Consider the following 72,089-nt stretch of genomic DNA (forward strand, 5'->3'; position numbering starts at 1 on the left):
CAATCCAGAGCACCACCTCTCCCCAAGCTGTGACAACTAAAAATGTCTCTAGACATCTCCAATATTTCCTGGGAGACAAAACAGCAAGCTGTTGAGAACCACTGTCCAAAGGGAAAATGACAAAATTCTCAAGAAGAAAAATCAGTTAACTGGAGTTTAAGGAGTGCTGGTTTGGGACCAAGTTAAAGGTGAGGCTGAAGCCAAATACAAGAATTTCATATCTAGCTAAGATCTCTAAAAATAAAAGGTAGAATTAGGATAAGTTATGACAGAAAAAACTGAGAAACTTAATGAAGCTAGATGTTATGCTTGGATAGGTAACTTTCATATAAGTTGTGTTTGTTGTAAAAGTTTTTCTATATTATGTTTGTGCATCAATTGATATATTTTAGTCAATGTAGAAGACAGATTTCTTTTTTTTTTTTTAATTTTATTTTTGAAAAAGAGAGAGAGAGAGAGCACAGGGGAGGAGCAGAGATTCCAAAGTGGGCTCCACACTGACAGTCCCTGATGTGGGCCTCGAACTCACAAACTGCAAGATCATGACCTGAGCTGAAACTGAATGCTCAACCGACCAAGCCACCCAGGCACCCAAGAAGACAGATTTCTTATGACTGACATCTCCTTTGACTGGTGAATACCCATGCTGAAACTATTATTAAATATTTTAATACTTGCCTTGCACACATATGTATATATGTGAATGTGTGTATCTTTTTTACATTATGTCTTAATCTAGAATTCAATGACGAAATCCCCTTACTGAAACTGAGTATCCTCTTATCAATGAAAATTAGGGGACATATTTTTAAGAAGAGTGATCCAAATGAAGAAGCCTAGTAAAGAGTAACTGAACTAACCCACATACACTCGCGGGGAGTAGCAAATTTTATAATTTTGTACATATTCTATGAAACGATGATGGACAATTCAAGTATGAAACGATGATGGACAATTCAAATTGCAAAAGAGAATATATAATAGAATCCTTTTTAAAGTTTTTCTGTAGGAAAAAAATATCTGTAACGTACACAAAACTTCTTCTCAGGGGATGAGATATGGAGGTCTTTCCACAGTGACTAGAGTTTAACACTGGGAAGTGATGTAAGACACCTGCCTCAAAATTACCCCACCCTTGAGATGTGGGAACTAGGATGTTTATACTGAAACTCCCATGAGTCATTGCTTGCGGTTTACTCCTGGAGTTGGGAGGTATTCATTCTCCAGCAGTGGTAACGCTGGTCTGTCATGCACATGATAGAGTTAGTTTCTGTGGTTCTGAAGAACACCCTCAGGCACATAAAAGCTGATACTGGCATATGGAAGTGAGCTGAGCACACTGAAATAGCTATACCATAGGATGTGGTAGGCATAGACAGTGTCTGTTACAGTTGCACACAAATATTAAAAGTAAATAAAACCAATTTTTATTGTTATTTAGCTTTGACTTTCTTATTGCAGATGTATTATCATCAGAGGCACAGAAAAATTATCTTTATCAAGCTTAACAATAAAAACTTATAAAATTACTGATTGACTCAGGAACCTGTCAGGAACACTTGAGAGGCTTATTAAAAATTAGCCTCAATTAAATAAAATTATTTTAAATGATCAAGGCACTGGTGGGATTTTGAAATGGATGCAAACTTAAAAATAAAATGAAATATTGATTTCTTTTGTGGTGATTAATGACACTAGAGATATGTCATTAGATGTTTAGTGAAGAGGGACAATTTTCCTTGAGCATTTTTTCCTTTAGTTCAGCTTTAGTTGACCAGATTTCATTTTGTTTTTAAAAAATCATTTCAAGTAATTTTCAATTCATCTCTGTCAAACTTCTGGAAATTGGGCATGGAGGAGGCAGGCAATCTTCTTAAAGGATTCTACACAAAATAATGACTATGGGAGTAAAAATATACTTAAACAGACATTTCTCTCTTGCTCACCTTCCTCAAGCCACTAAATCAGAATTCTGCAAGGCTAAAGTTTTAGGGCTCTTCTGTTCTCACTGCCTTATTGGAGAGGAAGTATTTGACATTAACTTCCCCCTGCAATGCAAGTTGCAATGCTCTCTAGCTAGTGGATGTTGGGACAGAGGCTTGACTATAGGAGAGCCCGAGAAGAAATGGCCTTGGGGATGGGACAAGCAGGCAGCCCCTTCCTTTCTCTGCCTCTCTGCTTAGGTTTCTCCTGAGCCTCCATCCTTCCACCTCCTTTGCCTAACTGGGTATGCCAAGCTTCCTCACCTCTTCCATTCGTATAAATGCTACTAGAGTCAGTACTTTAGTAGGTCTGAGGAAATGAGTTTTTATTTCTATCATCTCACTGGAGAGCACTTACTGCCCCTAAAGTAATAAATACCCCTTATCCCTTCTACATGTATGCCTCTCTACTTCATCTATTTATGCCTGATATAGTGGAAAGAGGACTGGTCCCCAGATTACTGTACTTAGTTCTTATCCTAACTTTTTCAGTGAAATTGAGAAAATAATGACCCTGGGTCTCAGTTTTCTAACTTGAATAGTAAAGAAGGGTTAAACAAGATGATATGTTTAAGTCTAAAAATGTCTCCAATCTTCAAAAAAGATATATTTGTGTTAGCCCAAAGAAGGTGTTTTGAGAGTTTTAATTTGAGAGATATGAAGGAGTGAAAAGGAGCCTCTTGGTGAAGCCCTCCCTATCCTTCACAACATCCCCTACCTCTATAATATGCCTAAGGAGTAATCAGAACTAATCCCATCATGTACCTTTTCCAAGTTTATGGCAGTTTCCACAAGTCACTCAAGATTTCCAGGTCATTGTTGATCACCTAGCCTCATCTCTACAAAGTTCTGTATTTTGCTGAATATAATCCTATGTCCTGCCCCTCCCCATCTTCCAAAGTCCCCTTGTCTTCAGAGTGCATCATCAGTAATATTCCCCAAGTCCCCACTTCATCTCTAAACAGTTCACTCATTGTCTACTGTTCACTCAATAAATATATATTGAATGAATGAGTGAATGAATGAATTTAACTGAATGAGGTCTCAAACTCAGAGGACCCTTGCCCTACTAAGGTCATACAGAATCTCAGAACTGAACAAAATGCAGCCAGCACACCAATGCCACATTGTTTGAATTGTGGCCCTATTACACACTCTAAACTTTAAGATTTAGTTAGGAATTAGTGTCATAAACAGTGCTGCGAACATGCCATAGGATGATGAAATGCAGACAGAATCTTCCAGGTACCCTATGTTACCCTATGAAGTTCACCAAACATCTTGACTAGATCCAACCTGGCTGGATTCCTTTGTTGACATGGTAATCATGAAGTTTGTGCATGTGATAGAGCTTAATTTCCCAAAGCACAACTTTCCACTACGTAATTAGTGAGTTTCATTAACAAATCAAATGAATAATCAGCCTACCTCTATTTGAGCCAATCTGAACTAAGAGAAGGCAGAGCAACATTGATATCTTTGAAGCAGTCAGCAGATAGGCCAAATCTGAGCCCAAGTCCTTGACAAGTTGAAAGCTGTCACATCAACCAAATAAAAGAGGTAAACTGTTGCCTGCCAGATTGGCTTCAGAAGCTTTTGATCAAGGCTATCGTGGGTTCATCTGAAAGACCTTAGTCCTCTACACAGGGTCTCACAAGGTTACAATTAAGGTATAGGCAAGGCTGTGTTCTAAAATGGAGGCTTGACTAGCAGAAAAAATGCTTTCAGATTAATTCAGGTTGTTAGAAGAATGTAGTTCCTTGCGGTTGTATAACTGAAGTCCCTGCTCTCTTGCTGGCTATTGGCCAAGGGTCTCTCTCAGCTCTTGGGGGCTGCCTACAGTTTCTTGCCACATGGCCCACTCTGTAGACCCTCTCATGACATGAAAACTTACTTCTTCAAAGCCAAAAACAAAAACAAAAGAAGACTCTTCCTTCAATCTGCCAAAGATGAACCTTATTTAATGCAACCTAATCCTTTTTTTTTTCTTTAATTTTTTTTTTCAACGTTTATTTATTTTTGGGACAGAGAAAGACAGAGCATGAACGGGGGAGGGGCAGAGAGAGAGGGAGACACAGAATCGGAAACAGGCTCCAGGCTCTGAGCCATCAGCTCAGAGCCTGACGCGGGGCTCGAACTCACGGACCGCGAGATCGTGACCTGGCTGAAGTCGGACGCTTAACCGACTGCGCCACCCAGGCGCCCCAATGCAACCTAATCTTAACTGTTGGCTAGATTACCATATTCTGTTGACTAGAAGCAGGTCCTGTGACCTGCTTCACATACAAGAAAAGGGGATTAAATAGAGACATGACTAGAAGGAGAAAAAAATATTGGTATTGGAGATCACCTAAGGTCTGCCAGCCATAGTTACCACTAAACTTTTTGTCAGCAGACTAATGCCCTTGAATAAATGGAAGAACATATTTAAGATACTAAAGAAAAAAAGATGTAATCCAAGAATTTTTAACTAGCAAAATTTAACTTTCAAAATAAAAAATAAAACCATTATCAATATGTAAGAACTAAGAGGATATTGATCTCATGTGCTCATTCTGAGATATCTCAGAAAAAAATATTTAGACAACCCAAATTGGTAGAGTAGAACTATGATGATGATTAAATATACACTTACTTATAGAGTTAAGACTAAGTGAGGATTGGGGTGCCTGGGTGGCTCAGTGAGTTGAGCATCTGGTTCTCGATTTCGGCTCAAATCATGATCCCAGGGTCATGGGTCAACCCCAACATCAGGCTCTACACTGAGCGTGAAGCCTGCTTAAGATTTTCTCTCTCTCTCTCTCTTTCTCCCTCTGCTCCTCTCTCCCACTCCTACTCTCAATCAAATTAAAAAAAAAAATTATAAATACTAAGTGAGGGTTAAAATAGAAGGACTAGACTTCTGGTTTCCAGTCCAGCATGTAAGGAGCTTGAAAGTCATCATTCTGTTCTAGCCACAGGTAAAATACTGAACAAAGTGAAAAGTAAAAACAACCTTTTTCTCATATCCATCAAAGAAGTGATGTCACAGGGAAAACTGATGTCCCCAAAATTGAAGCACAAAACGGGAGATACAGAGTCACACTTACCAGAGCAGAAACCCTCAAGCAGGAACCTCTGTGGGAACCAGCACCAGGGAGGAAACTGGAACTGGAAGTGATGAGTTGCTGGGGGCTCAGAATACACACATCTGAGATCTAAAAACTGTAGGGGTTTCCAGTCATAGAGGGCACCAGGTGTTGTGAGTTTTGCCTCTAGAAGCTCGACCAGGTTCTTACTGTGAATGTAAGAGAAAAATCCCCTTACACTTTTAACAGTGGGCAGGTAAAATGAACCATTTTGAAATACTCTAGAGCATTCTGTTCTTCTTAATATGGTCTGTCCTCAGGAGAAACTATTTTATCATTCCCTAAACTATTAGGGCTTTATCAAACACTAACCCAACTAAGAAAAGGATAATACCCATACTAGCTCACTCTAGCTAATCCCGTCCCATGCAAAAAGGAGAAAAAAATTGAGAAACAGGAACAGGCTCAAAAAAGACAGAGACCTGGGGTGCCTGGGTGGCTCAGTCAGTTGAGTGTCTGACTTCGGCTCAGGTCATGATCTCATGGTTAATGGGTTCAAGCCCACATTGGGCTCCGTGCCAACAGCTCAGAGCTTGGAGCCTGCTTCAGATTCTGTCTCCCTCTCTTTCTGCCCCTCCCCTGTTCACACTTTGCCTCTCTCTCAAAAATAAATAAATATTTTTTAAAATTAAAAAAAAAGAGAGACCTAATCACACGACTATAGAACATTTTCCCTTCCCCCACATGTAACCACCACATTACTAAAGGCCTATTTACAGCAGTTCCTTTTACCCAGTGTATCATGTATGGCTATCAAGAAAGAATTACAGATATACTAAAAAGAAAATAAACACAATCTGAACAGACAGAGCAAGCATCACAACCAGACTCATCTAGCAGGGATGACTGGAATTATTAGACTGAGAATTTAAAACAATTATAATTAATATGCTCAGAGTTCTAATAAATAAGTAAAAAGAATGCAATAATTAATGGACAATGTAAGCAGAGAGATGAAGATTCTATGAAAGAATCGGAATGAAATGATGGAGATCAAAATACTATAACAGAAATGAAGAATGTCTTTGACAGACTCGTTAACAGACTGGACGTGGCTGAGGGAAGAATCTTTGAGCTTGAGGGTATCTCAATAGCTATTTCCGAAATGTAAAATCAAGGACAAAAAATACTGAAGAAAAAAAAAAGGGGGGAACACAATAGTCAAGAAGTTTGGGAGAACTACAGAAGGTGTAACATACACATAATGGGAATACCAGAAGGAATAGAAAGACAGCAAGAAACAGTAACAACTGAGAATTTCCCAAAATTAATGTCAGATACCAAACTACAGATCCAGAAAGCTCTGAGAACTCAAATCAGGATAAATACCCCAAAAAATCTACACCCAGGCATGTTATATTCTAATGGTAAAAAAAAAAAAAAAAAATCAAAGGCAAAGAAATAAGCTTCCGATGGTATACACTGAGCAATTTACACAGTTGTTGAATCATTATGTTGTACACCTGAAACCAGTAGAACACTTCATGTCAATTATGCTTCAGTGGAAGAGGAAGGGAGGGAGTGATTGAGGAGGAAAAGGAAGAAAGAATCCTGCTGGAAGCTAGAGGAAAAAAAAATGCTATAGAAAAGCAAAGATATAAATTACATTGGCTTCTTCTCAGAAACCAGGAAAGCAAGAAGGAAGTGGAGTGAAATATTCAGTGCTGAGAGAAAAAAAAAACCTAGAATTCTGTAACGTATGAAATTATCTTTCAAAAGAAGGAAAAATGACACTTTCTCGGATGAACAAAAATTGAAGGAACTTGTTGCCAATAGACTTGCTTGCAGTAGATGTTAAAAGAAGTTCTTCAGAGAGAAGGAAGATGATATAGGCCAGAAACTTGGGTCTACATAAAAAATGGAAAAGCATAAGAGAAGGAATAAGTCAACGCAGAATAAAAACTTTTATTTTTCTTACTCTCAATTGATCTAACAGGTAACATTTTCCTCAAAATAATAATAGCAAAAATGCAGTTGATTGTATACATATTATATACATGTATATAATATATATACATATATATATACACACACATACAAACTTGTGTATAAGTTAAATGGACAACAGTAATGGTAAAGAGATGGAAGAAACTGGGATTATTTTGTAATTATAAAGTAGCCAGACTACCCACAAAGCAATACAGCGCTATTTAAAAATGGACATTTACTTGTAAACGTATACTGCAAAAGCTAGTATGCCACTAAAAGAGTTTTTAAAAAGTATAATTGATATGTTAAGCAATAAGAAAAAATGGAATTATATAATATGCTCGATTGAAACCACAAAAGTCAGAAAAAAAGTAGAAATAAGCAGGAACAAAGAACAAAAGCAACTAATAGAGAACAGTAACAAATATGGAAGATATTAATCCAACAATATCAATAGTCACTTTATTTTTTTAATGTTTATTTATTTTGAGAAAGAGAGTGGGGAAGATGCAAGAGAGAGAGAGAGAGAGAGAGAGAGAGATTCCCAAGCAGGCTCCCTGCTGCTGCTGTCAGCGCAGAGCCTGATGTGGGGCTCCAACTCACAAACCATGAAATCATGACTTGAGCCAAACTCAAGAGTTGGAGACTTATCCAGCTGAGCTACCTAGGCACCCCACAATAGTCATTTTGAATGTCAGTGGTCTAAATACACCAAATGTTTAATCAACAGAGATTGTCAGCATAAGAGTACAGCAAAAAACAAGACCCAACTATATGTTGCCCATAAGGCCCCACTTTAAATATAAAGAGTCATATCAATTAAAGTGAATGGAATGGAGAAAAATAAACCATACTAATACTGGAGCACCTGTGTAGCTCAGCTGGGTAAGTGTCCAACTCTTGATTTCGGCCCAGGTCATGATATCACAGTTCATTAGACCAAGCCCCACAGTTCATTATACCAAGCCCCACATCTGTGCTGACAGCACAGAGCCTGCTTCGGACTCTCTCCCTCTCTCTCTGCCCTTCCCCCATTCATGCAAACACATGCTATCTCTCTCTCAAAATAAATAAATAAACATTAAAAAAAATAATAAACCATGCTAACACTAATCCAAGAAAAGATGAAAGTAATTTTAGGTAGTGCAGACTTCAGAAAAAGCAAAGTTATGAGGTTATGATAAAAAGGGGCATTACATAATGATAAAGGTGTAAATTCTCCAAAAACACATAACAATCCTCAATGTGTACACACCAAACAACAGAATGTCAAAATATACAAAGCAAAAACTTATAGTTACAGAGAACAAACTGGTGATTGCCAGAGGGGACTGGATGGGGGAATGGGCAAAATGGGTAAAGGTCAAAAGGTATAAACTCCCAATTATAAAATAAGTAAGTCATGGGGATGTAATGTACAGCATGACAACTATAGTTAATATGCTGTATTGCAAATCTGAAAGTTGCTAAGAGAGTCAGTCTTAAAAGTTCTCATCACAAAAAAATTCTCCAATTGTGGTGACAGATGTTAAGCAGTCTCCTTATGGTGATCATTTGGCAAAACTGTATACAAGCACTGAATCATGTTGTACATCTGAAATTAATATAATGTTGCATATAAATTATACCTCAATGAAAGGATATATATCCACAAGTGAAAAAAATTCAATAACCCCTGTGTTTTTGAGAACCAGGATTCTTGATGTTTAAGAAAGGACACAAAAATTTAAAAGTGTTTAAGTAAAAATCCTGTAATCCTATATTAGAATGGAAGTAGCAGTATGATTTCTGGAGGTCTTTTGTATTTTAAAAGATGACACACACAAACACACAAACATATAGAATAGCGTTACTGCCATGTTGAAATCATCAATTTATGAATGAATGAGTCCAGGGACCAACACGCTGTTCCACAAGGAGATTGATAATAAATATTGTTGGCTTTGCAGGGCCCATGGCCACAATTACAACTACCCAATTCTGTTATTAGAGAAAAAGCAGCATGGATAATGTATAAACAAATGTCCACAGGTGCATTCTGATAAAACTTTATTTACAGAAACAGGAGCTGGGGATCACTTGGCCCACAAAGCTTTGCTCACCTCTGAGTTAGGCAATGGACACGAATGACTGCTAACATCAGAAAAGTACAGTCCAGACAGTATTTGCCTTGAGGGAAGAGAGCAACACCCCTATACTCTGATCAGGTTTTGGGCTCCAGCTACCAAATTACAAGAGATTCACAGGACAGATGTCCACGTTAAACAGAGTAAATTTAAGAAACTCTACAGGTCACTCTACACAAGTTCTTCAACATAAATTGAAAAGAAAAGAGAAGGTGGGAGAGGGGAACTTTTAATACATATTAAATTATTTTAAAAGGGTTAAGACTCTAAAACAAAATATTGACCAATTTTTTTTTTTAAGAAAAGAAAAAAGTTTCCGAGGCCTTGCTAGTACTTTTAAATTTTTATTGGCTCTTTCAGCATAGAGAATGAGGCTGCATTTGTCTCTTAATCAAGGCAGTTTGAGCAATAAACTTTGTTGGCCTTCCACCACCTGCAAGGTTACTGGTCTCCCACTGAACTTTGGCTCTGGCACCAGCGGAAGGTAGAAGGAGTCTGCCTTTGGTAGCCTCGTGATTTCCCTTTCAAGACTCTCCTTCATTATCCCCCTCACACTCATCAAATCCTGCCTCGTTTCCTATTTGCAATGTATGATAAAGTTTTTTTGGAGGTTTGGGATCTCTACATACTACTTCTATTAAGTAAGTGTAAGGAACTTTGAAGAATGGAAACCCTAGGTGACATAAAGAAGTAGTGTCATTCCCACTATATTGATAGCAAGGGTGACCGAATAGTGTATTGTCTAAACAGGGACACTTTTTAAAGTGAAAGTTAAGCATGCCAGGACAACAGGGATAAAGCAGAACTCTCCCAGGCAAAATGGGAAGCATCTAAAGGTGGAAATGTTTTTGGGCTGAGAAGAGCTGCTTATGGTCTAAATTATAGATAAATGTAGATTAACACACGCTAGGCCTCCTCCTTCAGCTGGCTCTGCCTCTGTGTCATGTGCCACTGTGCACTTGGCTGGGACACAGCATTCCTTCCAACAGACTACAGTACAAGAGATAACCCTCCATCTACCACCTGAGGGTAGCTCACAAAGTGCACCCCTTCTGATGCCTGCTTCCACAAGCAGAGTGTAGGTCTTTTTCAAAGTAAAGTGCTGTCTTTCTTTCAAAACAAAACAGAACAGAACAAAACGCTACAGTACAAGTTTCTGGATGATGATTCCACTAATTCTAAGCCATTCTATGTGTAAAATGGAAGTTTCCATAAACCGTGCAGCTTGAATATACAGAGAGTCAGGATACCTCTCACACAACTGGCAACTGGCTAGATATTGTGCGAGATTTGTTGTTGTTGTTGTTGTTGTTTGATTCTGTTTACTTGCCTGGAAAATAAATAGTTTCAACCAGAGGCTGTCAGAATATATTTTAGCTTTGCTTCTTTTTTTTAAATTTTTTTTAACACTCATGTATTATTGAGAGACAGAGCGTGAATAGGGGAGGGGCAGAGAGAGAGGGAGACAGAGAATTGGAAGCAGGCTCCAGGCTCTGAGCCCCTGGACACGGGGCTCGAACTCACAAACTGCAAGATCATGACCTGAGCCGAAGTCAGACACCCAACCGACTGAGCCACCCAGGCACCCCTAGCTTTGCTTCTTATTCTGAGTGTCATGTGTATGTATGTACACAAATTCATGTACACTCTTTGTTAAGAAAGTGGACTTAAAATGAGTGTGTCAAAGGCAAAAAACAAAGGAAAACCAGTAACCTCAAAAAATGTTTTCTGAACGTGGTATCGCAGAATTCATCCAGGCCAGCAAACATGAGTTTGCCTACCTTATTCTTAAATATTTCTTTCTTTTATTAAAATTTTTTAAGTTTATTTATTTACTGAGAGAGAGAATGCAAGCAGGGTAGAGGCAGACAGAGACAGAGAGAGACAGAGAAAGAGGAGACAGAAAGAATCCCAAGCAGGCTCCACAATGTCAGAGCAGAGCCCGATGCAGAGCTCGAGTTCACAAACTGTGAAATCATGACCTGAGCCGAGACCAAGAGGCTGTCGCCTCACTGACTGAGACACCCAGGCACCCAACCTTATTCTTAAGTATTTCTAGAGAAAATGCTGCTGCAACCCCATTCCAGTAAGATGACGCCCTTAGAACCAGAAAGTTCCAATTCTTTTCAGTTTATATCTTCTGAAAACAGGATAGTGTTGGAAGTTCAAAAAAGGACAAGAAGATTGTAACTCAAGAGTTTCGAACACCTCTTTGGGGTTAGCTAGTTCCGTCAACCATGAATTGCTCCCCTCACTTCTTCATTTTCCAGAGCTGTGGGCTACAGTGATGTCCACAGGGACTGCAGTTGAGAACAATTAATTGACTCTTTTCCTGTACCAACACCCAAAGGTAAGCAGCAAATTGACATTTTGAGAGGTTATTGGTATGATGCAGAAAGTTCTGAGTTACAAGATAAGTAAGTGTAAGATTCATTGATTTAAAGCCATAGCTAGCTAGCATTTACTAAGTTTTGTAAAATATAGCAGGCAGCCATCTCTGCCTTGGGAGTTTACAAGAGTCTAAATCAGACAGACAAGTGAGACCCAGAAATCTAATGAGACCAAGTGACAAATGCAGAATGAGAAAATGAAATGAAGCTTAGCATCCAATAGTGACTCCAGAAACCAAAAAGTAACCCAGAAAAGCCTTCCCTGAAGACCCAGGAAAGTACCTGAAGTTTTCAGTAAGAGCTTAGTTTCCAAATAGCACCTTCGTTGCTGGAGAAACAATACAGGATTCACACTACCTCTGCAGGCAGATCTGACTTCCAAATGGCTCAGTACTACGTCTTTGGAGTGGCTGCCCCAGGCAAGTCTTGAACACCACTGAGATTTCCCACAGTAAGTGTCTTTGTGTGTATTGTGGTAAAGAGGAGAAAGAGAGCTGAAATCGTTTATTGGCCTCTTTCCTATACCCTTCTTCCTCTTGTTCCTTTAAAAACAATTTAATGAAGGTAGAAGAACATTATAAAAAATGTTTTTTCCACTGCACACATGCTCCTTTTTAGTCCTCATCACATTATATTCAAACCGTGCATTGTGCCTAGCTCCTTGCAGTAGATCAAGTAGGTGGCCCAAAAGATCTCTCAGGGCCCATGTCCTTCACAATATGACTCTTCAGCTCTTCCCCTGAAGAGATGGAGTTTATTCCCCATCTGCTCCACCCCTACCTCGAATCTGGGCTGTACTTTAGACTTACGTTTGGCCACCAGAACATGACAGAAGTGATTCTGCGTCAGTTCTGAGGCTATGTCTCAAGAGATCTTGTTCATTGCCCTTGACGTCTTGGATCCTCACCATCATGTGAACGAGCTCAGGGTAAGCTGCCAGACGATGAGAGACCACATGAAAGGAATCCAAGTTGTCTCATTTGTCTTAGCCAAAGCGCTCCAGATTTGCCAGTGCCCTGTTGAATTGCCAGCTGATAACAGGTAAATGAGTAAGCTCAGCTAACATCAGTCAAGCCTGGCTTACACAAGAAAAACTATCCATTTGACTCAGAATCATGAACTAAATAAATGTGTGTTGTTGTATGCTGCTGTTTGCCATGCAGCATTATTATGGCAACACATAACTGCTATACCTCCCTACTAAATTTATTCACACAGACCTTAATATGGGACAGATGAATTAATAAATAAATAATGAGTGAATACATGAAGTTGATACCATAAACTACATGCTACAATTTTAAAGGGATTCTGCCTCATTAAACACAGAAGAATTCTGAATTATCATCTTATGTTTTCCTAACTAGAAACTCTTCCTCTGCCTCAGCGCATCTTAGAATGCCTGACACTGACTGAGCATGTAGATCACTCTACTGACCTCAGGCAACCACTCAGCCAGCTGTGCTCACTCTGTCTCTGAGCCAAAGTTATGCAAGCAGAGGAACAGCACAGAGGAATGATGCAGGACTATAGGGTGTCTGCCCATTCTCGTCCCCAGATGTGGAAAGGGGGGGTGGTAGAGGTTGTTCACTGATGTTTCTGCCAAGAGTGGAGGGAAGAAGAATGAATAAACAAGCATGCTTTGGAATGAAAGAAAAGAAAAAAGAAAACTTTTCTTCTCTCTCCCAGTCATGCACGCACACACACACACACACACACACACACACACTCAGCACAGATGTTGCCACACAACACATCAAAATTCCATAAAAACAAACAAAACTCTGTAATGAATACAATGGAATCTGCAGCCAAGGAGACCAGAAAATACTTGAGAAAATGTCTAGTAACTGGGGAGGACAGACACAGCTGTCTCGGAGGGCAGCACAGAGGCTCCAAATTTAGAGAAAGGGGGCATCTGTGTGAGCTGGAGAGCTAAGGAAGGCTACAGAAGTCTGACTTGACCCAAACTTTAGAGGCCCCGCTCAATGTGGCCAGATCTTGAGGTACAACTGTAAGTCTGGATGAAGATGCATTACAAAGCAAATAGAGGCTTGACCGTGAGACTACCATGGAAAATTTTCAGAGGAACCAAGTGGCTGCAAAAATCTTACATAAAAGAGTTATGGTAAGGTTAGATTGTATGGTGCTGCCATATCTTTCTGTGCAGATTTGGAGAAGTACAGGTAAAGAAAGAGTGGGGTGGTGATGTACTACAAGTATGAAGTGTTAAGGCTTCATTCTAAGGGCAAGGCATGTGATGCAATTAAAATGAAGTTACGCGAGTCAAAAATAGGGAGCATTTGGACAGAGGTTAAAATGGTCATACCGTACTGCTCTCTGCAAGCATTCAATAAACATAGACTCATAAAAGTATACTTTTCCCTTGAGATCTTAGATTTATAGTGCATTTCCCTGGTTTTTAAACTCTCTAGAGTTGGTGAGACTTTCAAACCAATATTTACAAGGGAGCTCATGCTTCACACTCCATAACTTTTAGGGCTGGCAGAAATGAGGGGGAGGGGAACACCTCTCTTTTCATCCCATCCCAACACAATAACGGATATAATCCTGCAGGAGTCTCTGAGCAAACAGCTGTGTTTAAACTCACATTTCCTTCTGCCACAGCCTGGTGATTCACGTTTCATTCCTCCTCCTACCTCCCTCCTTGAAACTGTAGTCCACAAGCTCACTGTTCCTGCCCACATCCCTCTTTTTTTTTTTTTTTTTTTTAAGTAATCTCTATGCCCAACATAAAGCTTGAACTCACCACCCTCAGGTCAAGAGCTGCATGCTCTACTGACTGAGCCAGTCAGGCATCCCTGCCCATGTCCCTCTTGTTTTTCCAATGGCAGATGGGTGGCTGGCTCATAAGAAGGTTCTTCTTAATACTGCTTCATTCATGGGGTTGGAAGCAAAGGCTTTCTCTTTTCTCTTCTCTCTCCTCAATGAGATGGGCAAATGTTGTTTTAGGGACCCCTAACCCTAAAGAACCCAGTGCTGCTTGAAGAGTTTGCTTTAATGCCTCTCCCTTTATAGCCTTCAAAAGAGCTTCTTCATCAGATTTAAGGTATGGTATGTCACTCAGTAAGCCAAACAAAAGCTGAATACAACTCACACTGACGTTTATGGTATTTTGTGCTTAATGACTCTTATACTACACTTCCTAAATTACTCTCATAAAAAAAACTGAATTTGAAAAGCTATTTTTCTCAACTGCCACTAATACTCATCTCATTTTGTTCTGTTGCACAATTGAGCATGACAGATTTAGTCCGTGTTGATATGCTCAAATTTTTCCTTTCCTCCTGCTTTTCAGGCTACAATGTTTTCTTTTTGTTTTTGTTTTTTAAGCTGAGGGAAAACTAAATTTTCAACTACCTGTAACAATCTGATTTTTAAAATGTATCCTTCCAGTGGTTTTCTTTTGTACAGAAAAACAGACCATAGGCCTAAGACTGGTTTCAGAGTGTGCAATATAGAGCCAATCTTTGGATACTCCATCTGTCTTATGAACAAGGAAAAAGCAATTTGTTCTTTTTGCCCCAAAAGGAAGATTTGGTACTTCTGTGGTTGAGCAGTGCTAAGCCAGGGTTAAAATAAAAGCAGGGCACTTGTGTGCATATAAGATCAGGGCTTTGAAAATGCTACTATTTTATCTATTTTTACTTAGTGCCACGAACATTCTGCAATAAATATTTTTCAGGAAAGAAGCCCATGTAATAACCTAGCTCTTTAATCCACAAGCCCCAGGCATTTTCATTAAGTCATTCAATACCAACAGCACTGACTGGACAAAAAAGCTGGGGCTTATAAACCAAAGTATCACTTCTATAGAAGGCTTATTCTAACTACTCTTATAAACACAGTCTTCGTTCAAAATCTGGGTTACGTACAAAGAGAGAGAAAAAACAAGAAAGGACAAGATAAGAAAAAGCAAATGTTATTATCTTAAAAAACAAAATAAGTATTCCGAAGGTGATGAAGGTAGTAGCAGAAGAGATCTGCTCCCAAATCTTTTTTTTTTTTTTTTGGATTTCAACTATAGTATTGAGTCCCTAAAAAGGACAAGAACAGGTATAACGAAAGCATGAGATACAGACAGTAGGTGCCTATTCTTACACATCTCATAAATTAATGAATTCACTTCTTCATTTTGAAAACGATGATGAACAACTGCCACATTTTAGGCACTAGGCACAGTGCGACGTGCTAGAGCCACTGGGGTAAGTAAAACAGGATTCATACCCTCTAGTGCTCACAGTGGAAAGGAAGAAACAAATACATACAATTATAATAAAATTCAAAATGTTGACAAAGTGAATTATATTTGCGTTCATCTAGTTTTCTGTCATTACTCATTCAATCACTTATTCACTCATTCAACATGTATTGGGTCCTTTGTTTCAGGCGTTGTTCTTAGACATGGGAGATGAAAATGAACAGGATCATTAACAGGAGTTCTCTTACAGAAGGATGCCACTGAACACACGATTGACAATGCAGCGTGAGATGTGCTATTAACAGTAAGATAGTCATAGAAAATGGGGCAAATGACTGCCTATGTGAGCTGAGAAAAGCAGTGACAATGATCCTTCACTCAACTGATAGAAAACCCTAACCTGCAAAGTAAGGATTTTCTACAGATGAAAAAAGTGAGGGAACCTTTAAAGATGTAGCCTTTCTTATTTGTGAATATGCTCATTTTCTTCCTACATTTGCCTTACAATGTATTTCAGGATTAAGGGATAATCTGGCAAGCCATTCTTAACTTCAACCTTCTAGAGTGTCAGCCATGGAAGCAGCATAGGATTGACTATGCTTGGGAAACGATTAGACGTCAGGGAAAACGAGCTACGAGAACTTAACTGGAGGTTTCTATTATTAGAAATGGCATGGACCGGGAGGATGGGAAGACAGTGGAGTAGAAGGACCCTAAGGTCACATGTCGCATGGATACAACTAGATAACACTCACATCACTGTAAGTAACCCAGAAATAGACTCAAAGACTGTCAGAAAAAAACTCTACAACTAAGGTAGAGAAGAGAACACATTGACGAGGTAGGAAGGGCAAAGACAGTTTTTGAGCAAAACAGAGAACCACAGGTCAATATCCCTGATGAACACAGATGCAAAAATTCTAGCAAGCCAAATCCAGCAAAACATTAAAAAAAAAATTATTCGTTACAATCAAGTGGGATTTATTCCCAGGATGCAAGGGTGGTTCAATATTAAAAAATCAAACAAAAAGCATTTGACAAAATACAATATCTATTCATGATTACAAACCTCAACAAAGTAGGTCTAAAGACAACATACCTCAACATAAAGTCCTTACGCTAAAATCTCACAGCAAACATCTTATTCAATGGGGAAAAACTGTTCCCCTAGAGTCAGGAACAAGACAAGGATGTCCACTCTCACCACTTTTATTCAAAATAGTATGGGGAAGTACTAGCAATAGCAATCAGACAACAAAGAGATTAAAGGTATCCAAATTTGTAAGGAAGAAGTAAAATTTTTACTATTTGCATATGGCTTTACTATATGCATATGGCATATTATACACAGAAAACCTGAAAGACTCCACCAAAACACAACTAGAACTGATAAATGAATTCAGTAAAGTTGCAGGACACAAAATCAATGTATAGAAATCTGTTGCATTTCTGTATACCAACAATGAAGTAGAGGAGAAATTAAGAAAACAATTCGATTTACAATAGCACCAAAAATAATAACATACCTAGGAATAAACCTAATCAAAGAGTTGAAAGACCTGTACTCTGAAAACTATAAATAAAACACTGATGAAAGAAATTCAAGATTGGGCAAAGAAATGGAAAGACATCTCATTCTCATGGGTTGAAAGAACAAATGTTGTTAAAATGTCTCTACTACTCAAAGCAATCTACACATCCAATGCAATCCCTATCAAAATGTCAACAGCATTTGTCACAGAACTAGAACAAATAATCCCAATATTTGTATGGAACCATAAAAGACCCCAACTGGCCAAATCAATCTTGAAAAAGAAAAAAAAAACTGGAGGTATCACAGTTCCAGAATTCAAGTTATATTACAAAGCAATAGTAATCAAAATAGTATGGTACTGGCACAAAAACAGACACGCAACCAATAGAACAGAACAGAAAACCCAGAAATGAACCTACAAACATATGGTCAATTAATCTTCAACAAAGCTGGAAAGAATATCCAACGGGAAAAAAGACAGTCTCTTCAACAAATAGTATTGAGGAAACTGGACAGCTACGTGCAAAAGAATGAAACCACTTTCTTACACCATACACACAAATAAACTCAAAATTGATTAAAGACCTAAATATGAGACCTGAAAACATAACAATCCTAGAAGAAAGCACAGGGAGCATTTTCTCTGACATCAGCCACAGCAACACTTTTCTAGATATGTTTCCTCGGGCAAGGGAAATAATAGCAAAAATCAACTATTGGGACTACATCAAAATTAAAAGCTTCTGCACAGAGAAGAAAATAATCAACAAAACTAAAAGGCAACCTACTGAATGGGAGATGATAGATACAAATGACATATTTGATAAAGGGTTAGTCCCCAAAATATATAAAAAACTGATACAACTCAACACCCAAAAAACAAATAATCCACTTAAAAAATGGGCAGAAGACATGAACAGACATTCCTCTAAAGAAGACATTCAGACATCCAACAGACATATGAAAAGATGCTCATAATCACTGATCATCAGGGAAATGCAAATCAGAACTACAATGAGATATTACATCACACCTGTCAGAATGGCTAAAATCAAAAACACAAGAAACAACAGATGTTGGTGAGGATTTACAGAAAAAGAAACCCTCGTGTACCATTGATGGGAATGCCAACTGGTGCATCTGCTATGGAAAACATTACGGAGGTTCCTCAAAAAGTTAAAAATAGAACTACCCTAGGATTCAGTAATTGCACTACTGGGTATTTACCTAAAAAATACAAAAACAGTAACTCAAAGGGATACATGCACCCCTATGTTTATTGCAGCATTACTTACAGTAGCCACATCATGCAAGCCAAATTATGGAATGGGGCACCTGGATGGCTCAGTCAGTTGAGCGACCGACTTCAGCTCAGGTCATGATCTTGCAGTTTGTGAGTTCGAGTCCCGTGTTGGGCTCTATGCTGACGGCTCAGGGCCTGGAGCCTGCCTCGGATTCTGTGTCTCCCTGTCTCTGTCCCTCCCCCCCTCATGCTCTGTCTCTGTCTGTCTCTCAAAAATGAATAAATGTTAAAAAACAATTATGGAAGTGCCCATCAATAGAGGAATGCATAAAGAAGAGGTGGTGTATATCTATAATGGAATATTATTTAGCCATAAAAAGGAATGAAAGCTTGCCATCTCCAACAACATGGATGAAGCTAGAGAGCATAAAGCTAAATGACATAGATCAGTCAGAGAAAAACAAATACCATATGATTCCACTCATATGTGGAATTTAAGAAACAAAACAGCAAAGGGGAAAAAAGAAAGAGAAGACAAACCAAGATTCTTTTTTTTTTTTAATTTAAATTCAGGTTAGTTAACATACAGTGAAGTACTGGTTTCCAGAGTAGAACCCAGTGATTCATCACTTCCAAATAACACCCAGTGCTCATCCCAACAAGTGCCCTCCTTAATGCCCATCACCCATTTAGCCCATCTCCCCACCCAGCTCGTCTCCAGCAATCCTCAGGTTGTTCTCTGTATTTAAGACTGTCATGGTTTGCATCCCTCTCTTTTTATCTTATTTTTCTTTCCCTTCCCCTATGTTCATCTGTTGTATTTCTGAAATTCCACACCTGAGTGAAATCATGATATTTTTCCTTCTCTGACTTATTTCACTTAGCATAATACTCTAGTTCCATCCACATTGTTGCAAATGGCAAGACTTCATTCTTTTTGATCACCAAGTAATATTCCAGTGTGTGTGTGTGTGTGTGTGTGTGTGTGTGTGTGTGTACACACCACCTCTTCTTTATCCATTCATCAGTCGACAGACATTCGGGCTCTTTCTATAATTTGGCTATTGTTGACAGCAGTGCTATACATGTTGGGACGCATTCTTAACTACAGAGAACAAACTGATGGTTACCAGAGGAGATGTGGTTATGGAAATGGATAAACTAGGTGATGAAAATTAAAGGGTATATTTATCATGATGAGCACTGAGTGATAATTAGAATTGTTGAATCACTATACTGTATACCTGAAATTAATATAACATTGTATGTTAACGATACTGGAATTAAACAGCTTCATAAAAAATAAATAAAAGAAATGGGACAAAGAGCCCATTAACCACATCTAAACTTTCCTTTAAAAAAAAAGGATACCAAATTACACAAAGGAATGCATTATTTTAGCTTGTTTTTAATATTTTAGAATGAGCACTCTAATGTAGAAAAGGTCACCTTTTTTAATGTTTACTTATTTTTGAGACAGAGACAGAGAGAGAGAGAGAGAGAGAGAGAGAGAGAGAGCATGAATGCGGGAGGGGCAGAGAGAGAGGGAGACACAGAATCGGAAGCAGGCTCCAGGCTCTGAGCCATTAGCCCAGAGCCCGACACGGGGCTCGAACTCATGAACCATGAGATCGTGACCTGAGCTGAAGTCGGATGCTCAACCGACTGAGCCACCCAGGCGCCCCAAAAGGTCACCTTTTAAACCCATCATCTTCATGCTTCTTTACAGTATAGGAAACAGATTTGCAAAAAATATTTAGGACTAAGATAACCCATCCCCATTATTGCATTCCTTGAATGGTGAGGAGTAGCTTGCCATAGTGTGGGTGGGACGTGGAGTGGAAGGAAGGCAGTTAGTTTCCTTTCTTACACAGCTTTTTGTTTTATAGGGAACTAAAACCTGCTTGATTTTCAACATTCCTATTATATAATTGGTTTCTCTGTGCTTATCACTAATTCTCTCCCATAATCTTCCAACGGAAGTATAAAACTCTTTCTAATACAGTGTAACAGGTTGTTAAATTGAAAATGCCAGCTAAGTCATTGTAATATACTACATATGAAATCTCCTATGCAAAAAATTTCAAACCAAAGTACAGATTTTAAGAGATACCGGAGAACCAGTTAGTTCCAAAACCACAGGAGGATACAGAAAGGTCAAGAGATTGGAAATGAAGATATGATTTCCAAAGAAGGGTGTGTGTTTGTGCATGCACACACACCCATGCACACTACTAGGCTCTGAGTTTCACTTTCTGTGAGGGAAAAAGGTGGGATGATAACCCTTGGCAAAAAGGGGCTTCAAAAAAGAGCTTAAAATGTCTTCCCTGGAGTGTGAGACATGAGATGATTGAGATCTGACAGGCAGGCAGGAGGGGCAGGTGGTGACTTATTTGGGCAATGAAGCAACATATTTCTGGGAGAGGAGCTGAGGATCTCATGGAGAGAACTAGCCTGGGGACATTTTTTGCCCTGCTCAAGAGGACTCTCTGGCAGGGCTACTGAGCTTCTAAAGGAAGAGGCAATAGGAAATGGTGGCTGCGTGGACAGATAAAGAAGCAGCCTCACGCTCCTGCTGCGGGTGCTGTAGCTGGGTGAGCACAGCTGGGGCGGGGGGCGTTCCTGCAGAACCCCCAGAGCAGCCCTAAGAGGAACACCAGCTCCAAATATCTTAACAGCAGAATCAGGGCTAATCTGAAATTTTTCCTCCACTTTTCCCTTTGTCCCACCAAACTGCATTCCCCAAAACCCACAGCATCAGTAGTAACAGCTTGCAAGTGGCAAACAAGTGGTCGGCAAGCACAGAAAACATCACCTGCCCCTCTCCCACTGACAGCGGCTGGTCTGCCTCAGTGCCAGGTGGAGACTGCATGATAAACCAAATGCATGACTGTAGTTATGGTTTAGTTATAGATCATGGATATTCTAATTTACATATTGAGAGCATATGTGAAATGGAAAGTTTCAAATTCAAAGGATCAAATTTCTGGTCTTTCTCTACAGACAATTTCATTTCTGCTTCAAACTGCCAATTCTTTCCTGAGCTCATCTTTTCTAGTAAAATTGCTGAAAGCACATGGTATTGCCTATCACTCTTTTCCTAAACTTTTCCCCAAAGCTATAGGCTGAGTAGAAACATGGTCTGCTTTTCAAGTCTCCAGGGGACAGTTTTGCTAATTGTTTTCCTACGGCATGACAATAGAAGTTTATTTTTTGGCCCCATGAAATGTCTCTTTTTGATTGGCAGGTGGCTATGTTCCAAGCATCAAGCAGCACTTCAGAAATCCAGTCTCTTTCAATTTTATGGCTCCACCATCATCAACCTGTAGCTTCACAGGCCAGCAAATTCATTTCTGCATGAGCCTGACAGAAGGGGAAAGAACACAAAGCATCTTCTATCAGAATTTTTTTGTGAACCAGGCCCCAAAATGTCATCAATCACTTTGTCTTGCATTCCACTGGTCAGAACCCAGTCACATGGTCACATCTAACTCTAAGAGAGCCTGGGAAATGCAATATATATTTGTGTAAAGGAAGAAGAAACAGGCTTGGTGAACAACTAGACTGCTTCTGCCACTGGAGTGTTTTATTTTCTAAGAGTGAGCCAATTAGCTATGTGAACTTCTGGAGAATTTATCCAGAAGAAAGGAGGGGTGGGAGGAATCAATTACTGAAAACCTGTAAAAGAACAATGGGAGACAAAAATAGTGTTTTGATTACATCTCTAATTTGGGCTTGTCTGAAGCATAATTTTCAGCTGTCAAATGCACAACACCAGGTAATATATCAGTTGTGTTTTTACTTTGAAAACATATCTCTTACAGACCTCTGGGTTGATTTTTCTAATCTGGACTGACTGTTCTCACATCTGTTACACAACTATCATCCTGATACTTTCCTTCACCATCATCCAGACAAGGCCTTTACCTTGCTCCTGTTTTTAAATTTTTTTTAACGTTTATTTATTTTTGAGAGAGACAGACAGAATGCAAGTGGGGGAGGGACAGAGAGAGAGAGGGAGACCAGAATCCAAAGGAGGCTCCAGGATCTGAGCCTGACGCAGGGCTCAAACTCATGAACAATGAGATCATGACCTGAGCCGAAGTCAGATGCTTAGCCAACTGAGCCGCCCAGGCGCCCCTATCTTGTTCCTGTTTTGTAGCGTGTTTCACTCAGATCGGTGGACTCCTTCCCTTACTGTTTGATCCCTTTTTTTTTTTTTTTATGGAAAACAACGTCTAGTAGTGTCCTGAGAAATAGTGCACAGAGGACTCATTTTTAGAGATCCTGCATATCTGAAAGTATTACTCTGCATTCCTAGTTGATGGAAAACTTGGCTGACGATGGATTTCTAGGCTCCAATTCATTTTTCCTCAGGATTTTGAAGGGGACTACTTCACTGTCTAACTACTATCTTTTGAATGGGCCCTGCTATTTCCATTCAGCTGCTCTTAGGATCTTCTTTGTATCCTTAGGGTTCTGCAATGTCATATTATGAGTTGATGTTGATTTTTTTTTTATCATTCATTTCTGAGCACTTGGAGGACTCTTTTGATCCAGGAATTCATAGCTTTCAATACTTGGAAGTCTTCTCACATTGTTTTTTACGATTTTTTTCCTCCCTTTCTTTGCTTTTTGTTCTTTCTCAAAAACCTAATAGTTGAGTGTCTTGCCCTTGACCGGTCCACTAGCTTTTAAAAATATTTTCTTTCTTATTTGCTTTCTCTTTCTCTTTTTGTTCTAAATTTTTTGGAAGAGTCCCCACTTTACCTTTCATACTTCTATTAAATTATTTACTTCTGCTAAAAATATTATTATTTCTTAAGACTTTGGTATTCTCTCAATTTTTTTATACCTTCCTGCTATTGCTTGAAGAATAAAATACATTCCAAGTCCCTAAGAATATTAATGATTGTTTACTTTATCATTTTTTCTTCTGCTTCAATACTTTCTTTTCTTCTGAGTTCCTTTCATTTTAGTTGTCATCTATGACTTGTATATAAAATGCTTTCTTCATGTATCTAGTAGTCCTTGAATAACCATTCACATTGATAACTCTGATGGCAGAACAACCCATTTGGTGAGCCTCATTGCAAGGCGGTCAGGACCTAGGAATGTCAGAAAATGTAGATTTTTTTTTGTTCCTCTGGAGCCAATCAAGAACTCCAGGAAGGAATCTACTAATATATTGCCTGTTGGAGCTAAGTGACCACTGTTCACATTTTGCATAGAGAGAGAGATAAGAGCAAGGGGCTTATCAATATATAAAATTTAGATATTAATTTAAGTCCTCTTTTATCACTTTATCATTTCATCTTTCATTCTGCTATTTCTGATGTCCCCAGATCTAAACTTTCTCAGGTTTGATTTTTCTAGGGAGCAAACCTCCTGTGCTCTGCAAGAGCTGAGAGAGGAATTGCATTATTGTGGGCAATACTACAAGGAATGAAGTAGTCCTTATATATATCTTCCATTTAACTTCATCTCCACTCTTACCTTTTTCCTTCAGAGGTATCTGGTGCCTTCTGGAGTTTTGTGACCTGCTTCATGGGGCCCCCCATCTGCAAGCAGTTAGCTTTTAGCTTTTTTCACTCTGCTCTTCCATCTGCCAAAATTTTGGGGACTTCCAAAAAAAATCTTACGTTAGCCTTGCCCTCTGGGTAATGCATCTTTTTAATTCTTTTAGTATCATTTTGGTGGGGATTTGGTAGAGAAAAAAGGTAAGGTGTGTGCAATTAATCCTCCACATTTAACTACAAGCCTAATAACATTTTCAGATGTCTTTTTTCCTTCCCACACATATTACTATATCCTAGCATGTTTAAATTTCTAAGAGACAGGTGCACACATTTATAATAAAGCAGTCATTTCAATATTTCATAGCCTTTAAAAAGCAAAGAATAAAGAAATTTGTTGCCTAACCTTTGTCATTTAAGCTTGAATGGATATCCTCGAATGAAAACACAGGTTGTACTACAAACCCAAACAGTATTAAAATTGTATGATGCGACAGAATTGCCTGCAAGCTCAGTAGAAAAGGACATCTCCCCCAGTAGAGTTTTGTGATTTTTTTTTGTTGTTGTTTTTTTGGGTTTTTGTTTGTTTGTTTGTTTTTGGCTTAGAAGTACTATGAAGTGTAATGGTGTATCTGCATGTCAGTCATCCATATATTTCTTTCATTAACTTTGTCAAATTCTGTTTTCAAAGAGCCCCATTTGTCCTTAAAGGCTAGCCTGCACTTGCTAGGAAACCAGCTTCGGCATTGTCTTTCCCGGTGGCCTCCTGTATGGATGCTGATGAGATGCAAAACAGAGACATCTAAAGGAATTTTTAGGAACTGAAATATTAACAGCTATCCTTAGGTCTGATTAATTCCCTTGGAAATACGGCATTGTGTTTATTATGAAGCTAGGAAATGTCGCTTTGTAAAATTAAATCCAAAGCCAAAATAATCTGCCTTTGGAAGCAGAGTTACTGGAACAAAAATATCAAAATTCACTTATTTGCCCTAAAGTTACTGGAAGGAAATAGACTTTCACTAAGCTATTTCTATTCATATTATATTTTGGGTTTTATTGTATTTGTCTGTAGTCCTATGTGTTATACAGGTAACAAAACAGTCAACATAAATAAGTAAATTAATGAACAATTAATTGATTGAATTATATTCTGGAGAAACAGAATTCAGGTATTTTCTTGGATTGATTCTTCTTTAATAATTCCCAGTTTTCACCCTTTGACTTGATGGGGCTTAGAGAAGGTATGACAGAATTGTTTGCGCAAATTTAAAATGTTAATACACACAATAATGGCATTTCTCCCAGGAGCTTTATTTTCCCAAATGGATAAGAAGTAATAACGAAATTTAAATCTTCTTTTCAAAGACATTTAGAAAATGTCTTCTTGTTTGACAAGCTCTGAGTTGTTAAAAGCTTTTCTCTAAGCCATCTAATTGCCATAAAATAGCTCTGTTTGAATTACTTTTCCTGGAAAGCCAAGGCCTAGTTCCAAGGCCATGAGAAAGTCAGCTTCCTTAATGTGAAGTTAAAAAATAAATATAAGAAACAACTGCAAACCATATGACAGATTTTCTTTTAAGGCATATGTGCTTCATCTATTTCTGTGAATGTATTTTTTCCTTTTTCTTTTTAAGTCAATAAGTACATTCTATTTTGAAAAAGAGAGAGAAACAGGGAAATAACAAGAAATGGAAGATAATACCCAAAGCTGGTTTCCTAGCAAGTTCTATCTGTCCTTTCATTCTTTGAAGACAGAATTTGACAAGCTATCTGTGTTGGCTACTATTCTGGGTTGTAAAGTCTTAATTATTATATGACAAGTGATAAAACATATTAGATGTCATAACCTCTTTGAAAACCAGTGAGAATTTTACTATACTTTTGAATTAGTTTAAAAGTTCGAGCCCCACGTCAGGCTCTGTGCTGACAGTTCAGGGCCTGGAGCCTGCTTCAGATTCTGTGTCTCCCTCTCTCTCTGCCCCTCCCCTGCTCATGCGTGCTCTCTCTCTCTCTCCCCCTCTCTCTCAAAAATAAATAAAAGTATTTAAAAAAATTTTTAAACAAAATTATATATTTTTAAGGACCCTCTTTAGTTCAGACCAAATTTATCTAAAACTGTCCTTAATGGATTGAACATATTTAGTGTTTACAAAACTACGATTAAAATTATTATTTAGGGGTGCCTGGGTGGCTCAGTTGGTTAAGCATCTGACTCTTGATTTCGGCTCAGGTCATGATCTCTTAGTTTGTGAGCTGAGCCCTGCGTCAGGCTTTGTGCTGACAATGCAGAGCCTGCTTGGGATTCTCTCTGCTCGTGCTCTCTCTCTCTCTCTCTCAAAATAAATAAATAAACTTCTTAAAATCTTTTAATAAAACTACTATTTAGAAGAACACTATAGGAGCACCTGGGTGGCTCAGTCAGTTAAACGTCCAACTTCAGCTCAAGTCATGATCTCGTGGTTCACAAGTTCGAGCCCTGCGTCCGGCTCTGTGCAGTCAGCTCAGAGCCTGGAGCCTGCTTCAGATTCTGTGTCTCCCTCTCTCTCTGTCCCTCATCTGCTCACACTCTGTCTCTCTCTCTCAAAAATAAACATTTAAAAAAATTTAGATCACTATATATGAAGAATAACAATAATGATAAAAATTTTAACTGTTATTAAAAACAAAACCTCTTGTACATGTTAACCTAAATAAACTACTTCTATATAAACTTCAAAGTAATAAAACTGAATTTCTTTGAAAGCATTTTGTAATTCAAAATGTCTACTGTTCTAATATCTTTTCAATTATTGTTTTTTTAAATCAATGAGATTTTACAGCATTGGTTCAGTGCATATTTTTATGTGATTGCCTCTTTGCATTAAGAACTCTTGAAGGATGTGTTAAGGTCTATTTAACTCACTATATTGACTAATCGAATTGTAGCTTAATATATGTTGTGCATAACAATTAAAGTGAACACAAGAGATTAAAGTGACTAAGTTGTCCAACTAAATAGGTAATTAATCCCCAATCTTACTAATACTTGTTTTTTTAACATCTCTCACATCATGCCCTAGCATTCTCTTTTTGACACCCATGATCCAGGCTCCCATTAGTTCTTCAAGACTTCGTGCCACATCTCCTTGCATAAACTTTCTTGCACATCTCACTAGGATCAACCCAAATCTATACTGTGTAATTGTCCTTCCACGATAGTATTCCCCTTGTAGTCATCTTCAGTGGCTCTTCATGGCCTACAGGATACATTCAGTCTCCTGAGTCTAGCATCTCTGATCCTCAATTACTGATGTCCCAAACTATGTTCCTAACTTTATCCTCATACCCAATTCTAAAATTTCTCTCACTCCTTTCTTTCTGGCCAAGCCTGTATATTCCACTGTCCCCCAAACAAGTCACAGATATAATTCAGCTGGTTCTTATGTTATACCACTTTGTGGATCAGCTAGATCAAGGGCGCTGCCTGCGAAACAAGAGGACATCACCCCTTCTTCCTACTCTTTATGAATATCCTTGATTTTTTGGTTCAAAGGGGTGGGGAGGAGTATAGAATTGCCTCGACTCTAATTTGTGCTGCTACCTGCAACTCTGGCATCCCAGACCATCAGATGTTGCATTATCTTTCCTTAATTGTACTCCACAATCCCTCACGCCCACCTTTCCAAACCACCACCACCCACCCCCTGCCATGTTGCTGGTCAGACCCACAGCCCACTTCCTGTGCAGGCTCTCTTACACTTGGGACTAACCTGCTCTTGATCATCAATAACACAGTGGTATCAAACCTCTCCACCACAACTCTCTAGAACTCCTTAATGTCCCCTGTGTTTGTGTCCCTGATCAAGGGAAAAATTCCTAGCCTTCCATGCACCCCAGTCTTTCATTGGCAATCAAAGAGAAGAGGATTCTCAGCAGAATCACTGGAGGATACATTTTGTTCAGTTTTACAATACTATCCAGGAAACATAGGGTCAGTGTCAAAGTAGGATCAAGTACAAACTCATGTTATGCTCTGAATGACTGTGCCAGCCTCCTTTCTTATGATGATTTTCTTGCTGCTATTATTTTGAAAGAAAGAGAGAGAGAAAGAACAGGGGAGGGGCAGAAAGAGCACAGAGCGCAACATGGGGTTCAACCCCACAAACCACGAGATCATGACCTGAGCTGAAATCAAGGGCTGGACACTCACCCGACTGAGCCACCACATCACTCTTATGATGAATTTTTTTCTCTCATGAACTGCATAGCTCCTCCCTGCTTCCCCTTGAGTCCACCAATCCATACACATAACACTTCTGTCATTAAATCAATAAATTAAATCCTGCATTTCTAATTTAAAATGGTATGACAGGGGCGCCTGGGTGGCTCAGTCAGTTAAGCATCTGACTCTTGATTTTGGCTCAGGTCGTGATCTCATGGTTTGTGAGACTGAGCTCCGTATCAGATTCTGTGTTGATGTTGTAGAGCTTGCTTGGGATTCTCTCTCCTTCTCTCTCTGATCCTCCCCCACTCATGTTCTCTCTCTCTCTCTCTCTCTCTCTCTCTCAATAAACATTATAAATACATAAATAAATACTACGACAACTCAATATATAAACTCATTCTTCAATCCTACTACGTAATAAGTTAGAACACCCAACGCAATTTTCTAGATGTGTCCTTTATGTTCCCCTTTATTTTCACTTATGTTCTTTGGTTCTGTGGTTGCAAGGAACAGAAGCTCACTCAAATGTCAGAAAGCCCACAAACCAGACCCCAAAAAAGATAGGACAGGACGGTGGGATGGTTTGGGACTCAAGGTGGCTCCAAGGGCTTCAGCAAAAGCTACTCATAGATGTTCATTAAAATTCAGCCATTGGTATGACTGCACTTTTCCATGTCTCTGGTCCCTTCTTCCTATATTATGACCCACCACTTCTAATCCAGTGCTTCTCAAACCATCTACGGTCCAGGAATGCTTCCCCCCCACTGCTCCCCAATCCATCATGGACCAATGCTTTTATAAAACACAAACTTAAATATTTGGATGTCACTATAATGTTACATCACTCTACAGTACAAAAGCTTAGCTTCCTCTTTTTTCCTTTGGCTTAGCACACAGGCCAGTACTGACACCCATACCACACTTCCTGCAGCACTGCGTCCATCTGCTTTCTTTTAGTTTCTGATCCCTCATACCATTGGGCTGCAAGTGGCCCATCATTGTCTCCCCACCCTTTCTTACTTTCCAACCCTTAAATTCTGCCCCTCCCCCACCTGCTAAGTGCCCTGCCCCTCTTAGGTGACAATCTAAAGGAAGGAGATTATATCAACTCATGTCATCTTTTCTGCTGTGCCCTATGGCTGCTCTGGGTTCACTCCAATAACGCGGAGTGGATAAGTGGCATCGCAGGGCATGACACACGGATGACCAAGGAGCACCCCTTCAGAGATATAGATGTGGCATGGATACCCGGCTTGGCCCATATTTTTAGAGTTTTTTAAATTAGTGCAGTTTCTTATAAGAGGACAATAAAGAGCAATCTAAAATATCTGTTACCAGATTGAGTCTTAGTTAAGTAATAAATGTAATTTTTCTCTCATTTGAAAGAGCTGACTGTTCTGTGCCTTCCCTGGGCAAGCTGGAGGTGCTGAGCTGCTGTGGTCAGTGACTGTCAGAGTGGTGATGCACATGTAATTCCTGGTGCTCACCTTAATTGGATGTACCATTAATCTTTGCTCACTAATATGACCTGAAGTCAGGAATGAGTAAACACATTCTTCCCAGAGAGCACAGTATTTTTTTTAATCTACTTTCTCTGTGGTAGGTTCCAGGGAGACTGATTTAGAATTAAGTTTCTCATAAGGAAAAAATAAGTAAAATGGGCCTCAAGAATTTTCCTCTTCTCCTGCCCCCTTCTGGTCTGTATAGTCATGGTAAGAAAAGAGAAAGGGTAGCAAAAGACCTCAGAAAAAGCAGTAGACGGCACCTACCAAGAACAAAACATCCAGAATTCAGAAACTCACCCACAGTCAACTACCAACTCCAGGTACATAACAGAGGCCCTATTAGACACAGTGCAGAAGTCTTCAACAAGATTGCAGTCATTTACAAGCAAGATGCTCATTAGAATCACCCTATCCTAGACCTATGAAGTCAGATTTCTAGGAACGGGTAGTTAGGAAATACATTCCATAATCCGGGGGGAAAAGTCCTATGTGACACCTTTTATGGAACTATCAGTTCCTGTGAATTATTTTTAGCTTTTTCTTCCAGGCTTTAAGGATGCTCATTTGGATAATAAATTACACGGTCATCCTGGTATGAGCACTGTATTTTTCAGATACTTGCCAGGTGACCTTCATTTGTGCCCAGGATTACAACCACTAATTTAGTCCAAATGTCTCATCTCGAAGGAAAAAGCAATGGTCGCCAGAATTTTTTTTTTTTTTAATCTGACTAAAGTCACCAGGTAGTTAGCATTTCACACTCTAATATCACATTTGCCTGACAGATCCTATCCTTCCCGCCCAGGAGGACACTGACAATTCCCTCCGAAGCAAAGAAAAGAAAATTTCCTCTACCCTCTCTTTCTTCCTGACCTCTCCTCTCTAGGTATAAAACTAGCTTGCTGGTTCCAGCACCATCTCAAACAGACAGGTGGAAGGGAACTATTACTGACTGACGGTGTCGACATGCTAGATACTAGTCAATTTAAATGCAGAGTGGTGAGGCCAAGTTCAGGATACCTCCCCACCATCACACACTTCCCCCAGCCCCCATTATCCACTCCCTAGTCTTTTATGCTAGGGCCAAAGGGCCAGTTGTCCTCCAGGGAAAAGAGCTAGTACTGCATTCCACCATATTTGCCTGTTCAACTGAAACAAGAGTCTAGGGAGATGAGCTTCTAAAAGAATTTACACTTGGGGCGGGGGAGGGGGGGGAAGGAAATGAGTAGGACTCAACAAGGGAAGCGAGTACAGAGGGAGGAGTAAAATGCTGCATGGTGTGTGCATTGCAAATGCTGCATTTGCTAACCCTGCACCTTTGTCCATTCTTGCGAGGTTAGCACTGTTGACCCAACTCAATGCCATTGCTACAGGAGTCTTTGTATGGGAAATGGTTTTACTCCCTCTGGTGTGGCATTCACAAAAACATCAAACACCTTGGCCTCTTAAGATTCCTCCTTACATACTTGGTGTTACTGCCACAGCACACCCTTTGCCAGGAAAACTGGTGTTTTTCACCCCATGGCACATACTGGGCAAAATTTCTGGGGTTGATCCCAGGCCATCGGTTGAGCCTCCTTGCCCTTATGAGAGTTCCCTTCTGAGATATGGGGTGTCTGTCTGCAAGAAGGTGTCAGTCAAGATCACCTAACCCATTATTCATTCAGGCATTAGTTATATAGAGAAATGTTTGAAAACAGATACTGAAAAATATTAATTCTTTTCCTCTAGGGAGACTCTTGGGTCAATGAAAACAGGCTTACTTCCTTCTCTGCTACCTTCTCTGCTTACCTCTTGAAAGAAGTAGCCTTTGACAAGCCATAAAAAAACTCCTATGAAACTCTGTGCCTAGAGTGCTGGTTCGTACTCCCTTTTCCTTTACATTTGATTATCTACATGGGGCCAAACATCACTGTACAAAAAACAACAACAGGGGCGCCTAGGTGGCGCAGTCGGTTAAGCGTCCGACTTCAGCCAGGTCACGATCTCGCGGTCCGTGAGTTCGAGCCCCGCGTCGGGCTCTGGGCTGATGGCTCGGAGCCTGGAGCCTGTTTCCGATTCTGTGTCTCCCTCTCTCTCTGCCCCTCCCCCGTTCATGCTCTGTCTCTCTCTGTCCCAAAAGTAAATAAATGTTGAAAAAAAAAATTAAAAAACAACAACAACAACAACAACAACAACAAAACCAGCACCAACCAATGTCCATAGCAAAACTTTAGCAGGCTTTAAGTGGTAGCTTCCTCCACTGAAGTTCTAACTAAATAAGGGCTGCCAGAAAAATTACAGGGTGCTCAGTTAAACTTGAAATGCAGATAAAAAAAAATTAGTGCAATAGTTGGAACACACTCATACTAAACAAAGTATTTGTTGCTGTTTCTCTGAAATTCAAATTGAACTAAATATTCTGTATTTTTATTTGCTAAATCTCACAAGAATAACTGAAATCTCTACCACCACATACACTCCCCAACCCCATCCATTCATACTTGTCCAAATCACATATCCCACAGTAGGAGCAGAACAAGAATGTGAACAAGCTCAAGTTCAGAGAGCAAAAATATTCTCCTCTGGCTTCTGGACTGCTGTGTAAAGACTTTTCTTAGGAAGAAGGACAATGTGGAGAGGAAAGGGAGTGTTAGTTTTGGAAGTTCTGCCTGGGTGCAGAAATTCATGCTAGTTCCACGCTAACTTCTACCCTTGGCTTCCTCACAATAAGTGTCCACTGAAATTCTCCCTCTGTAGGATATCCTCTATTGAGGTACTATTTCATGCTACCAACCTCTGCCTCAGCAAACAAAACAAGGCTACGTGAATCTAGTCTTATACTTCATAAACCATAATTATTCTTTTAAGAATGCTATTTTGAGGGATGTGAAACCTCATAAAAGAACATCTGAGATAAACCATTAATAGTTATGATATTCGAGGGGCGCCTGGGTGGCTCAGTTCCTTCAGCATCCAGCTTTGGCTCAGGTCATGATCTCACGGTTCGTGGGTTCAAGCCCCGCATCGGGCGCTGTGCTGACAGTTCAGAGGCTGGAGCCTGGTTTGGATACTACGTCTCCCTTGCTCTCCCCCGCTTCCCCTCTTCTAAAAATAAACATTAAAAAATAGTTATGAAAATAAGTATTTTTCAAATAGTTACTTGAAAATTTAATTTGAACAAGTCAACTTGATGTTATTCTGTTTTTGTATGAAGGCACATGAGTGCACCCCCACATAAACATATAATTGCTGTTACTAATCTTTGTAGCCATGAAGCCAAATGTTCAGGTGTCACTTGAATGATAAATCACTCCAAGCCCTGCTCAATAGATATCTTTTAAAATGGCTAAATCGCTGTTTCCGATTCTGTGTCTCCCTCTCTCTCTGCCCCTCCCCCGTTCATGCTCTGTCTTTCTCTGTCCCAAAAAATAAAATAAAAAACATTGAAAAAAAAATTTAAAAAAAAATGGCTAAATCAGGACTTGGATTCATACAGAACATGCGCACAGATAGCATACAGACAGTGTTGACTTCCTGCCTGCCATTACTCAGGAATATCCTGGATCGCATCCCAGATGCTGGCCTTTGCCTTGATGGATGCTCTGTTTCTAACTGCACAACATAATGTAATCTCTAGTCCACCTCACAAACTCATCACATTCATGTGTTCTTAGGTACCTGTCAAACATTGGATAATATGCTCAGGCTCGTATTCCCAGACTTGGTTATAACCCAAATCCTTCTTTTTTTTTTTTTCTCAATATATGAAATTTATTGTCAAATTGGTTTCCATACAACACCCAGTGCTCATCCCAAAAGATGCCCTCCTCAATACCCATCACCCATCCTCCCCTCCCTCCCACCCCCCATCAACCCTCAGTTTGTTCTCAGTTTTTAAGAGTCTCTTATGCTTTGGCTCTCTCCCACTCTAACCTCTTTTTTTTTTCCTTCCCCTCCCCCATGGGTTTCTGTTAAGTTTCTCAGGATCCCAAATCCTTCTAACTAGAGGTACAGCACTTGTTAATAATCACTTCTATATTAAACTTATCATTATTAAAATTGCAATAAACTATGTTATATTCTAAGTGAGTAGAAGCTCATACACTGAGCAGAAAATTGTTCACCTTTAAGAGTAGACCAACTCTTTCATGCCATGAGCAGCCTTTATACGTGTGTGTGTGTGTATACACACACACACACACATATGTATGATTAAATAACAAGTAAGTAACACTTATCACCTGTGCTAAGCTTTTCAGTTCACTACAGACTATTCTTCTGAAAATCTGGCAAATTATCAGTCTGCAGAAACTCCCAGGATTAGTGGGGTTGGAGAACCAAATGGCTGGTGATGCATACCTAGAGCTAGTACCTTCTCATTCCTGCTCAGGTTCACTCTGTTGGAAGGGCCTCCTATCTTACCGCATATATTCCTCTAATCAGCATTCTCACTTCCAGGCAGAAGGAGCTGGGCACGTACACATCAGGATTCTCATCAGCTAAAATTTGACCCCACATCCGCAAAACATCCAAATAATTTTCTGTTCCTATTAATGTTCCTTAACCATAACCCAAATGACAACTGTCCTCCTCTTTTATCCTCTTTAACCTATGCTCAATGACCTTACTCAAATTTCCATGAAATCAATTTACCAGGCAGAGACTCTGAAGTAACAGAGTACACGGTGAGTGGCAATAGGGGCAGAATGTGTCTGTTTTGTTGCCGTATTATTTCAGTAGCATCTACTACAGTTCCTGGCCCTTATGTTCTCTAGATACACTCAAGAGATAGAGAAGAAATATACATTTGGACCCTATACACATACATTCAAGTCAAACAAAATTACCTTATTTATTCCAACAACCAACAATTACTATACACTTCAGTTAATCTTTAGAAATACACGGGTCTAGAAACACATTACACGGGTGCCTGGGTGGCTCTGTCAGTTAAGCATCTGACTCTCGATTTCAGCTCAGGTCATGATCTCCTCCTCATTTATGAGTCCGAGCCCCACATCAGGCTGTGTATGCACTGAGCCTGCGTGGGATTCTCTCCCTCCACCTCGCTCTTGCACTCGCTCTCTCTCTCTCTCAAAATAAATAAGTAAACTTAAAAAAAAATTACAATATCAGTAATTCTGCAGAGTTTATAGTAACAGGTTTTTAAACCTCTCATTCTCTCTTCCCTTTACTTTCTATATCGGTATTCATTTTATATTTATTACTCACTATGTATTAAAAAAAAAAAAAAAAACACTGTACTAAGTGTCCAAGTGCCTACTTAGTAAATTTCCCAAACATTCCAGTAAAGGTTCTCCCTTTTCTTTGATCGAACATGTTAAACTACACCTAAGAAGTGAGTTGATAACATTTACACAGTTTTAATCTATTCAGCTGCTAAATGCAAAACATTTCTAAACTACGAAATTACGTTTCTGTGGTAAAAGATGTTTCCCAATTATAAGAAATTTAAGAGATTTTAGGGGAGAAACTATAAAGATATAGTTTACTTCAAGGAAAGTTACATGTTCTCCATTTTGGTTGATGTTGTATCTTTTGGCCACATTCCTGAACTAAAAAACAGGAATATGTTAATAAGTTTCTAGGACATATTCCCCAAACAGCTTTACAGAAGTTCATTTGATCCTAATCACCACTCTATCAAGTAAGTGGGTGGTATTAATAGAGCACGGGGGGTATGGAAACCATGGTGCAGATATACCAAATGGCTTCTCCACCATCAGCAGAGAAGCAATGACAAAACCTCTTTGGAAGGCAGCCCAGTCCGGTGAAATAAGGTTGGTTTGAGAGTCATAAAACCTGGGTTTAAAACCGTATGATTTGAGAAAATTACTTAATCTCTCTACACGTCAGCTTTTTCACTCCATAAAAAGAAAGTATTAGGTTGAACCATTTGAAATCACCAACATGCAATAATTTTTTACCTACAAAAATGGCTATTTCATTTGATTCAACCTCATAATAATGTTAACTTAAAAGAGTTCTAATTATTAAATGCTATGTTCTATTTAAAGCACCTGCACGGAGCTTAGCATAGAGAAGTACTAGACACGTGTTCACGTTCTTCACCCTTCCAGCTTCAAGCTATAGCATCAGCACGATCACTTCACTCACCACCACTCATTTAACCACATCATTCCTCTGTCCTCTTTTTGGACATTAGAGTAAAATACATTATCTAAATGTATTTTATAATACGATAGCTAAAATGTTAACACCCATTGAAATTTCAGAAGATAAGACAAAAACTGAAACAGGATTATAATCACTACTGATTCTCCAGTTTAAGTCAGCAGCATAAAGTCCTTCCTTTCCACTTCTAAATGGATGCCTTACGTTCTCCATTATGAGCACGTATACAATAAACAAGGACATATCTGTCTTGAACCTACCTATTCAGAATCCTGTCGATAATAACATTATAAACCAGAAGACCCGAGGCTTGCCTTTACTTACGATGCCATTATAGATTGATAGCAAAAGGTTTGCTTGAAATTCAATTAAGAACTAGGCAATACCGATATGGTCTCAATCATTCAGTAAACTGACAATTTTAGAAAAGAAGCAAAGGAGGTTGGGATAAAACAATGTAATGAAGAAGCTAATGCAGATCTAGACAAACTTCATGTTCTTACCTTCTTCCTTCCCACAACCTTAGACTCAAAAGACACTAAATGATCCAAAGAGCAAGGGACCCTAGACCTAGAAATATTCTTCTCTGTCTGGTAAGGACAAATTTTTCATCCGTGAGCTCAGCTTCCAGAAGGTATTTAAATCAATGAGGAAAATAAGAGACTATCCAGGGAAACCAACCAAATCAGCGCTAATGATCAACAGGGTGACAAGCATTCTACTCATTCATATTTAAAAAGGTAATTAGGAGTGTTGAGCATTTGAGGGGCACCTGAGTGGCTGAGTCAGTTGAGCATCCAACTTCCGCTCAGGTCATGATCTCAGGGTCCATGAGTTCGAGCCCTACAGGCCACTTCAGATCCTCTGTCCCCTTCTCTCTTCCCCTCCCCCATTTGCACTCTCCGAAAAATAAATAAATATTTTCTAAAAAGGAGTGTTGAGCATTTGAAAACATCACCGTATTTTTAAAGCATATACAAAAATTTCCTTATTAATCCATCTAAAGCATAGACCTCAGTTTTATTTGAATTATTTTCATTCTTCTGTTAATCTTTATCTCCTATCTCAACAACCATTCATTCCTAATGACCTTTTACAGTGTACTAGTTGCAAAGCTAATCAATCATTGAATAACTATTTATAGAATGTCTAACAGGTATTCAGCACTATACTAGAGGCCAGATAAACATTAAAGAAAGCTTTTCTAATGCTTCCTGAAGGCCTTTTTTTTTCCAATTAAAGAAGGATCTTAATGTTTCACAAACTTGCAATGTCCTCTAAACTCTTGCCTAATCACCTGTTGCCAAATCAAAGCTTGATGAAAATACAATCATGGTATGATCATCTTTCCCTCGACAGAGGCTTCATACTGTTCTGTATTTGAAGAGGCGACAGACTATGATTTTACAGGATACCCATGTTCAATTTGAGCTCTATTCCTGATGCTTAGAATGAACATGTGATCCTCAAGGAGGAGTAAGTACCCTTCTTGTTTACTTCTGTTCACACAGCCAATGTGTCTTCTTATCATACGAGAATGGCAAACAGAGCTATCTATCTTCGCAGACCATGGAAGGCCAATTAGGAAAGGCTCATCTATAGGGGCCATGGTTTTAAGCATGCCTCTATTACCCTCTCAGAACCTAGAAGAATAAGATTCAAAATTGTGTGGTTTTGAACTGCACTAGTCAGGTTGACTCTGTACCCATACGTTGTTTGTACTCTATAAAAGCTCATTAAAGCAGCGGGGCGTGGAGGACATACAGAGAGTAAAACCACCTAAATATGTAAAAGGAGACAGTGACAATACCACACTCTCAAATAAGTAATCAGTTAGTATTGGATTCTTACCACGTATAAGGTTCCCATCTATGCAAAGGACAACAGGACTCTGTTGTTTGACAAAACACGTATTTGGGATCATTGGTATCGACTTACAGTGAGTCAACAAGACTGCACAGTTCATAGGTTTCTCCTCCATTCAGCAGAAAATGCTGTGTTTCCTCAGCAACTGAGAGTGTTTGGCTGGGCTTTTGCTTTTCTTTCTACTTATAAAGTACAAACAAGGAAGGGGTCCCACCATCTAGGACTTGGTTCAGAAACTGGTTTCTCTGCCGTGAGTAACTGAAATAACCCATTTGGTGCCTAAGCAAAACCCTGTGCTTACTTAGATTTATATTACATCTTTATGATCAAGTCTCAGGCAAATAATAAAAGGTAATTAAAACTGAGAAAGTAGTTTTAATGCCTGAATTATTTCTTCACCAAGAAGCTTCTAAAATTCAAGTAACTAAGAAGTTCTTACTCTTAACTAGGCAACGTTATACTTTATTTTTCAAATCTAATCAACTAATCTATGCAAATGAAACAATGTTTTAATAAAACACCATTTTATTTCCTCGGATGCCTAGGATAGGTGTCACTGGAGTACGACGGACACAATGAAGACCAAAATTGAGATGGGTCTTTAAATTAGCCACCTAATGGGGCGCCTGGGTGGTTCAGTCCGACTTCGGCTCAGGTCATAATCTCACGGTCCATGAGTTCGAGCCCCGCGTTGGGCTCTGTGCTGACAGCTCGGAGCCTGGAGCCTGTTTCAGATTCTGTGTCTCCCTCTCTCTGACCCTCCCCCATTCATGCTCTGTCTCTCTCTGTCTCAAAAATAAATAAACGTTAAAAAAAAAATTTTTTAAGTAAATAAATAAATAAATTAGCCACCTAAGCAAGTTTTATGAGAACTTTTCAAGGAGATTAAGCACATGTAAGAAACTCCTAGAGAAAAATGGCAGAGAGACATAGACTCATATAACACTACCCTCCAGAAAGAAAAAGAATAAAGAAAGAACATATCATCAGTTAACTCAAACAGTCCTTTAAAATTTCTTCCAGAAGCAGAACAATTAGGGCTCCCAGAACTAACAAGATGATGACTTCTCCTGACTCCCAGGGAAGAGGGCAGAAGGGGGGGGGGGGGGGAGGAATCCAGGAAACCCTCAGTGATACGCCCAACTTGGAACAAACCCAACTCAATGGTTTAGGACCTGCAAGGCCCAGAAACCTAGAATGTTCTTCGAAACCCTCTTCTCCACTGCCACAGATTAAGGAGGGGTTCCTGGAAACCAGATGAACACCAAACGCACCCAAAATACACACTCCCCCTGGGGTGAAACATTCTCAAACTGAAAACACCCTTCAGTGGAGAGGAATGTCCCCAGGAATGTCCCTTAAAATAACTATGTTGTGGCCTCCGCTGGTCGCCAGCCGCCCCGGCAGTGCACGCGGCCCTCAGCTCCCTGGCGGTGGGAGGGGCGGCCGGGCACTCTCAGGCCGAGGGCGGTGGCCAGGCCCCCGGGCGACAGGGGGTCCCCGCCAGGCGGCTGGGCCGTGGCACGCCTCGAGGTCCACGAGGTCCAGTACCTGACGAGGAAGCGCTGGGTGACCATCAGGCGCAACCGGTCGCAGGGCTCCGTGGACCTGAGCACGGGCCACTCGGGCTTCATCTGGCGGGGCCACCTCCACGTCTTCACTCCCGGGGCGACAGCGGCTTCTCCCTGCTCTCTCTGCAACAGCTGCGGGCAAGAACCGCAAGAACAGTGGGATCGCGGAAGCTGCCGCACGTGTGTACGTTCGGGTTCCCAGGCACCGACGGCAAGGTCACGTGAGAAGGTGGAGAAGCGGGAGGTTTGGGAGTGAAGCCCACGCAGGCCCGCACCTCGCCCCTGCCCCTGACTCCCTGACCGTAGGCGTTCCAGACACCACGGCGCACTTCATCATCTCAGCCATTGGGAACCGTCAGTGCTGCAAACTCCTACCCATCCAGCAACCCGCCCCCCCAGGGAGCAGGGTCTTCGGGGTACAAAAATGGGCTGTGTGACACCAGCTGACCTCAATTTAAAGGCCGACAACTCGCAGCCTGAAAAAATGAAAAGGAAGATTCTGGTGGAGACAGCCCAGAGGATGATTCAAAGCCACCTTATTCCTATGCAGTTAATCGTACAAGCAATTACAATGGCCTCTGATAAACAACTCACTCTAAATGGAATTTATACTCACATCACTAAAAATTATCCACACTACAGGACGGTAGACAAGGGCTGGCAGAATTCAGTCTGCCACAGCCTCTCTCTGAATCGTTATCTCATCAAAATACCACGTTCCCAGGAAGAACTAGGCAAAGGCTCATTCTGGAGGATAGATCCTGCCCTTGAAAGCAAATGAATAGAGCAGGCTTTTAGGAAAAGATGGTACAGGGGCGTGCCTTGCTGCAGATCCCCTCGGGGACCTCTCTCAGATAGAAGTGCCCCGGCCCCTCCCAGTCACACTGGAGTGCGGTCTGCTCAGGCCAGTGGTGCCCAGACCCCTGAGAGCCTGTTGAGAGAAGGTTCATCGTGCCCCACCCCCTTCCGACCTGGAGCCTGAGTCTGCAACCTCACAGTCCCAACTGCCTGTCATCCAAGAGGCCCTGTCTGTCCAGAGTGCACCAGGCTCACCTCTGTCTAGTTGGGCCTTTAATTGCCACGCAGCAGCAGCAGCTGCCACCAGCAATCAGGCCTGTCACCTACACAGTCACAGCCCCTGTGACCACCTGGACCTCTGAGCAGCTTGTCGTGCAGACGACTCACATCATCCATCAGATCCCAGCAGTGTCTATTACTGGCGTGGCCAGGCTGGCCCCAGCGAACACATACACCGTCACTGACCAGGCAGTGGTCACTCAGGCAGCCATGCTGGCCCCCCACTAGGGCAGAGCCGCAAGAGAGTGAAGATCATAAAGAAGTAAAGGTGAAAATAGAACCTATTCCTGTGATTCGCCATGCCTCACCCTATAGGCACTGCTAGCCGGGTCATTCAGATTTCATAGACCACCCCTGTCCAGGTCACCGCCAGGTACCAATAAAAACTGTAACACAAAACGCAACTCACATGGTGCCAATCCCTGCCACCGTCCATGGCCTGGTGAACGGTGCAGTGGTGGGTCCTCTGCACAGGCTGGCCAGACGTGCATGGGTGTCAGCCTCCCTGCCCACAAAGCACCAGAATGGCGACCAGTCAGAGCAGCCAGAGCAGAAGCAGGTCAAGACAGAAGACCCAAGGGGTGCCTGGGTGGCTCAGTCGGTTGAGCAACCAACTTCGGCTCAGGTCATGATCTCACGGTTTGTGAGTTCAATCCCCGTGTTGGCTCTGTGCTGACAGCTCAGAGCCTGGAGCCTGCTTCGGATTCTGTGTCTCCTCTCTCTCTGCCCCTCCCCTGCTCATGCTCTCAGAAATAAATAAACATTAAAAAAATTTTTTTTTTTTTTTTTAAAGACAGAAGACCCAAGAGCATCATCATCGCCCTCAGTGTGGACCGCTGTCAGCTACCAGCAGTGAGAAAGACGCCCAAAACTAGCGACTGGGACCATTACCACTGGGAGAGCCTGCCTTGCGGGAATGGCTATTTTGGTTCTTGCATTTCCCGCAAAAGGTTACGGGAGCATCCACGCTCAAAGAAAGACAGCCAGAAGGAAGGGAGCAAGCACAAAGCAGTTTATTAGGGACAGTACTACTCTCCCAAGAAGGGGGAGCAGGCAGGCCCAGAGGGGGCAACTGCCCTGAGGGTACAGGGGTCCTCTCTTTTTGTGTGAGTGGGACCTTGGGTTATGGGGAGTGGTCTCTAATAGAGGCTGCTTCCAGTCATTTTGGGGACTCCTCCCACAGGTTGGGACCAGGAGTTTTTGACCTTACAAGGTTTCTACCCAACCTTCACGGCAGCTTCCCCCAAGGCAAGGGTGGGCAGGGGGGCTAAAACAGCAATGCAAATACATTATAATGAGTCTAGGGGTTACCCTGGGGCGGAGGTGTAGGAGGAGAGCGCTTGCTCTGTACTGGTGGCTCCCATTCTGTCTGCCCAGGGTCTTGGAAGCCACAGTCAGGATGCTGTGCCCCCAGGCTTCTAATGTGTGATGTTGTGCCCCCAGGGCTTCTAACTCCTAACCTATTTATCACCGTTCTTGCCTCCAGCTCACCTCTAACTTAACTGCCTAAGCTTTCAGGACAGCTTTCCTTACTTTTTTATCAACTCTGTGCTGCCCAGAGGGGACACTGTCCTTTACCTACACTGGGAGCATATTGTGTCAGTGGGTAGAGGGTCCTGCGGTTGGGCTTCACGTCAGCACTGAAAACACAAAAACCCAGGCGGCCTTAAACCTTCTTGAAGAAAGAAGTCGCACCTGAACAAAAAGCACATGCAACAAAACCCGGTTGGGCAAGCGACTCCCCACTCTGAGCTCGGCTTGTAATTCCAGGCAGAGATTTGGGGTCCTTGGGGAGGACAGCGCCTGGAGCAAGCAGAGCTGCAGGGGCAGTTCGGGAGCCCTCCTCGCTGCCCTCCCAGGACCCTCGGTGCTGGCACTGGTAGATAAGACAGCAGTCTGTTGTACTGTGTGGAATTAGAATATTTTGACTGACGTGTACTTTCTTTATAAAATAATTGGGTCTTTGATGTTTCAGTTCATTCCATTTGTACTCGGGAATTTTGCAATCACCCAGGACCTTTCATGTTGATTTTACTTGGGGGAAAGAAACAATGTAGTTTTGTTTTTGTTGTTCGGTTTCAGCCTATGGAATGATTTCCTTTTGTCTGTCCTGTTAAAGTCTGGATGGAGCTACTTGATGGCGTCTACAGGTTTTCCACGTTAAAGCAGCTACCTGATCCAGTCCGTCCACCTCCATCTCAGTGTGTAGGACAGACAGACAGATGCCCATGCTGGGCTGCATGTAACCATGACCCCAAGAACTGCTGCACTCTGGAGCTGCACTTAACCTGTTCTCTTTCCTGCTTTCTATTGTTTGTTTCTTTGTGTTGACTTTGTCCCAGAATAATTTTCCACTCTAAGTGCAACAAGCCTCCTAAGTATTGTGTGTGTTTAAAGGGACAGAACTGTTCCCACCTCATTTGGAAAAAAGATTCAGTTTTCTACCACACACCCTTTTCAAAAAATAATAACTATGGAGAAAGAAAGAGAAGCAACTTAATGCCCCTCGTAGGTGTAATTGTTCTTTCCAGCAACTATCCCCCAACTCTCAGAAACTGAGGAGAACATTAAGCCATCAACACCTGGCCTCCAGCGCACTTTATAAGATGAGGGTACTGAGAGGACCCAGAGGAAAACAGAAGGGAGCAAAATAGAATCCACCCAGCCCCGTGGGTCAATGAGGCCTAGACAGCACCAACCCCTTTCAAATGAAAAGTGTGAATACAAAAGGCTCATCAACAACACAAAAATACTATAGCAGGAAGAAAAGTAAAAAATAAAATGGAACAAGTTTAAAAAAAAAACTATTCTAGAATGAGCACAGTCCAAGAAATTAGACTTTTAGACTTTGCATTATGACAGAAAATAAAGAAAATTATCTATGAAATGAGATGTCAGATGGGGAAAGAAAATGACAGAATAAAAAATGTTCAAGGGTAAGGTAATGAAAAAAGTCAAAGATCACAGACAGCTAAGAAACGATAAATAAATATGGAGCAGGAAGAAATGAAAATGAGAGAAAAATAACTGAGATGTGGGGGATAGTTTTGAGAAAAGTATATACCAAATATATAGGAAGGAAAGATAGGGAAGTATCTAACAGAAAACTGACAGCAAACACAAGCATTTCAACAAACAGATAATGGGTGCCCCTGAAATATTAAACGCAAATGAAATTCAAAAATTTGTTAATCAGAAGCTATACAGTATGTTACAGGAAATATTAATATGAAACCACCACAACTAATATGGATATGCTAAGAAAGTTTTCCTACTTTAAATATAAAAAAAATTTTAAGTTTTCTCAGAGTATCCACGAGGGGAAAACAAACGACAACAAATTGAAAGTCACCCACGGGTAGCCAGAATATTTTTGTTAAAGCATTAAGTCAGACTTTGTCACTTCTCTCTTCGAACCCATCCAGTGTTTTCACCTCTCATCAGGATATAAACCATATTTCTTAAATGATCTGTAAGGCCCAACCTGATCTTAACTTCAGTTAGCATTCTGAACTCATCTTTCTATTCTTCACCTCACTTCCTTTGCTCCAGGTAAACAGGCCTCCATGTTGTTCCTCAAATATGCCAGACATGTTCACCTCAGGGCCTTTTCACTTGCTGTTCATGCTGCCTGATGCAAATATGTAAGTCTTTTTCACTCATCTCCTTCACATGTCATCTTCTCATGGATTCTTTTCCTGACTGCCCCATTTAAAGATAACCCTCACTGTGGCTCTCCATATCCCTCCTTCTCTTGCTTAAATTATATTTACTTATTTATCTATGTGATATAGGTCATTAGTTATTTATTCATTTTGCTTATTATATACGTTCTCCCATAGAATTTAAGCTCCAGGAGAGCAAAGATATTTGTGTGTATGTTGTTTATTTCTATATTCTCGGTATCTAGAATAGTGCCTGTCCAATGGTAGGAGCTCAACAAATATGTATTAAATGAATGAGTGAGAGGGGAAAAAATCACATATTTCAAAGATCTCATAGGAACATTCAATTCTAAAAGATAGTAGATAAGTAAGGAGAAATAGTTTATGTATAAAAGCTTTAACAAAATGGGATGGTTAGATGTAAATGATCTCAGAAAATATAGCACCCATGCCCACGTTTTGCAAACTTATAACAAAATTTCATTAAACTAAGCTGTAGTTCAAACTATACATGCTTAGGAATGTAGAAACTGCTTTATGAAAAGACTAACAGTACATATTAATTCCCTTTTAATTATGGCTAAGGCAAAAAAAATGATTAAAGTTGCTTTAATTAAAGTTAAAAATTAAAGGTATAAAAAAGAAAGTAAAATGTTATAAATCTTTAGGAAACTATACAATGGAAAAAAGCAATAACTATAATAAACTTAGTAGTCTTAGAATATAACAGCAGAAATCAAAAGGAAGGGACAAAGGTCATTAAAGTAAAATTGTACTATGTTCCTAATATTTCGCCCTGGGAGACTGAATTTTGTTTCCAAAACCCTCTTATATACCATTTGTTGTGGTAAAAACAAATTGTGGGGGAGGGCAATTTGGCAGTATCTGGAAACTTTTTTGAATATGTATACAAATCAACTGGAAAAATTATCTTAATTTTTCACACCTTTGCCAATGCCCTCCCACTCATCCTCCATACTCAGCCATGTAGCCTGCTTTGGCCAGGGGGATAATAGCAAGCTTGAGGTAAGAAACTTGAAGAAATGCTTACATGTTTCCACTCTCCTCATTGACCTCTGTCTTGTCATGAGAGAACAGGCCCAGGCTAAGCTTCTAGGAGAAACACTGTGGCTATCAGACCAGACAATAGCTAGCAAACCCCAGACATGTGAGAGAGCCCCCCCAAGATGAATGGGTCTGCCTAGACAACTCCAGGCTGACTGTGCAGGCATGTGACTGAATCTGAGAAGAACCACTAAGCCAACGTGTCATCTTGTGAATAGTAATAAATGATGGTCTTAAACATTTATATGAAAGTAACTGATATATGGAATTACCTTTTGAAAGGGATTCTTTCTTGAGGAAAGAATTTACATTAAAAACACTTCCCTCTCCAAGAAAAATTGTAACAGTTCTTTTCTTATTGCAAAGAATGCCACAGGAATATTTATTGTGACATTTCTGCTCACAAGAACATTTACTGTAGCATTTTTTGGAATATGAAGACATTTGGAAACATCATAAATGATCATCAACAGGAGATGGGTTAAAAATCTTTTAGGCTAACAAGAAGGTATGTTGCAATTAAAAAGCATAACTTAGATTTATAGATTTTACAATACCACAACATGTATTACTCAGTGATGAAAATGAGTTACAGAATGATATATAATAATTCACATTCACATCATATAGATCTTTATATTTTATATTTCACAAATATACATGTAGGAAAAACTGTTTGCAAGCATGCACAAACTATTAACAGCTATTACCAGCAGAGAGAGTCAGAAAGCCTGTGATAATGAGAATGACTTTCACATTTTCTTGTATGTGCTTGGGAATATTTTTACAGTTATATGTAGTGTGTTTGTCCTTTTCAAAAATAAGAAAGACCTTTTGAAAAATAAGGAAGGTATTTTCTGTGGAGTCACACGTCACTCAACACATATTTAATGTTTACAAGGCACCAGGTATCAGACAGATCCAGTCATGTTTCCACTTGCACACAACTTTCGATTCAGCGCGCGCCTGCCCCAAAGGGAATTCATATCTCTGACTTAGCTAGGGCTGAGAAATCATCACCACAGTCTCTATAAAACTGGGTTTATTAAGAGCATTCCATACTGTTTATGAGTCGTAGAAAACATGTTCATTTTCCTATCCGTGTTAAAAGCTGCTTGGAGGATTGATGGAGTATTGCTTAGAAAATGTTCTAGAATTCAGAGGAAGATGTGTTGGATAAGTCATTACTAGTTACTGTATACTTACGCATACTTAGAGGATAAAGCTCCGAAATTGATTAAGTGTGCTGTCTCCTCCTTGATCTCTCTGTAGCAGCCCCAGGACAAAATGCTCCTAAGGGCTTGGCAGGGTGTCTGACGGGAGAATTCTTCCTTCTCTGGCTGATACAAGCTTGCACTATGGTGGGGAGCTAGTCTGGAAGGTAGGTCAGTTAGCAGCAGTGCTTACAGAGGGACTAAGAAGTACAGAGCTCTCTGGTAGGTGCTGTGGGAAGGAAGGAAAGGATGAGGCCATACAGGGGTGCTTGACCTCAGGGAATGGCTGCGGGCAGTGACAGCAAATGACGCTGCCTCTCAGTTTTGCCCCATGCTGTCCCGGGTTTACTTCACAGCCACCCTTGCTTTCTTTGCCATACTTTTCACAAGGCTGACACTTACTACAGGAACGCTCTTCTTTTGGTAAATATACACTCTGATGACAGGAACTAAGACAGAGGAGCAAACTGTCTGCACACTGTGATTAGACATGCATCATTCCAGAGCCTCCGATGGCTGGCTGACTTCCCGAGGAGGGGAGGGGGGAAAAGGGGGAGGGGAGTTCGCCTATCCAATTACAATCTACTCCCCAGTGCAAAGCACTGCAAATTCCACAGGTCTCTCTCTGACTGACAGAGCAACTTATAAAATCTGAGATACCTCCGTTCTTGGCTTGGTATGCAAAACAAATCAGAACTTTTAATGAAATACTGTTTCTCTTCTTGTTCCCAAATTTATAGTGACAACAACAAAGTTATCAGCGGGAAAGTTGTTTCTAAGCCAGCAGTCAGCGTTCTAAGGGGCATCAGGTGGTGGTCCCTGTGGGCTGTGGGCCTTGTGAGCCATTATTTCAATAGGACTGCAGTGGCCATGCCAGTGAAGGGGGAGCAGTGTGCCGTATGTTGGCACATTTACCCCCACCCTCTATGGGTTTCCCCCTACTTGTGAATGGGCCTCTTAACAAGAGCTTGAAAGGTCATGGAGTCTGAGTAGGAAACAAAAGTCTTAAAGTGGGGCAGAAGGAATGCAGATTCTGACCCAGGACTGACATGGGAGTCTCATGGATCTGATGATGGGTATACCAACGTTTTCCTCACCAGCCCCACAGTTCTACCTTGGCACTAATTGTTCACATGGTATTTTTTACATCACTTACTTCTCAGGGCCTTAACTTCTTCATTTGAAAAATAAATTCTAGCATCACAGAGTTGGAAGCAACCTTAAGGGGCCATTAGTTCAATTGTCTCTGTGGAGGATTTCTACATGACCTCGGATGTTTCTCTACCCTATGTCTTTCTGGAATTCCATTTTTTTTTTAATTTTTTTAACGTTTTTATTTATTTTTGAGACAGAGAGAGACACAGCATGAACGGGGGAGGGGCAGACAGAGAGGGAGACACAGAATCGGAAGCAGGCTCTGGGCTCTGAGCCATGCTCGAACTCACGGACCATGAAATCGTGACCTGAGCTGAAGTCGGACGCTTAACCGACCGAGCCACCCAGGTGCCCCTGGAATTCCATTATTCTTGTAAGAATGCGGGGAAGTCACTAAACTCAGTCCCCACATGAACCACTAGCGCTAACATCACATTCCAGTAAGGACGGCTTCAGACTGTCCCCAGAGGGCAAGAAGGTGCTGATAAGGTCAGAGGCAGGTGCCTTTTCCTCCGCACCGGGTTGTGACATGAGAGAGGAGAAAGGTGCCGGGCAGAGGGTGGGTAAAACAGCAGGTGTTGCCATGGTGCCCTACACACAGGCTGCCACTACCTTTCTTCCTCTGTCCATCTTGCGTTAAGTGCCTCTCTAGCTTTCCAAGTCCTGCTTTTTATTTCATGTCAATGGTGGAAAAAATATCGGCCATGATAATCCCTCAAACACACTTACAAGCTGTGGATTGAATGTACCAAAGCAGGTGCTGAAGAAACCATGTCCAGTTAAAGACAAAGCCCAATAAAAAGTAGTTAGGATGCAAACTAATGTGAAACACCTTCAGTCCCATAGTTAACATACAGGTATATACATTTATCGGTCCACACCACATTATATTCAGGGCGTGTACGTTTTACTATTTGAAAAGTATGATTCAATAATAATCCAGTAGACGTGAAAAAGCAATTTTCTTTCCTTTTGTCTTCATCAGAAGTTTCAACACAAAGAGAAGATTATCTAGTAAAAGGAATTGTAATGTTCTTCCTTTTATTTTTTTTTTAAGTAGGCTCCACGCCCAGTGTGGAGCCCAATGCAGGACTCGAACTCACGACCCTGAGATCAAGACCTGAGCTGAAATCAAGAGTCAGACGCTTAACTGACGGAGCCACCCAAGCACCCCAGGAATTGTAATGTTCTTAACCAGACACATCTTCAGATAGTGCTGATGTAAATCTCAATTTAAAATTATTTCATGCAGCTTAGATTATGTCCACCACCCTAGGCTGTGAGATGGCAAAACCTTTCAGTCACATACCACCCTAGCAAACATCTGGCTGTATTGTAATCCAGTCTTTCTGCATCTGGCTTCCTTTATGAGAGGCAATATAGTGGGATGGTTAGAGCCCTGACTCTGCTGCCGCCACTTACTTTCTCAGTGACATGGGCAGTTTAGAGGACTGCTCTGTGCATCAACTTCTTCATCTTTAAAATGGAGACCACTATGGATTGAATTATGTCTCCCAAGTAGATGCTGAGGTCATAACCTCCCGCACCTGTGAATGTGACCTTATTTGTAAGTAGGATCTTTGCAGATGATCAAGAGAAGATGAGGTGGGCCCTAATCCATCCAGTATGAGTGGCATCCTTATAAAAATGGGAAATTTGAACACAGTTAGATATGTACAGAGAGAAGACAGTGTGACATTGGAGAAGACCATCTACGAGTCAAGGAATGTCGAAGGCTACCAGAACTGGGAGCAAGGCCTAGAACAGATTCTCCTTCAGAGCCCTCAGAAGGAACCAACCCAGCTAACATCTGGATTTGGGACCTCCAGCCACTAGACTAAGACAATAAATTCCTGTTGTTTCAGGCAGCCGGTTGGTGGTACTTTGTTATGACAGCCCTAGGAAACCAATACAGAGACCAATAATATATTCTCCTCACAAAACTGTTTAGAGAACCAAATGTGTTAATAAGTATAATATACTTAGAACACTGCCTAGCAAAAAATGAACTATTGGGACCTCATGAAGATAAAAACTTCCACACCACAAAGGAAATGATCAACAAAACTAAAAGGCAACCAACGGAATGGGAAAAGATATTTGCAAATGACATATAGGACAAAGGGCTAGTATCCAAAATCTATAAAGAGCTCACCAAACTCCACACCCAAAAAACAAATAATCAAGTGAAGAAATGGGCAGAAGACATGAATAGACACTTCTCTAAAGAAGACATCCACATGGCCAACAGGCACATGAAAAGATGCTCAACGTCACTCTTCATCAGGGAAATACAGATCAAAACCACACTGAGATATCACCTCATGCCAGTCAGAGTGGCTAAAATGAACAAATCAGGAGATGCTAGAGAGGATGTGGAGAAATGGGAACCCTCTTGCACTGTTGGTGGGAATGCAAACTGGTGCAGCCACTCTGGAAAACAGTGTGGGGGTTCCTTAAAAAATTAAAAATAGATCTACCCTATGACCCAGCAATAGCACTGCTAGGAATTTACCCAAGGGATACAGGAGTGCTGATGCATAAGGGCAACTTGACCCCAATGTTTATAGCAGCACTTTCAACAATAGTCAAACTATGGAAAGAGCCTAAATGACCATCAATTGATGAATGGATAAAGAAGTTGTGGTTTATATATACAATGTAATACTACTTGGCAATGAGAAAGGATGAAATATGGCCTTTTGTAGCAACGTGGATGGAACTGGAGAGTGTTATGCCAAATGAAAGAGGTCATACAGAGAAAGACAGATACCATGTTTTCACTCTTATGTGGATCCTGAGAAACTTAACAAAAGACCATGGGGGAGTGGAAGGGGGAAAAAAGTTAGAGAGGGAGGGAGGCAAACCATAAGAGACTCTTAAAAACAGAATAAACTGAGGGTTGTTAGGGGGGTGGAAGGGAGGGGAGGGTGGGTGATGGGCATTAAGGAGGGCACCTGTTGGGATGAGCACTGGGTGTTGTATGGAAACCAATTTGACAATAAATTTCATATTAAAAAAAAAAGAACACTGCCTAGCATATGGTAAGTCAATAAATACTGGTATTAATTATTTATGTCATCCCATTCAACATGACTGTAACATATATTCACGTGTAATGCTTCAAAGGCTGGGACCAGTAAAACAAGGCAGGCAGTTCACTCAAATTGCTTTTCATCATTTTCCCAATGGACATTCATTACACCCAATTCTATAATTGAGAAAGACTTTTCTCAACTTTTTCTTAAATCATACCTCATTTCTAAGTCTGGCAAATTTATGATATATATTTTCTGACATGAAAGCGTCTCCTTTTTATTCTCCCCACTGGCCTCCTCTCCCACTTACACATTAATTGTAGTATCCAAACCCCTCGGATCTCTCTCTGTTCCCAAATGTCTCAGAAAGATCTAAAACACTGTTACTTGAGATCATTTTTAATCACCAGTAGTTTAACACGTTATTACTCTCAAGGAGAATACAGTTTGAATAAGAATCAAAGCTTTAAGCTCAAGAATGGGCACTCCTCTTGGAAGATTTAAATCATAAGCCAGCAGTTAAGTAGAATTTTAGAGAGCTGAGGGTAGGAAAGACAAACAGCAGCCTTTCCTGAGACTTCTGAAGGCACCCCTCTTCCACAAGTCTAGGCCAACACGGTCTCAATTTTGTTGCTTTGACAATCCAACTTGGTAACAATTCAGTCAAAACAAAATGACTTACCCTCTCCTGTGAGTTTAGAGAAGAGGGACAGGACAGTTATCTCTCACCAAATGGAAACCCCACTTGACAGCATTCAGAATCAAAGAATGTGATTGAGCCACCATCTATTTAAGTATCAACTTAAGCAAATTGAATGTAAAATTCCAGTGCCGCCATATTGACTCTGCCGTGGTCCCAACCTCAACTCCTGCATGTATCAATGACTTAAAAATAGATAAGCTCTAGGGGCACCTGGGTGGTTCAGTCGGTTAAGTGTCTGACTTCAGCTCAGGTCATGGTTTCACAGTTCGTGGGTTCAAGTCCTGCATCAGGCTCTGTGCTGACAGCTCAGAGCCTGGAGCCTGCTTCTGATTCTTTGTCTCCCTCTCTCTCTGTCCCTCCCCTGCTCACTCTGTCTCTCAAAGGTGAATAAATGTTTAAAAAAAAAAATTAAAAAAAAAAGCTCTGTCAACAATCAGAAATTTGTCAACTTTAAGTAAAAATTGGTTTATAAACATCCCAGAGCACATAACAAATCAAGTAAACTGAAAATCATTCTATAAGTTGTATATCCCTCATGGTCCCAACAGAAAACAGATGGCATGCTAAAACTGGGCAGTTTAAGGAAAATTTAATTAAAGAATTATTTACAAAGATGTGGGCAGAGTATAGGGAAACCACATGGGAAAATGTAGAACCAGGGGTTGATAACTGTAAATTGCCTCTGCCACCTGTAGCCTGAGGAAAATACAAAGGGGAGCAGTTATCAGAATCCAGAGTGGGTGAATTGTGTGGAGAGGGCTCTGTGACATTCCAAGGGTGCAACCAGCTCAAGGCAACCACAAAGGGAAGGAACAAGAGGATAAATACCCTTACATAACTCTTTTTATTCTCTGATCTTTGGGCAGTGTTCTCCATAGGTGTTCTAATCTCAACTAGAAGACAGAAGACTAGAAATCTTACTGATATAATGATATAATATAAAGGTCAGCATCCAGGAGTACAGAACAGAGAAGGTGGAAAGTGGATCAAAAAGGAGGTATCTGGTATAGGATGTGACCTTGGGCTATATCACAGGACCTCTTCAGGCCTACATTTTTCCATTTTTGGATCCCAGAAGCCAACCCAGTGCTGAACAAGAGTCAAAAAGTTCTTATTGAGTCTGTAAAATAATCTATTTAAGATAAATAAGCTCCATAACTCTGTCCAACTCTAATATTCTCTGATTAATTTGTTCAATGTTCTCAAATATTATTCAATAGTTGTGGCCTGACCATAGAAGAGGTCACAATTACTAAAGATGAATTCCACATCCCAATCCTTAACTCTGTATTCTGTTATCTCTTCTATATAAAAATGCAAAAATAAAGTGTTCAAGTGTTATTAAATTCAGTGTCTAAAGAAAAGAAAGACCGAAATATTTAGGTGGAGACATGATTGTGCGCTAGTAAAGGAGAAAAAAATGCTTTGATTGTAAAATTAGGTACATTGAGGCTACCTTAGTCTTTTAAAGGAGTAACATGTGACATGCCATAATAACAGAGATGGGGAATATTCCTGGAAATATTCCTGCAATTTTTAGTATTTATTTCAGTAAATATTTTGAGTACTATTCTAGGTACTTAAGTTAGTACTCATAGTAGAGGCTCACAAGTGCTTATTAAATTTTTAAAAAGCACTCACCACCAATATTTTATCAGAAGCACGTGCTTTTGCATTTAGGTATATAATTAGAAAAAGGTTGCTACTTATTTTATTTTTCACCAATATTTCACTTAGAAATTTGCAATATGTCCTTAATTAAGGATTATATTTTTCCAGCAACAATTTAATTTCTCAGTAATTGCTACACACATAGAAACCAATTGAATTGCTTAGAGTCATTAGCAAAAACTAAGCCAAGAAGGGCCCTGAATTTCTTTTCAGATATTTATTTTGAAACCATGTTCTATTTCTATTCCTAAAGCTCCTTCATGGGTAGATAAAACACCAGAAACATATGTTTTGATTCATCCAACTCATTTTGCAATCAGCTCCCAACCCCATAAATCTTAAGTGGGTATTTGATAATTACTTCCTAAGGACTTATCCTTAGAACTTTTGTTCCTGAATTTACCCTATTTGATTCTGTCCTTTTTTCCTCAATGAGCCCAATCCACTGCTTCCTTGGGTTGTTTTATACTTGTTGAGTGTTTGTATGTGCGGGGGGGAAAAGATCCTCCCTCAATATCCCTCTAATTGCTTTTTTCTTTCTTCTTTCCCTTCCCTACTCTTCATTCAGTTTGTTTCTTTATTCTTAAACAAACATTTTTTTGCAGGTCTTCAATGAGATACTCGATAGAATTAACTGGTAAGACTGTTGGACGAGCAAAGTTCTTCTAAAATGTTCTTCCACTGAGTGCTCTCCTCCCCCTCACTGTTTAAACTTTCTTTTCTAAGGACTCTCTTTTCCAATGAAAAAGTGAGGTTCCAAGAAAACGAAAATGACTTTATCTGGTTCTCACTGCTATTTCAGCTGGACAGCTGGGGCTAGATCCCTGGAGCCCTGCTTTGCCAATTAGATGATTTAACCTCAATTCTATCCCTTGTAATAAACAGCAAACAAGACCCATAGTTCACTTAAATCTTATAATTTGAAAAGAATGACATACCTGATATTCTTTTCCTTGAAACACTTGGTTTATAAAGACATGGAAAGAATGTTCTATTTTGAGTCTGTCAGCAGCTCAGAGATGAGAGCTGGTAAACTGTCCCCTGAAATCATTAAAAATGCTGTTAAAAAAGTATGTTTGACATCTTAAGAGAAAATGACAAAAGGAAATGCCAGCAATCCTGCTTCCATACTTAAGGCTCTATTAGACACTGTCTAAATGATGGTGACTAACACCTGCTGTCAGGCATTGCCTTCACATGATATAAAAATAACTCCTCTAAATATCCTAAACAAAGTTGGAAGTATGTGTCGGCCATCTGTCTGCTCTAACTGGTTTTTCATTAGAACCCTATGATTTCTTGAGATGTATTCCAGTTTTTGTCCCTCTGAATCCCTAAACTGACCTCTGGATGGGTAAGGAGGACTGACCCCCTGAACATGTTTCCTTTAGAGATCTTATAACTGAACTTGGATAGTTTTAAGTTTCTGAATGTGCAGGCAGCCAACCTGGACCAATTCAGGTCAGCAGCCTGCAAACTGTCGGTAACACGCGTGGCAGGGCCCTTGCTGGCACAAAGTCAATGCCCCTTCCAAGTACACATGCCGAGGCACACTCTGTGCCTTCCCAGACCTGGTCAGGGGTAAATTTAACTAGCACTCATGAGCGCTAACAAAGATTCAGGCTCTCTGCTTGGTGTTGTCTATGCGCTACCATCACCCTCACCATAAATGGGAAGGGGAAGCTTGAGCTCCTGCAGCCACGGGAGCCATGGTTGCAGCTCAAAGGAAGCAGCACACGGCTGTGCAAGTGTGAGCTCCATGTTCCATTTCTACCCCTGGCTTACTGAAAGCACTTCCAAACCTCTCCCATCCTCACAGAACAAAAGATCAAGAGATACTCTAGTTCAAAAAAAATCCCTGGAAAGTGAAAACAGGTGCAAGAGAAGGAATGAAGGGCACAATCAGAAATGTAAAACTCCCATGTTCAGTTAGAAAGTTCCTCAAGTAAAACCATATCATGCTTGACAAGAACAGTGTGAAACACTGCACAGGCTCACACCAGCTAGAAAGTAGGCCCTTAGCCATCCTGTTGAAGGAAGTGTTCTCACCACTTTCTTAGTGATGAAGAATGAGAAACTTGTATCTCAACCCTCCGTGTTTCCCTTGCAGATTGTCACGTATCAGTGCACATAAAGATTCAAAGTTGTCTTGAAAGAGTGCATTTCTAACATTCTCAATAAAATCTTTAGTGGTCCTTGTAAAGTCCACTATGAAACATCCCTCTAATATTGCTACATACAGATATTTGATGTTGGTGGATCTTACCTGAATATTTTATCTAAGGAGCACATTATGTCACTGTACTCCAGGAGAAAGGGTAGAACCAGGATCCCCTGTCCAGACAGTATCTTCTCTCTAGTTCCTAAAGGAGGAAACAATCAGCACATCACTAATTACAAGGCCATTTCACTGTATTGTATACTCCCCTCCTCCTAGCCAAGACACTGTGGTAATATGAGACAACGAAGAAACGGGAAAAAGGTATCAGGAAACCTGAAGAGGCCCACAGGTGAGCAGTCTGGTCTTTGAGCGACAGTTGAAGAGGGTGAGAATGATTCATTTATAAAAAGGGAGATGAGAGGCATTATATGCTTTCAAGTGTCTAAACTAAAAGGAAAGGTGTTTAAGGGACACTGGGGGTGGGGGTCTTCCAAGTATACCCCAAACCTAAGAGCATCTGAGGCTCTGGGAGAAATTTCACAATGGCAAGAAAGATAGAACTCATCCTCATAAAAGAATAGACATTGTATTTTAAAGTATTTTATCAACACCTACAAACTAACTGGTAGTAGAAAAAGAGCCAGGTATAAAGGAGATGGATTTGGATTTGAGTTTTAATGACAGTGAGGGGTCTTGAGAAAGATCTATGCCAATAAATCAAACACACCTTTTGTTGTGCTACACAAAGAATGGGTGCTACTCATCTCCTGAAATGCAATGGAGGCGTAAAGAGCCAGGGAGGCCTGGCTTCAGAAATGGGCACCACCACCCTTTATGTGTAAGACACTGGACAGGTTAATTATCTCCTGTAAACAAACATATCTACCTTCTGGGGAAGTTGCAAGCAGGTAACAAAGGTGATGGCCCATAGCACCATACCAGAAGATGGTAGATCGATACACATTTGTCCCTTTCTTTTTGATCTCAGAAATGCCTTTAAGAACACTGCCCAAAGCTCTAGGTGGTGGCTTATGTTTCTATAAACTTAAATTTAGTATTTATGGAGATTTCAGGAGGTGCCATGCTATGGGATCCAGGTATGACCCTTTTCACCTACTTGAGTTACCAGTAGAGTTGGCTTGACCCCATATAACCACATTGGTAAGAAGCCCAGTAATTACCTCTAGAGAATTCTCACCAGCCCCATCACAAATTATACAAAGATCCTGGAGGCCTACTGATTTCAAAAGGGATTAGTCCATCTTGCAAATGAGAATGAGACACCGGGATGCCAGATTAGACCACCAATGCCTGCCGATCGCTGATCCTACATTACCCAGAGGGTGGGCATCTCCTCCTGCCGTCCTGTCAATGCTGCCAAACCCTGCGTGGCCTCTAAGCTTACCCCACACATATACCCAAGATTATGGTTCTCTCTCTTACATGAACCCTGGACCCAAAGTTATGGCTCTCTCTCTTACGTGAACAATGGACCCAAGGTTATGGTTCTCTCTCTTATGTGAACACTGGCCAGTGGTTTTCAAAGCACAACACTGCTTCCTGTATGCTGAAACAAGTCCCTACTTCAACCAAAGAAACCTCTGAGTTGTCCTCTATCTTGGTAGTCAAGAATTAGGGAGGAGGGCCTGGGTGGCTCAGTCAGTTAAGCATCTGACTCCTGATTTCAGCTCAGGTCATAATATCATGGTTCGTGAGTTGAAGCCTCATGTTGGGCTCTGTGCTGACAGCATGGGATTCTCCCTCTCCCTCTCTCTCTCACAATAAAAAAAAAATAAAAAAAATTAAAAAAAAAAAAGGTTAAGGGAGAAAATACCAACAAACTACAGACCTGTGGACCAATTCTGGCCCAGTGTCTACTTCAATATGACTCATAAGCTAAAAATGGTTTTCACACTTTTTAATGGTTAAATAATATATGTCCAAAGAAGACTATTTAGTGACATGGGAAAATTATGTGAATTTCAAATTTCAGTGTCTAGAAATATAAAGTCTTATTGGAATAAAGCCATGCTTACTCACTTAAGTATTGTTTATGGCTGCCTTTGGCATTACAATAGCTAAGTTGCTTCTTGAGTTATTATAATACAAATCATATGGGCTGCAAGTCTGAAATATTTACTGTGTGGCTTTTTCAGAAAATGTTTGCTGACCTCTAGGTTAGAGACTCAGTCTGTTCCCATTCAAAGAGCCCCTGGGCCCCTTATCCAAATTAATCCATCATTCCCTCCAGAGCTCTGCAAACTCAGGGAAGACAGAGATTTTGCTAAACATAAACAGAACAAAGGGAGGGGTATACCTTTTGCCCAAGGCAACAGTAGCAACTCATTTCACTTTTTCATGACAAAGAGGGCAAGGACAGAATACCAAAGTGTACCAGCAGGGCTCACAGTTTCTGCTTAAAGAACCAGATCAGAATTTCTCAAAAAAAAAAAAAAAAAAAAAAAAAAAAGTGTCCCTTTCTATTAGCTTCCTGATACTTCCCATATCGAAATATGAATAACATGTAGATTAATGATACTAGAAAGGGCTCTGAACTCACCCAAAAAGAAAATTGAGCTATTTAGCGGGGAGAATCCTTGAAGATCCTTTATTTTAATATGACTCTAAGTAAAAAAAACAAAAAACAAAAAACAAACCTGTAACATTTGTTACGACCTTTCTCAGTAAATCTCAGTTGACATCAATAGGACTCCTTATTTCATTTATTCCTTGGTTTATTTCTTCAGCAAATACATTGGAGGAAGTACTAAGTGTCAGATACTCTTCCAGATTTGGATAACTATTATCCAAACAGATTAAGAAGCATGAAAAAAACAAACATTTTGCTCAGAGCTTCCATTCAAGTCGAGGAACACAAGCAATTTAAAAAAAGAAAAGATAAAATAAGCAGAACATCAAGTATGTCAAATGGTGATCAGTGCTGAGAGGAACAGTAAAGCAATGAAGGCAAAGAGGAGAGAAGGGAGGGGATAAGGCTGGAGGTGAGGCCAGGGCCTTACTGGGAAGGAACCACTTGAGTAAGGGCATAAAGGAACGGAGGGAAATGAGCCAAGTAGGTAACCCAGAGAGAAGCATTCCAGACAGAGGAGAGGTCAAGGGCAATGACCAGGGTGGAAGCTTGCCTGGTGGGAGGAAGCTAGTGGGTGTGCATGTTTTGTGTTCTGTGAACAGCAAGGGGGGCAGTGTAGTCAGAGCAGAACCAAGGAAGAACAGTCTCTTGTTTGATGATTTTACAGAGGTGGGGGTGATAGAGGGGGATGGAGTACACATTGTATAGCATCTCTTAGGCTATTGTAAGGGCTCTGGCTTTTATTCTGGGTGAACTGTGAAATCACTGGATGATTTTGACAGGCAGAGAGAAAGAAAGAGAGAGAAGGAAAACTAACATGATCTGAGTTGTATTTAACAGGATCACTGTGGCTGCAACTCACTATAATAGGACCAAGAATGAAAAATAGGTGGGTATGGGGGGGGGGGGGAGAAACAGTCTCAACTGGGAGACTCCTGAAATAATCCAGACATGAGACTGGCTTAGATCCAAGTAGCAGCAGTGGAGATGACACAAAGTGGTTGAATTGTGGATATATTTTGATTTTTTTTTATGTTTTATTTATTTTTAAGACAGAGAGAGACAGACAGAAAGACAGGGTGAGTGGGGGAGGGGCAGAGAGAGGGGGAGACACAGAATCCGAAGCAGGCTCCAGGCTCTGAGCTGTCAGCACAGAGCCTGACATGGGGCTTGAACTCACGAGCCATGAGATCAGACCTGAGCCGAAGTCGGATGCTTAACTGACTGAGCCACCCAGGCGCCCGAATTGTGGACATATTTTGAAAGTAAAACGAATAGGTTTGCTGCCATAATGAATGTAGTATGAGTGAAAGACAGAAGTCAAAGATGACTTTTTCCTGTTCGACTGGAAAGATGGAATTTCCAGCTAATGAGCAGGAAGAACAGATTTGGGGAAGATTAAGAGTTTTATTTTGGACATATTAAGTTTCAAGTGCCTATTAGACATCAATGAGGAAAGTCCAATATGCATCTGTATATATAAATCTGAAGTCCACATTAAGAATATAAATTTGGGAGTCATCCAAATGGAGATGACATGGAATCCAAGAGTCCAAAAGAGATTATCAAGGGAGTGAGCACCAATAGAAAAGAGGGACCACCTGTCTGTATAGCTGGTTCTCTACAGGAACGCAGTTCACCTTTAAACCAGAGCCACATCTTACCAGTACAGCTAATGCCACACTTACCTAGCAGTCTCAAGTAGGGGGAAGTTCTCGAAATAAGGAGTAGAGTAACCTCAGTGATGCTAAAAGATATCTCAAAATGCATTCACTACAATCCATAGGATGGACCTTTGGATCATCACTCAGGACTTATTTAAAAAAAACAACAACACTTAATTATCAAATTTGGTGATCTCATTAATCAGAAATTAGTAAGAGCCAGGGTGCCTGGGTGGCTCAGTGAATTAAGTGTCCAACTCTTGATTTCAGGTCAGGTCATGAGCTCATTGTTCATGAGATCAAGCCCCATGTGGCTGACAGTGCAGACCCTGCTTGGGACTCTCTCTCTCCCTCTCTCTCTGCCCCTCCCTGGCTTGCATGCACTCTCACCTCTCTCTTTCAAAATAAATAAACTTAAAAAAAAAAAAAAGAAGAAGAAGAAGAAGTTAGCAAGAGCCTGTTAGAGACATGTATGATTGCAACAGCTAGAAGTGATTGAGAAAAATGAATCAGACATAGCTTAAATAATCCTGAAGACTAAAGTCGGGACTTCCTGGTGCTCTTCAGGATACATGATTCTTCTACCTTACTGCTGAGGTAGTTAGTATATGCAGTTCCATCTGGACTAGCTTGATCCATGGGTCTATTAGTGCTTCTTCAAAGACTACTATGTTGCTTAATGTGTTTTAGAAAAAGAACTGAGTACTACGTGGAGAAATATGCCAGAGGCAATGTTCAGCCTCTCCTTGAGGACCCGAGCAGCTCTATTCCAGCCCCAGGCTGAGTTAGAGAACATTTCCAGAACAATTAGAGAACATTTCAGAACATTTCCAGAAATATGCTTGCACTGCTTGCAGATTTAATACCCTATGCAACTTACGGACCGGGCCATTCTTTCACCTCTGGCTATTATTCAGTAGGTACCTGCTGTATCCCGGGAGCCAGGAATATACATTTATGGAAAGTACTCAGTATTGGTTGAATGCATGCTTAAATGTGTTCATTCACAAAACCAATGAGGAGCGAACCCTACCTTGACTGATGAATTCACTGATGCTCAGAGAGGTGATGGAACTTGGCTAAATTCACATAACTCATAAGTAGCACCACCAGGATTTGATTTCATAACTGCCTGGCCTCGAAGCCGATTCCTCTTTCCCTGTGCTACATGGAGTTGAAAGATGGTGAAAGATTCGTGAAAGACCGGATGGATTTCATGTCCCATAAGATGGCCAGGATTCTTCCTCTTTCCTATTTCCCTAAGTAGTCGTTTTAACAAACAACCAGATGAAGAAAACTTCTGTGGAAATTTTCCATGTGACTCCCACTCCAACCCACTGAAAATATGAGAAACTCTCCCAAAGGCCTTAAAATGACTTAAACTATTTGCTAAAGAATCTTTCAGATGGCACCACAGGTGGCTAGCTCTGTAAAAAGACAGCACACAGCTACTCACACTTCTTCTTAACAGCTAGTAGTTTGCTTCCTAATTGAGAAATTCTCTCTTCCCACTGTGGGTTTGATACTTAGTCTAAGGTCTCATTATCAGCTGGCATTTTCCAGTGTTGCCCAAACTTGGCTGGGCATCAGAACCACCCAGGAGCCCTTGTTAAAAGATTTCTGCCCACTCTTCACCCACAGAAAGATTGGCTCTGGAGGTCTGGGTTAGGCCGGGGAATGAATACTTCCAACAGGCTTCCAGAGTGACTCTGATGAAGTCAGTCCAAACACTTGGCTTTGGGAAATCAATAAACACCACAAGAGAAGAGATTTGTATGAAAAAAAAAATCACAAGTAAGGCTTTTGCCTTTTCCATCAAGCTGAAATTTTCTTCAAGGTACTTTGTTTTGGTATTGAAGTTAGACAGTCAGACCCAAGACTTTCTGCAATGTTCCCTAAGCCCAGTGCTATCCAAATCTTTATCAAGCTGGATATATATTGATAAATTAGAGCATATGTCCCATTAAAAATGTTAATCAAAGGGTCACCCGGGTAGCTTAGTCGGTTAAGTGTCCAACTTCAGCTCAGGTCACGGTCTCATTGTTCATGAGTTCAAGCCCCACGTTGGGCTCTGTGCTAACAGCTTGGAGCCTAGAGCCTGCTTCGGATTCTGTGTCTCCCTCTCTCTCTGCTCCTCCCCTACCCATACTCTGTCTCCCTCTCTCAAAAAGAAATAAAAACATTTTAAAAATGTTAATCAAGAATGCATCACATTACAGCATATTTATAAAGTCCTCATGCATTTATCAACTTTAACAATTTGAGTTGTACATAGCCTTCTCACAACTAAATGTAGGAAATAGTTTAGATTCTTGTCTATAATAAACTCTTATCCCTCTATTTAAAAAAAAAAAAAAAAACAGGGGCGCCTGGGTGGCTCGGTCGGCTAAGCGTCCGACTTCAGCTCAGGTCTTGATCTCGCAGTCCGTGAGTTCGAGCCCCGCGTCGGGCTCTGTGCTGACCGCTCAGAGCCTGGAGCCTGTTTCGGATTCTGTGTCTCCATCTCTCTCTGACCCTCGCCCGTTCATGCTCTGTCTCTGTCTCAAAAATAAATAAACGTTAAAAAAAAAATAACCCTCTTTTGTAGAATTAGGTAACATATAACATAAATATTTTTAAAGTTTAAAATTTACTTTTAAATCTTTAATTTATACATCAGCTCTTGAAGAACTCCAAGGATTATAAAGACACCGGAATTAACACATAAGCAAAAGTACTTCTGGTATAGGAAAGAGCCACTTGATTATGATCAAAATGCAACTTCATTTTTGTCTCTGGTTGGTTACACATTGAAATCTCATGGGGACCTTTAAAGATTCTGGTGCTTGGGCCCTACCCACAAATATTTTTGTTTATTTCATCTAAGGTGTGACATGAGACTCAGGATTTCCGAAAGCTCCCTCGTGATGCTACTGTGGAGTTAAGGTTGAGAATCATGCTTTATCCGCTATACAGTAGGAGCATTCTGCGACTGAAAGAAGATTTGGGTGAATCCCTACCTTCCTGGCAGCTCTCAGATGATAGGGTCTTTTGCTCACTTTTGTGTAAAACACGGTCCCAGTTCAGTAATTTGAAGACACAGTCTTTTACAGATATCAAACATCTCAGTGTCTCTATTTAATCTTCCCCCTCCTCCAGCTCCCATGGCTGGGAGATGAGGAGTGCTGGTGGGTCCGGTCCCCTGCTCTTACTTGATCTGGTCACCTGCTCCCACACTTCGTTCTGCTTGCACAGAGTGGGAGTGGGAGACGGAGGAGGTGTGGGGTAGGGGGAGAGGAGGAGATGGCATGGTTCTGATTTGACTGGGAGGTTTCTTTGGACTTTCGGGGCTTGGAAAACGGTAAAGTCTCAGTAGGTCAGCAGATGTTGAGCTGTCTCTTAAATGAAGCTCTTTTATGGTCTCAGAGATTTCCATGCTGGGATACCAGTTTCCCTGGTTTTGAACTCCTTTCATGATTATTTTGCATCCTGCAGTCCACACCAGCCTCTTGTGTCTGAGGATTCTTTACTCTTCTGTAAGTCTCAAGATGAAGTCTCTTCCCTCTGGCCCACATCTGGTCCAGGGAGACGCCGGCACAAGCCCTGAAACACACTCTCTCCAAGCTCTACCACATAAGCACTTAGCCCTTTTATTTTTCTTTCAAGTTCTCAGCCCCAGTCAGACTCAATGCAGTCCCTCTTCACCTTAGCAGGCCACATTAAGCAGAGAACACGCTTCAGAGCCCTCCAGTGCCTCAGGTAGATGCTTGATGTGTTTAACGCCAGAATGAAGCCAGTGTGGGTGGATTAGAGAGGACCAAGAGGACCAAGATGGTACGTAGGAAATAAGGTCACAGGGGCAGAAAAGTATGGAAGAACCAAAATAGGGACTTTGTATTTTTATTCCAACTCCATAGGGCTGGGGGCGGGAGGGTAGGGTCCACTAGGAAACTTTAAGCAGAGGGGTAACATAATCTGATGTACACTTTAGAGTGGATGGTGGGGGGATAAGAGCAGAAGTGGGGCTGAATCAGTTACAAAGCACCACTGGTAAGAGGTGCTGTCCATGACCCACCCAAGTGGGCGGAGAACTTCCCCTCGACCCCTCCTGTAGGCAAAGAGATTCTTGGCCCTGTCCTTTATCCTAACCCTCTGATCACACCTGAGAAAACAAGGCAGAAGCCCATCACAGTTTACAAAGTCTCCATGCCAGTCCTAAGAATCTCATTTAAGAAAGAGTTTATAATGATCTGAGTGGAGTGAAGGAAATATAACTGTGCAAACAGAATCATCTACTGACCCACTCAAGTTTGGGCCCATGAAATGCTTTCAAGACTTTCTTCTGTTTAATACTGTCAGGCAGAGAGCCAACAAGCCCTCCACTGTGAGACAGGCACCTGCCTGGGTACCAAGTCCTTGGTGTCAGCAACGGAAAGGACTCCAGGGGTCTCCATCTCCACAGCTGGAACTCCGAAGAGCTCAGTAAAGAACAGCAAATCGAATACTTAACAGATTTCATCAGGCATGGATTGAGCTGCGGCCACCACCACAGTGGTCATTGGACCTCAGTGTGAAGGGCCATCTCTGGCAGCTATCACTCTCCCTAAATGGGTCACAGGTTTGTCCTGCCTTGGTACAAACAAATAGTGCCCTTCTCTGCCCAGCAGCGGAACTTCTCTACAAAGCAACAACTAGCCTCACAGAATAACTGGAACTTTCCTTAGGTCAGGATGTGTCTTGCAAAATGGGCCAAAGAAACTGAAAAATAACACCAATGAGCCAGGGAGCCATGTGTAAGAAAGCTGTCCCTCTGACTCTGCCCTCAATTCATGTCCCAATTTATAAGTATCCTACTTTAACTGCAGAAAAGATGATGAAAAGATTTACATAATAGGGTAAGTCCCATCAATCAAAATGGAAAAAAACAAAATTTAAAGTGCTGAAATTTTACATTGCTGTGATGAAGAGGAAATAACATTCTTGGCATGGCGTGGAGTCTCGGTTCAAGTTTTCTGAGGAACAATTTGGCAATAAGTTACAATTTTTTTTTAAATCCTTTATTATCTGTTAGTCTGGTAATCTTACATTTGGGAACATGTCCTAAAAAAAATAGACCCCACAGGAAATAAAGAAGTATGTATAAAGATGTTTAGAGCAGGGTCATATTTCACCACTTTATGGTATAAAACTGTGAAAACTCACACACAAGTGGCCAGCAGTAAAGAAATGCTTATTTGAAGTGCAAGCACAGTATTATAATGCTTTACTATAAAGCCAGTAAGCACTGTAATTTCAGGGACAAAAATATAATGCATGTGCTGTGCATAGGACACTGAAAAAACACAGAATACAAAGTGATGTTCATACTCTGACTACAGTGCAGGTGAATACAATGGCAAAAGATATTAGAGTAAACTATTATTTTTTATTTTTTTACGTATCTACCAATAATTACTTTTTTTTTCAATATATGAAATTTATTGTCAAATTGGTTTCCATACAACACCCAGTGCTCATCCCAACAGGTGCCCTCCTCAATAGCCATCACCCACCCACCCCTCCCTCCCACCCCCCATCAACCCTCAGTTTGTTCTCAGTTTTTAACAGTCTCTTATGCTTTGGCTCTCTTCCACTCTAACCTCTTTTTTTTTTTCCTTGCCCTCCCCCATGGGTTTCTGTTAAGTTTCTCAGGATCCACATAACAGTGAAACCATACGGTATCTGTCTTTCTCTGTATGGTTTATTTCACTTAGCATCACACTCTCCAGTTCCATCCACGTTGCTACAAAGGGCCATATTTCATTCTTTCTCATTGCCACGTAGTACTCCATTGTGTATATAAACCACAATTTCTTTATCCATTCATCAGTTGATGGCATTGAGGCTCTTTCCACAATTTGGTTATTGTTGAGAGTGCTGCTATAAACATTGAGGTACAAGTGCCCCTATGCATCAGTTAGAGTAAACAGTTTAATAGCCACTCTTATCTATACCAATGATCAAGTATAAAACAATAAAGTAAGTAAGGTAGGAGAGGGAGAGAAAGCCAGACAGAAAAAAATTGTTAGCTATTATTCCAAGCTCCTGTTGTCTCAAAGCATCATTTTCTGTTTTGGAAGCCAAGGAAATCAATTTTATTACACTAATCATTTGTTAGTAGAATATATTTGCTTATCAATATATAAGAAAGCAAAATAGCTTAAGAAAGTTTTGCCAAATTTCCCTTTTTATCTCTTAAACACACAGCTTCACACTTTGGCTCATATGGACACCGATGAAGAAAAATCTAGGTCCATTTGTTAGTATTTATAATCTCTAATCTAAGGCTAAAAGTCAAGTTTACCTAGAAGGTTCAGTAATATGAAAATCAATCTAAAAACGACAGAGTTTCATGAAACCCCCGATAAGGCTCAAATATGACAGTTTGCTGGAGGCCTTCCATATTGAGCGTGAAATTCAGGCAAAAACAGTGAGCTTTTTGCAATTCTCATTATTAAGCTCACAATATGTTCTCAGTTCCGGCCTGCAGGGATTTCAAGTGTGAGCTCAAAATGTCTAACGAGACACAAACCTTTGCAAGGGTTCAACTATCTGTCTTTTGTAAAGACCAGGCAGTAGTTCAACATTTATCTTGTGCAGAAATCTACATGAGGAGTTGTTAAAATTTCAAATTCCTGGACTGCCTTCGCCAGAGAGCTCATGGAGGTCTGGAACAAGGCCTAGAAACCTTCATTTCAATGAAAGCCACAGGGGGTTCTGCTGCCCTTGACCAACCCCGCCCTTGGACAAGCACTAGTGCAGGAGACATGAGGGCTCTAACTTCCTTGAAAAGTTGTAAGTCTCCTTTGAGCTGGGATTCCAGACGCTACGTTAGACAACACAGAAGCCGACTGATTTTTAACATCCCCCATTACCAAAACCCTACTCAAAGCTTCTACTATCTCTTACCTGGACTCTCTTGACCTGGATTCCTCAGCGGTTTCTCTGCTCCTACACAGCTGTCACAGTGGCCCTCTTGAATCCCAAGTCAGAAGAACACTGTTATTCCTCTGCTCAGTCCCCTCCCAGTTCCTGACTATAATCCATGAAACCCTGCATAAACTTGTTCCTAGCTACCTCCCTAATCTCATCACCTCTTTCCTTCTCCCTCTCATGCCAGACACAGTGGGGTCCTTGCTGTACTTCTAAGATACTAAGCATGGCCCACCTCAGGGCCTTTGCACTTTCTGATCCCTTTGACTAGAATTCTCTTGCAGCAAATACCCTCCTGCTGATGCTGGATACCATTATCACCTTAAAGAGAAGCTCTCATTGAGTACCCTAGACCCTGTCATCCTCTGTCCTCTATTTTTCCTTTGGCACTCATTGCATGACACATGGTGTATTTGTGTCTTTGTGGGAGCAGTGACTTCCTCTGTAGTCTGCATAACTCAGTTCCAGCAGCTAGAGCAGTATGTGCCATATGATACTGAAGGAACGAATACATGCAGGGATTTCACAGGTGGGAAATACAATATAGGTAGAATCCTCAGAGTCTACTTGGAGAGTCCAACTTTATGTATAAAGGGGAAATGTCTACTCAGCCTGGTCTGCTACATTACTGGATGCTTTACAAGATCATCATTTAAATAAACAGACGAGGGGCACCTGGGTGGCTCAGTTGGTTAAGCATCCAACTTCAGCTGAGGTCATGATCTCACCACTTGTGGGTTCGAGCTCTGCATTCAGGCTCTGTGCTGTTAGCAAAGAGCCCACTTCAGATCTTCTGTCTCACTTTCTCTCTGCCCCTCCCCAGTCTGCTCTCTCCCTCTCTCTCAAAAATAAAATAAACATTTAAAACATACAGATGAATGCAGAAAGAATTCCAAATATGATAATTTTTTGAATATTTAACATTCCTTGCTGCTACTAGTGCCTTTTATAGTTTTTTTAATGGGTCTTTAAACAAGGTGTCTGCAAAGGCTGATGTAGTGGCAAGAGAGCGAAACTAAAACCACAGAGCTCCTCATCTGTACAGGCCTTTGTGAGAGCTGGGAAACCCTGAAGCTGTGGAGTGTTCCAGATCGTGGAGGGAAAGGCCGGCTGCATTCAGGAAGCATTCTATGCAAGCAATTCTGGTAAGTTGCCTAGAAATTTCTCAGAAAAACAGATACCCAAGTCTCCAAATTTCCAATACTTTGTCAGAATTTTCTTTTCTGGTTGTAAGTATTCATTTTTGTTCCCAACTTTGTATTTGTGGTTTTTTATTATTTTTCCTAAAGGGGGACTGGGTTGCATGCAGTCTTTGTGTGTATGTTGATCTTGACTTCTCACTGAAGTTGGGAACTCCTCTGGAACTGGGATTGGGTTTTATCCCTTCTCTCCCAGGCACCTGGGGTAGAACTGAGTTCACAGGAAAAACCAAGCAAGCGCCCTAACCCTCAGCCCCCTGCATGGATCAAAACTGGCTTGGGGGCTTGTAAAGACTTTAGGAAAATTACTTTGCCGTCATGGCACTTTGCTAGAGAAGCTAGGGTTCCATTCCCAATTTACTGCTTTAAAACCCAAAGAAGTTTCTTTAGCAGTCTACACTGACATCATTATATGTATTTTAAAAGATTATACATTTTTGTTTCAATTAAAGATTTAAAAGGCATGGCTCTCTGATTCCCTATGTCTTTATTTTGAGTAAATACATATCTACAAAGTAATTATAGAAAACCACAGGGATATAGTTTTTTTGTAAGAAGTGAGAAAAAGTCAGAAGTGTTTTATGAAGATCTAGTTCAGACTTGGCTATTTATAATGGAGACTCATTGGCTTGTATCTCTTATTTCATATAAGTCTACTTATCAGTAATGAAACTCAACAAAGAAAGGTTATCCTTGTACATTTGGAATTTTTGTTTGTTTATTTGAGAATCAAATTACCTTTAGTTAATCAAAAAAAAAAAAAAAAGGAAAGCTCTCCAATTTTCATAATGGAGCAGAAAGAAAAAATTAATCACTACTTAAATGGAAAACTTCAGTCAGGCCCAATATTAGTACAGAAATATAAAATCCTGTATTTCTTTTCACAAATGTATTTTCTAGAAAAATGAGGAAAAGAGGGGTGTGTGGGTGGCTCAGTTGGTTAAGCATTGACTCTTGGTTTTGGCTCAGGTCATGATCTCTCAGTTTTGTGAGCTCGAGCCTAACATCAGGCTCCGTGTGGCAGCACAGAGCTTGCTTGGGATTCTCTTTCTCCTTCTCTCTGTCCCTCTCCCACATCACTGCCTCTGTCTCCCTCAAATAAATAAAATTACAAATTTAAAAAGAAAAAGAAAAATGGGGAAAATATAATATAGAACATACCAAACTAAAATTTTCAATTAGAGAATTTTAAATAAAATTGTTTAAAGCTATTAAGATATAAAGCTATGAATAAAATCAATAGCAACACCAACCAATCAATAATCTAGACTAGTATCTAATAGTAATATGTTAATTTCACCCTAGTTTTTATGTGTGTTTAATTGACTATTACTAAACCAGAATTGATTATCTTTTATCACTTAAGAATAGGATTAGAGACTTAATAACCATAATAGTTTAAAATTATGATAATTCAATCCATTAGGACAAAATTTTAAATTTCAACCAAGTAATAAACCTGGTCTGTAAATTTTCTCCCAACAGAGAAAGAACGTGATGGATGGACTTCATAAGTTGACTAGCAATACAAACAGCATAGAGCCAATAAATAAAAACAAAGTATATTCTGGAGCACATATTCTAAAAATCATAATTCAAACTCTAAAATACTTTACCTCAAATGCATTTTTTCCAGACTCTATAGTGCAACAGAAAGACTGGTTTAATCTAAAATCTTTTATGGCTTCGGATAACTCAAACCATGTCATCTATAATAGAAGACAATAAAGTACTTGTATTTAATTCTGTACAGCAGGGGACGTGTATCCAACCAATCCCAAAGCAAATCATCTATAATCAAATTTGGAAGAAAAGGGTACTAAATCCATCTCTGATCCTTGTGAGAGGTCAGACCTGATTCTAACTAGCTAATGCTATTAAGATGCAACTTCTGGAGAAGCATTAGTAATTTGGGGTTAATTAAAAGTTTGTGAAGCCCAGACCATAATATCTACTCTCCACAAAGTCAAAGGCTCTGTAAACATCAATAAATGGCTGCAAACAATCTTATGTCACTCCTGCCAATTTTCTCCACAAACTGATAAGGTGCAGAACAAAGATCAATAGTGAAATAAGTTCACATGTGGAATATAGGAAACAAAACAAATGAGCAAGTGGGGGGAGGAGAATGAGACAAACCAAGGAACAGTCTTAACTATACAGAGCAAACTAATGGTTGCCAGAGGGGAGGTGGCAGAGGGAATGGGTGAAATAGGTGACGGGGATTCAGGAGTGCACTTGCTGTGACGAGCACCAGGTGATGCATGGAAGTGTTGAATCACCATATAGTACATCTGAAACTAATATTACACTGTTTGTTAACTGGAACTTAAATAAAACCTTTTAAAAAATAGTGAATAAGTGTGACTCTGATTCTAGATACTTCTCACATAAACTACCAGACTAAAAAAACACATGCTTGCAATTTCTGAAGGATAAAACTGGCAGGGATTGCAGGATGAAGATATAGAAATTAATGAATCAGTAATCTAGGAAATCTCTCTGAAATTTTGAGATCGATTACACAGGTTCCATCCAGATGGAACCATACATACCAAGCACTGATGAGAATAAACACATTTGTACGGATTGGAAAACTCCCACCGGAGATATAGTGGCATAAAATCTTTACCAGTTGCTTTAGGGAGCTTCAGTGTTTTAATAAGATGTTCCATATGTGAGTGCATTAACAGGAGATTATTTGAGAAGGCCTCTAACAAGAAAATTTGGGGCACCTACTGTTGCCTTAACACATTTTGAAACGAGAACCTTGCTGGTGACCCGCAAAATCTGGGTTCATGTCTTCACCATTATTTGTAAGCAGTAGTGCCTCTGACCCAATGTTTTCCCTTGTTACTATCTACATTACCAGAACCTCCTTCGAGGTTTTATTGTACTTGAGGTTTTGGAGAAGCAATAACAAACATGTAATAATATATTGCATAAGCTACCTGGTGCCCTCTATGATGTTTCCTTCTGGCATCTACTTCTATAACTTGGCCAGGGTATACTCAACTGACTTTTCAAAGAAAGAGTTATAAATACAATGCCTGTGTTTGTTTAATACACAACCAAAAAAATGTAGCTTCCATTTTTCAACAGTCTGCTGATGAGATGAGAGGTGGTGTATGTAGGCATAGGTGTGTGTGTGTCTGTCTGCAAGGGCACACATGTACACACACACTTCTCAAGAACAAAGTAACTAATGGAATTTGACTACTTCCATTTCATCTCACTCTTTGCAATTACGCACATGTATCAGCCAACTTATAAAGACAATAGAATTCTAGACTAGTTGTTTCTAAGCTTAAAGTGAAGGTCAAAGATTATTTTTTACCCAACTCACAATATTCGCCTTGAAATTGCCAATGGATAATGGAGTATACCATTGCCAATGGAGTATACTGACAGTATACTCTCTTAGAAGAGGACATGAATCGAAACTATAATCAGAGGTCCCAGAACAAAATGAGGAAAATGGTACTTTTGAGATGAGAAGCTTCCTCAAATTATGCTCTGCCATAATGTGAGACTGGCTCCTTCTGGCAATCTTTGGTGCCATCCCATTGCTCATTGCCATACACAATCAGTTATTTCCCTCCACTTTTCACTCATCTCTCTCCTCTCACCTCTCTTCTTTACCTCACTCAGCACCCTTTGTGTTTTCTTTCCCCTCTGCCTTAGCATGAACAGTGTTACCTAGGCCTCCAACTGGTTTTTAATACTCTAGCTTCTGAACTGGCTGGCTCAATAATTTTCCATCCTTTTCTATACCAAAATATGTGAGGAATGTAGCGGGCACTCCCCGGGATTCATGGCTCTCTCTCCTCAGCACTGATTTCAGGAGATGGAGAACAGCATGTGACATTCTTCCAGGAAAAGGAAAACTATAGGCTGAAAACTTAGAAATGCTTTCAATGAACAGCTGAAGGGCATGTGTCCTAACATTTCTTCCCCACCATGTTGGGTATCTCTGCTCTAGAGCTTGCTCCCGAAGTGGTGGTTCATATGCCAACAACACTGGCATCACCTGGGAGCTTGCTGGGAATGTAGGATCTAGGCCCCCACCCTAGACCCACTGAATCAGAATCTACATTTTAACTAGTTGCTCACATTCAAGTCTAAGAAGCATTTCTCTATCATGATAGAAATTGGGTAAACACATCTAATGGTATAGATGTCTGTCATTCAGTGTATCAGTAACAACATGTTATAGAATATTATGATCCTTGGTATAAAGCAGGTTGCCTTTTACTTCTAACATTTAATAGCTCTGAATCTTCAGCAAATTACTTAACCTTCTGGGACCTCAAATAACTCATGCATAAAATAGAGATAATAATCTTACAGAGATAATGCATACGTAATTTCTAGCACAGTGCCAGGCATAAAGTAGGCATGAAATAAATGGGTATTTTTTAATTGTTAAAATTGTTATTAATATCATTATTGTTGTCATTATTTAACCTAACCTGGCTTCATATGTTATTAATAACTATTCAGATCAAGTTACATAGACATATTTCTTGTCTTCCCAAAGCTTACAACATAAAATGGGCAATAAGTACATGGGCGACTA

At 40.4% G+C, this 72,089-nt stretch overlaps 1 long non-coding RNA gene and 1 pseudogene across 1 annotated transcript; both read left to right on the plus strand.

Annotated features, from left to right (window-relative positions):
- Positions 1-13,294: 13,294 nt before the first annotated feature.
- Positions 13,295-24,597, plus strand: LOC113601094 (uncharacterized). Its single transcript, XR_008296106.1, has 3 exons — positions 13,295-13,683; positions 16,444-16,538; positions 21,802-24,597. It is a non-coding gene; the product is annotated as an uncharacterized LOC113601094 (long non-coding RNA).
- A 5,337-nt stretch (positions 24,598-29,934) lies between these two features.
- Positions 29,935-49,369, plus strand: LOC106976184 (forkhead box protein K2-like; annotated as a pseudogene).
- The last annotated feature ends 22,720 nt before the right edge of the window (positions 49,370-72,089 follow it).

Source organism: Acinonyx jubatus, chromosome B1 (genome assembly GCF_027475565.1).
Source record: "Acinonyx jubatus isolate Ajub_Pintada_27869175 chromosome B1, VMU_Ajub_asm_v1.0, whole genome shotgun sequence".
NCBI classification, from domain to species: Eukaryota; Metazoa; Chordata; class Mammalia; order Carnivora; family Felidae; genus Acinonyx; species Acinonyx jubatus.